A 72,089-nucleotide genomic window follows, 5' to 3' on the forward strand; every position below is an offset into this window, starting at 1 on the left:
GACAAAAAGAATTGAGAGACGTTTCTCTGTATTTGCTACAGTAAACATATGGCAGAAACATCTTGTCCCTTGCTACTATCTATTTTCCCCTTCTTCCTTACTAACAGAACTCCAATCTTGTTGGAGGTGATTATCGATGTTCCTCGCTTAATATTATTCACTTCCACAGACTCCTTTGCAGCTGAGGGAAGCTATGTCACCCAGTTCTGGCCAATAGACAAACATGCCTGGGGACAGCATCCCTTCTCAAGACAAGACGAAGTCTTGTGGGAGAGGGTGTGTACCTTTCCCTTTCATTCTGCCTGGAATGGGAGGGGGTGCCTGGAGAGGCAAGGCCATCTTGCCAACATGAACACTGTCTTAGTCCATCAGAGATGCTGTAACAAAACACCATAGACTGGGCAATTTGTAAACAACAGAAATTTATTGCTCACAGTTCTGGAGGCCAGGCGGGGGTGGGGGTGGGGGTCCCAAGGTCAATTACAAGCAGATTCAGTGTCTGGTGAGGACTCATTCCTCATAGATAGTACCTTCCATGTGTCGTCACATGGTGAAAGGGCAAACAGCTTCCCTCGGGCCTCTTTGATAAGGACACTAATCCCCTTTATAAGAGCAGAGCCTTCATGACTCAATCACCTTCCAAAGGCCTCACCTCTTAATACTATCACATTGGGGATTAAGTTTCAATATATGAATTTTGAGAGGACACAAACATTCATATCAGAATAAGCACAAAGGCCACACACTGATGAGGGCAGAGTAGGGAAATGGAAGGAGTTTGAACCCTGATGACTCTGCAGAGCTTCATCTATCGCAGCCCTGGACTGCCATACCTGTACCTTTCCCTTTCATTTCACCTGTCTCCATAACATTGTGTATATGAGAAAAATGTTCAAGTTCTGTGTTGAAGCCTCTGTTTATCGGGTTTCCTATAGCTAAATGCCTAATATAATATCATGTAGAGCACGGGCATACTTCCTTTTATTGCACTTTGCTTTATCACACTTCATAGATATTGCACTTTGTAAAAATTGAAGGTTGGTGGCAGCCCTGCATCAGGCAAGTCTATGGGCACCTTTTTTCCAACAGGATATACTCACTTCATGTTTCTGTGTCACATTTTAGTGATTCTTGTAATATTTTAAACTTTTTCATTATCATTATATCTGTTATAGTGGTTTGTGATCAGTGATCTTTGATGTTACTGTTGTAATTGTTTGGGGGCCATGAATCATAATCATACAAAATGATAAAATTAATCAATAAATGTCATGTTTGTTCTGACTGCTCCATCGACCAGCCATTCCCTGTCTCTCTCCCTCTCCTCAGGCCTCCCTGTTCCTTGAAACATAATTAGGAAATTATTGAAATTAGGCCAATTAACAACTCAACAATGACCTCTAAGTGTTAAAGTGGAAGGAAGAGTTACATATCTCTCACTGTAAATCAAAAGCTAGAAATGATTAAGCTTAGTGAGGAAGTCATGTCAAAAGCTGAGAGTGGCTGAAAGCTAGGCCACTTGTGCCAAACAATTAACCAAGTTGTGAATGCAAAGGAAAAGTTCTTGAAGGAAATTAAAAATGCTACTCCAGTGGACACAGGAATGGTAAGAAAATGAAACAACTTTATTGCTGATATGGAAGAAGTTTGAGTGGTCTGGATAGAAGATCAAACAAGTCACAATATTCCCCTAAACCAAAGCGTAATCCAGAGCAAAGCCCTAACTCTCTTCAATTCTATTAAGGCTGAGAGAGGTCAGGAAGCTGCAGAAGAAAAGTTGGAAGCTAGCAGAGACTGTTCATAAGGCTTAAGGAAAGAAGCCGTCTCCTTAACATAAAGTACAAGGTGAAGCAGCAAACACTGATGTGGAAGCTACGGCAAATTATTCAGAAGATCTAGCTAAGATCATTGATGAAGGTAGCTACACTAAACAACAGATTCTCAATGTAGATGAAAACAGGCTTCTTTTGGAAGAAGATGGCATCTAAAACTTTCCTAGCTGGAGAGGAGAAGTTAAAGCCTGGCTTCAAAGCTTCAAAGGTCAGGCTGACTTTCTTGTTAAGGGTTACTGCAGTTTGTGATTTTAAGTTGAGAACAATGCTAGTTTATCATTCCAAAAATCCTAGGACTCTTAAGAATTAAGCTAAATCTACTCTGTCTGTGCTCTATAAATGGAACAACAAAGCCTGGATGACAGCGTATCTGTTCATAGTACGGTTTGTTGAATATTTTAAACACACTGTTGAGATCTGCTCAGAACAAAATATTCCATTCAAAATATTACTGTTCATTGACAATGCACCTGGTCACCCAAGATCTCTGATGGAGATGTCCAAGGAGATTCATGTTGTTTTCATGCCTGCTAACACAACATTCATTCTGTAAGGATCAAGGAGTAATTTTGACCTTTGAGTCTGATTATTTAAGAAACACATTTTGTCAGGCTATAGCTGGCATAGACAGTAATTCCTCTAATGGATCTGAACAAAGTAAACTGAAAACCTTCATGAAAGGATTAGCCATTCTAAATGCAATTAAGAATATTCACGGCTGGGCACAGTGGCTCACACCTGTAATCCTAGCACTCTGGGAGGCCGATTGCTTGAGGACGATTGCAGGATGATTGCTTGAGCTCAGGAGTTGGAGACCAGACTGAGCAAGAATGAGATCCTGTCTCTACTAACTAAAAACAGAAAGATTATCAGGCATTGTGGCACGTGCCTGTAGTCCCAGCTACTTGGGAGGCTGAGGCAGGATTGCTTGAGCCTAGGAGTTGGAGGTTGCAGTGAGCTATCATGACACGACTGCACCCTACCCGGGTGACAGAGTAAGACTCTGTCTCAAAAAAATAAAAAAGGAAACTGGGGGAAAAAAAAAAGAAGAACATTCATGATTCACGGGAGGAGGTCAAAATAATAACATTAATATAAGTTTGGAAAAAGCTGATTCCAACCTGCATGGATGACTTTGAGAAGCTCCAGACTTCAGTGGAGGAAGTAACTGCAAATGTTACGGCAATAGCAGGAGAAATAGAGTGAGAAGTGGAGTGTTAAGATGAGACTGAATTGCTGCAATCTTAGGGTAAAACTTGAATGGATGAGGAGTTGCTTCTTAGGGATGAGCAAGGAAAGTGGTTTCTTGAGGTGGAATCTGCTCCTGAGGAAGATGGCATGAACATTATCGAAATGACAACAAAGGATTTAAAATATTGCATAAACCTAGTTGATAAAGCAGTGGCAGCATTTGTGAGGATTGACTTCAATTTGGAAAGAAGTTCTACCATGGATAAAATGCTATCAAACAGCATCACGTGCTACACAAATTATCTTTTGTGAAAGGAAGAGTGGCAACCTTCATTGTCGTCTTATTTTAAGAAATTGGCGCAGCCACTCCAGTCTCAGCAACAACCACCTGACCAGTCAGCAGCCATCGACACCGAGGCAAAACCCTCCACCAGCAAAAAGATTACAATTCACTGAAAGCATAGATGATCATTAGCATGTTTTAGCAATAAAGTATTTTTAATAAGGTATGTACATTGTTTTTTAGACATAATGCTATTGCACACTTAATGGACTACAATATAGTGTAAACATAACTTCTGTATGCACTGGGAAACCAAAAAATCCATGTAACTCACTTTATTGCAATATTGGCATTATTACAGTGGTCTGGAACCGAACCCACGAGATCTCTCAGGTGTGCCCATATATGTTATTGACAGAATTATTTTTAAGTTTAAAACTTCAAAATAGGTTTGGAAACCTAATTGTGATTGGAAAATCCCTAAGGAGAGTTTTTATTGTCAAGATTGCGGTAAATGGAGGCTGCCTGGGAGGAAAAAGACAAAGAAAAATTCAGTCTACACTTACTCATTCCATAGGTAACACTGAGTCCACAATCCACCTGAAAGGTACAGTGTTGCCCACTCAGGCAAATCTCCTTAAAGACCCTTATCTTTTAAACCCAAAAAACTTCTACCTGGACCTAACAGGAGAAAAACTATCTGAGATACAGATAGAAAATAAAGAGGCATTTATATCGAGCTGAGTATTAAGACTCAGTTTTCCCTAGAGTGGGGTCCCGAGACCCACATCCTCCAAGAGACTACGCTGTCTGCAGTTCCAGTCCTAACTGGATTAAGCCTCAACCCTGCCTCATCTATTCATCTCGCCTTGACTTCCTTCCTAGAAAAGCCCATCCTGACGGCTGGCTTTCACCGCTAGCCTTGGTTCTGGCAGTGTCTTGGCCTGTCTGAAGTTAATCTGCCTGCTCGACCACGTGATCACTCACACCGGCAGTGCCGCTGTGGCTTCAAGCTCCCAGTAGGAAGGTCCACTGCTCTCTTATCCGTAGCCTTAATTTCTCTCTATCGTATGTAGCTGCATGAGAAGAAAATGTAGGGGAGCCAAGGCAACACAGTGTCTTACCTGATAGATACGGAAAAGGGAAAATTTTTAAAATTAGGCAGGCTTTTGGCAAACTCCATAAAATAATCACAAGGCTAATGCCAAAGAACACAATATAGCATTTCCAGAGTGTGTTTCTTGGAACAATTTTCAGTGATCAAATAGATTTGGGAATCAGTATTCCATACCTCCCCCTTGAAGGTCTACAGTGAGACCCTTAGAAGTCCACATAAAGGAAATCACTTTTTTTTTCTCTATTTAACCCAATGTTTCATAAAAATTCATTTTTCTTGGAATACTATTTTCAAAAATAACTATTTTCAAACACAATTTGAAAAGTGATAACCTAAAGAATGAGATCAAAGTTTTAAAATAATTGAAGGGAGGGTGTCTTTTGGCTTCAAGCAAGAATCAAGATACTGTATAGTGTATTCAATAAATAATATCTGAACTGGATTAAAGAAGCTCCAAACTTTAAAGATCCTGAATTAGCCAATAGGCATTTGTTTTCTTAAACTTTACTCTAAAACGTAAGGTTTAAAGGCAAATATGCATCTGATGCCATTTAATTCTAGTTAATTAAATATCACTTTTTATTGTTAATGTTTAGAAAATCTCACTGTTAAAAGTCTGAATTTCAAAGGAAACACACATGGTAACTAGTAGTTTGGTGCCTGTCACCAATGTTCCTCTGAAACCTGGTGACATTATTCTAATAGTAGCAAAAGTAGCTAGGAAGAAAATGTCAGTTTTTTAAAGACTGAAGCTACACACTCGTAATTGTAAAAAAAAAAAAAAGTCATATTATTGTATTAGTATTATTTATCAGTGTCTACACATGCATGTGCATACACACAGATACACACACACATATATATGTACATGTACATGTATCTAGATATTTGCTAGACACTTGCATATGTGTATATAACACTGAAGATTATTTATTTGATTTGTTCTGACCATCAAGAGATATTTTTAATGGCTATGAAAAGAATACTATAGGATGAGCAGTATAAATCTGAAACATTAAATAGATATATCAGCAATTGAGAGATCCATGGATAATTTCTGAATCACAGGGAGGGAGGAAATTAATATTTTCAGGCCAAAAGCTGACCAAAGGACTTCACTATGTCTTTAATTTCATGTTCTTGATTTCATTACATAAAATAGTTTTAGGTTATATTTTTTAAACTTCTTTAAGTCCTGGTTATAGACGCTTAAAATCATAGAATTGGACAGGATCTGAGAAATCACTTTGTCCAAACCCTCTGATTTCATGGATAATGAACCTGAGATGCCCAAAATATAGATGATTTGTCCTGTGCTGAGAATATATCATAGCTAATCTAAAACCGAAATCTTTTTTCCTCATTTTCAATCAGGACTCTCTGTCACCAGACAGATTACAAGTCAGTGTGTTTCCCAAGCTCAGGATCCCTCTCCTGGGATCCCTCCTGTCACGTGTTGCAGGTGTTCGCATTTATCTGAGTCCTTTGGGTCACCGCGTAGGACCTGAGAACAAGGGGAATAGACACAAATGTGTTGATGGTGGTGTTTGCTGCCTGTGAGTAATAAAGTCCTTTATCTCTGACCCAAGAGTCTCATGTCTTCTGCTAGACTGCGAAACAGTAACAAGCCAGTTTATCAGTCCGTAAGCAGGGTAAAATTAAATTCTAGGCCTGACGCAGACCTCATGGAAAAAGCTGGGGATTGTTGCCTCCTTTTCTATTTTAAGTGGCACTGTCTGCAGGATTTGCACTTTGTCTCTATTAAATGTTTGACAGAATTTACCAGCAAAGCCATTTGAGACTCAAGTTTCAGTTGTGGGAACATTGTGATGATAAATTCAACTCAATTATTGTGGGGCTATTCAGATTTTCTATTGTTGTCAGTTTTGATAATTGGTGTTTTTTAAGGAATTTGTCCATTTTATCTGAATTGTCATGTATATTGGCAAAAAGTTGTTCGTAATACACCATTATTATCCCTTTAATATTTATATCATTTGAACAAAAATCCCTACTTATTCCTGAAATTAGTAGTTTTGGTTTTCTTTTTAATTTTTTTGGCCTTATCTATGTAGCTACAGTTTTATCAATGTTATTAATCTTTCCAGAGAACCAGCTTTTTTGGCTTTGTTGACTTTCTCCATTGTTTTATATTTCTTGATTTCTACTCTTATCTTCATTACTTTTGTCCTTTTATATATTTGAGTATAAATATTTTCCTTTTTCTACTTTCTTAAGTTAGAAATTTAGAGTGATCTTAAATCTTTTTTCTTTTCTAATTTTAGAATTTTCCTTTAAGTACTACTTTAGCAGTATCCCACAATTTTTACAGGCTGCATTTTTATTATGATTTCACTCAAATTAAGTTTTCATTTTATATATCTGACTTAATATCTCAGAAAAAGGAACCCCTATGTGGTTAAGCCACCATAGTTGCGTTTCTGTTACATTCAGCTGAACATAATCCCTCATACCAAAAGAGAAAGTTTTAGGAAACTCATGACTCTATCAGAAGCCAAATTCAAACTTCTGCCTGAGTTACATTTTTACATTTTCTACTCTTCTAGAACAGTTTCTCTAAAGAATAAACTCTAAACATTACCATGTTATCATGCAAAGAACTCAGTGTGGACTTTCCCCCATTATGCATCATTTTGGTAATCAAAAATCGTCCAAGTAGTGTTTTTCTCTCTTTGAAATATCACCACTTTTTCTAAAATGAAACATTAAGTCCAGGCTATGCTGAGGAAGATTGCTGACTGCCCGTCTGTAAAACAATTCAACTTCCTACATAGTTTGAAAGACATTCCCAAGGTGAAATTTGTACAAAATTATTTTCATATCTAGAATCTCTGCAAATGTGTATCTGTAACTGCCTTGGCCTTTTCTATCTGAACTGAAGTTATGCTTAACCCATTTCTTAGGGGGAGTTTTGAATTCCCAGTATGCAGTGCTAATCCCTTTCGCATTAGCACTCAACCTCAGAAGCAAGTTCTAACATGCATGTGCTGAGTAATTAATCAAAACCATTTATAATCAAGCTGTCACATAAATGTCTACGGAAGCAAACTTCCACATCTAAAGACAGACAGTAATTTCTGTCGGCATTTAGGATATGGCTCTGGATGCCCTGGTTGAGAGTTAATAAATGAAAAGAATGCAGTGTTTCTCAGCTTTGCTAATCTAAATTAGAATATTCACTAAAGGTGAGTGCTTGTCAAGGACTATAAAACATGGGCGTGTACATACACAGCACAGGTGCACACACAAGCACCCCTTAGCATTTTCCAATTGCTTTACAAATGAAACCAGTGGAACAGAAAAAACCCAGGTGTCAATATTTAGCAAGTAAGCAAAAAGCGTAGGATTTTAAATGCTAAATAGGTTTGGGTCTGATAAATCTTTCAAGTCCAAGAGATGAAAAATGGAAAATAGAGCCTACTGTGGCTTAATCACTAGTTCCAACTGGGTCCGGGCCAATAATTAGATCTCAAATACCAAGGAATCCTTGTTTGGGCTTAACATATAAACTCTGACCCCTGTCTGCATAAGATGTGCAATTTCAAAATATTGTTTCTGTTTTTTTGTTATTGAATGGGTTTCAAGACATCTACAAATTATGTACATCTGAGTGTTTCTGTTGACTTTGGTAGCTGACTAAAAGTTTGGGCAAGAAGTGGTCTTTTATTTGGCTGCTAGAATGAACCCTTCTGTCCTGTTAGAAATAGAAATCCATTTTAATATGTCATACTTGTGTTCTCATTAAGACATTAAACACAATGGATTAGATTCGATCGCTTCCTAAGATTTGCACTTATGCTAGTACGTGGGTAGAGATGGGTGTACACAGAGCTGACAAGCTACCTTCCAGGCGTACAAATGTGACTGAGAAGGACAGAGCATGCCCAACTGCCTTAAACAAGCTCCCTATATTTATTTCTGACCTTTCGTTAATGATATAACCTGCTTCTATATGGTCTGTCAAGCTCAGGATTGAGTATTTTTGCTCAAACTTTGCACACCTTTGATTGCTTCATGCTAGCAAGGTCCATCTGTTGCTGTCATTTCACCAGCTATCAATTCCAGTGTTATCTGGCTTCAGATCGCGCCTCGACACAATCAAGCTGCGCTTGGCATGTGCGCAGAGTAGACAATGTGGTTCATAATGGCATAATTCAAGCATATCTGTTTTTTAAAACTTTACGTACAAGACCACTTCTGTGCTCTCTTTTCTTTCATTGTACTATAGCAGCCAGAAGGACTTAGCTTAGTGTCTGCTCGTCCTGTCAGCTGCCCCTTCCTATTCTGTCCCTCTCCAAATGCCTGGCTGTCCCTGAACGCAGGCCTAGCACACAGGTGGTTTATGTCCTAGAGTTTTCCAGTTACTGGTTATGGGAAACTGGCAATCACTGAACACAGCAACAATAAATCTATATGTAAAGAGGTTTCAAACCTCTTAGTCTTGGTATTTGGTCTCAAATGACAGTCTCTTCCTGAGACACGAGCCCAGCCAGAAGCCAGTAAGATTTCTGTTCTCAGCTTTTATTTTTAAAGGGAGCTTCTCACTAAACCCGTCCCCCACATTCAGACTCAATCAAGGCAGGTAATAGTTGTGCCTCTGCCTCAAGTGAAAATTCTGATTTTTAAAGAATAATTAGCCTGAGGTATCTCCTTACTGGAACAAATGTAGTCCTCACAGAAATTTAATTTTTATAGTAATTGCCTTCTGGGACCTGATGCCTTTTTATCTTACAATTTGCACAGCAAAACATAGCTTATGTCGACATAGTTATTTTAATTCTTTGCATTCATAATCTGACAGGAATTGTGGGGGAAACTGTCTTCTAACATGGTTGGCCACCAAAATGACAGTGTTAAATGAGGCTAATAGACCAAAGTGCCAATGTTTTTAATCCTTTCCAAAACTGCAAATACTACAAATTTTAGAATCTTGTTGTGAAGCTTTAAAGTTCACATATCTTATGATGAATTATGGAAAATATTTAACTAAGTCAGCTTTCCCTAGAAAATTCCATAACACAGCCTTGGTACCCCTCCTTTTCATCCTTGCTAATTAAATACCTAACACTTAGTTGAAATAGAGCACTTTAAAGGTTGATAAGTGAAACTTTAAAAAGCAGTTAATAAGCCAGGTACGGCCACATGAGCCTGTAGTCCCAGCTACTCAGGAAGCTGAGGCAGGAGGATTGCTTGAGACCAGGAGTTTGAGGCTGCTGTGAGCTGTGATCTCAACTGTGAGTAGCCACTGCACTCCCGCCTGGGCAACATAGTGAGACCCTGGCTCTTAAAAAAAAAAAGTACATAATCTTTATCTTAGAACACTCTTCCAGAGAAAGAAAAGAGAGTGCGCAAGTCATTTTATGAGCCTAGTAACTTGATGTTAAAATTGGATAAGGACAATAAAAATGAAAAAGAAAGATGGTTCACTTCTGAACACAGATGAGAAAATACTAAATAAAATATTAGCCAAATAAATTCAAAATGTATTAAGAACGATACAGTGTGAATAGGTAGGATTATCCCAGGAATGCTGGAACGGTTTACTGATCAAAGCTCTATGAGTGCACGAGCTTGCAGACAGCTGAGCACGTGGAGGTCCCCAGAGGGCGGCGCCCAGGGAGGACACGAAGCTCCCCACCCCTTCCCCATATCTCGCCTTACACATCTCTTCATCTGTATCCTTTGTCATATCCTTTATAATAAACTCGTAAACATAAAAAAGAAACTTTATCAATGTAATTCATTATAGTCATAGACTAAACGAGAAAAATGAATTATTTCAATAGAAGTATAAAAAGCATTTAATCAAATGTTACACTTATTTAAGAAGAAACCAAAAGAAAAATTAAGAAAACTGGAAGCAAATGTGATGTTCTTAACTTGTCTTATGATCTGTTTCTACCCACAGGACACTCTTGACACCAAATGTGTGGGGTGTGTTCCTCACAACAACCAATTGTCTGATTCTGCAGACACCAACTGAGGGTTGGACAACTCAATTCAGTTCCAACATTAACTGCCAGAGTTAGGGCAGACTCTGTAGTTTAAGGGTTCCGTCGCACAAGACTCACCCCAACTCCAGATGCCAGCTGCAAGTCCCAGGCCTCTTGTTCTTTTGACAGCCACAAGTTGGGAATGCCCATGCCCGCCTCCTAATGTTCGATAATTTGCCAGAAGGCCTCACAGAACTCAGGAGGGCAGTTTACTTACATTTGCTTAGTTATTATAAAGGCTACAACTCAGGTACAGCCAAATGGAGGAGATGCGTAAGGCAAAGTATGGGGGCGGGGAGGACACAGATACACAGAGGCCCCCAATCCTCTCCTGGCACCACCAGCTCAGCACCTGGATGTATTCACCAACCCAGAAGCGAATCAAACCTCTCCAGTCCCCATTCCCTTCCCAGAGGTTGGTGGGTGGGGCGAAATGTTCCACCTTCTAATTATTTGGTCTTTCTGGTGACCAGCCCCATCCTGAGGCTATTTAGGGTCCCCACCTTAAGTCACCTCATTAGCTTAAACTCAGGTGTGATTGAAAGGGTGCCTTATGAATAACAAAAGACACTCCTACCACTTAAGAAATCACAAGGCTGTTAGAAGCTCTGCATTAGAAACCAGAGACAAAGACCAAACATAGTTTTGTTTGTATTTATCTATATTTGTACTCTATTTATAGCACACAAAAAGTATAAATACTTAAAAGACTCAGCTAGATGGTACTTACTGAAGAAAGTCTGAACTCGACAAAGGTATTTTTTATCACTACTGTTACCAGCCTCTGAATGGAGGTTTTTCTAAGTTTTCATGTTCTTTGGGAAAAGAATTTCAGGATGCACCATGTAAGCCAAGCAAATGACAGCTTGTTATTGAAAGAGAAATTGCACTCTCAGGGAAGCGAGTGAGTGGGCTGGCAAGAGAGCAGCTGCACTGAGAGGAAGTGGTTTTAGATCTTTTAAAGTCTTATTCATTGAGGAGAGGAATATTTAAGGTCAAGGGATTGGCTTATCCTAAGAATTTGAGTAGTAATTTTGGGAATTGGGTTTCCTCCCATTCTCATACTTTATATGGTTATCTTGGAACTGTTGTGGTGATTTTAAGAGTGGAGAAACCTTAAAACCACAGTGTAAATGATACTGTAATTAAGTGAACTGCAAAGTTCACATAAGGTGGCAGAGACAGCTGACTAGCCAGTGGAGGCTGGTCTGGCCTGAAGTAGTCAGCCCCTCGAGTTAACTTCTGCCGAAGAGTTTGTTTTAATACCTGCACCCAATCTTTTTTTTTTTTTTTTTTTTTTTTTGAGACAGAGTCTCACTCTGTTGCCCAGGCTAGAGTGAGTGCCGTGGCATCAGCCTAGCTCACAGCAACCTCAAACTCCTGAGCTCAAGGGATCCTCCTGTCTCAGCCTCCCGAGTAGCTGGGACTACAGGCATGTACCACCATGCCCGGCTAATTTTTTCTATATATATATTTTTTAGCTGTCTATATAATTTCTTTCTATTTTTAGTAGAGATGGGGTCTCGCTCTTGCTCAGGCTGGTCTCGAACTCCTGAGCTCAAACGATCCGCCCACCTCGGCCTCCCAGAGTGCTAGGATTACAGGCGTGAGCCACCGCGCCCAGCCCCTGCACCCAATCTTTAAGCCCCTGCGTCTGGTCTCAGCCCTGTCTCCTACTCTAACACTACTACTGTTCAGTACAGTACTGAAGACCCTGTAAGACAAAGAAAATAATTACCAATGATAAGAACCGGAAAGGGAAAGGTAAGACTGTCATCACTTGTAGATGATAATAAGATGATCCACATAGAAAACCCAAGAGAACGACCAAACTAGTGTAACTAATAAATGAGTTAACTAAAATTGCTAGATACAAGATAAACTTTAAAAATTAATAGCATTTTTCTATATCACTAGTCTCAAAAGATTAGTTCCTGTAAAAGTTAATAAATAAAGCAAACAAAAAAAGTTATCTTTAAAAAGCAAGCCCCACTCATTTTATGAACCTACCATGACCCCAAAATTTATTTATTTATAAACTGCGTTTATGGACTTCACATACAACATAGCATAGAGGCTAAGAGCAAGACTGCCTGGACTCAAATCTTGGTTGTGTTACTACCTGTGTGAACTTAGGCAAGTTATATAACCACCCCTCTGCCTCAGTTTTCTCATCTGTAAAATGAGAATAATATTACTTACCACTTGGGATGTTGTGAGAATTAAGTGGATAATACTTGGAAAGCACTTAAACAGTACCTAGTACAAAGTCAGTGTCTTATAAATATTATCTATTTTTTTTATTATGGAACTAATGCATTAATCCATTAGGAACTGTTACCACATCAGACCAATCTGGCTCAACTTTTATGTAAAAAAGGTATGAGTTGTTTTATGGTTGCCTTGGACCCCCAGGTTGAAGGTCACATAACCTGAGCATGCCCAGGGGAACCCAGTATGTGACCACAGGTAGAACCGAAGTGCTTGGGCTGAGGAACAGGGACTGAATTAGGAAGTGGACATGGCACAGCAGGATCCAGGATCCAACCAGACTGAGCCTTGGTGGCCCCCACGGAGGGATCCAGTCGGGGAACCTTTCCTGGCATCACCCCATCGAAAGGTCCTAGCAGATCACACTTCATTATCCTCTATAAAAACCAGCCCAATCCCCTTGTTTGGGGACACCCTGCTTTGGGAACTATCTCCAGGGTGCTCCTTACTCGTGCCAAGTAATAAAACCCCCTAGCTATAACTGACTTGGCTGTGTCTATTGGCCTGATGCCTGCCAAGCAAACGAGCCCCTCTGTTAGGGAGGTGACAAGACTATTTCTCTCAAAATTAAAATATTTAAAAAAATTAAAAATAAGCATATGTAGAAGTGCTAATATCTTTTTCTCTTCCCCAGCTGGGTGTGCACATTTCACATTGGAGTCCAGGGCCTTACACAGTAGAAACCAATTAAAAACATAATAGAAAATAATATGCCACTCAAAATATCAATCCACACTATGAAATAAGTAGAAATTAAGACAATAAAGAAAGCATACCACCTTCGCAGAGAAACTTATAAAATTTCTAAAGTTAATCAAATGAGACCTTAATACAGGAAGACATGTTAACATTGTAAAGCTATTAATTTTTTGTCCTCAAGTTTATCTACAAATTTAATGTATTTATAATTAACATCTCAGCAGAATTTCAGGAGGAATATAAAATATTGATTCTAAATATAACTTAAAAGTTTAAACACCCATAGAAAGCTCATATAATTTTGCAAAGGACGACTAAAAGTGGGAAGTCACCTTTCAAGATATTAAGAAATATTAAAATACCAGTAATAAAAATAGTATAGAACTGGGGAAGGAACAACTAGACCACAGAAACAGAAGAGAAGGAACAAAGAGACTTATACATAAACTTGCATATAACAATGCTGAACTTTGCATATAACAATGATGCCATCACAGGTAAAAGACCTCAATGTAAACATAAATGTTTTAGTCAAATTTCCCTAGGCTATGCTGCATAACAAACCATCCCAAAGTCTCAGTGGCTTCCAACAATAAATGTTTTATTTCTTACTCACAAGTTTATGATCAGATAAGAGAACTCACATTCATTTGATCAAAGGTCATCAAATGGCCTGTCCTGACAATGGCTTGGTGAGGTCCGTTCCTCTGGAGGAAGACATGTCAAGGGTGGTGTTAATATTATAGAACCACTGTGAGGAAGCAAGTGGATAATTGGGAACAATAATCAACCTAGCTTAATAACACTATAAAGTTCAGAGAAAAAAGAGTAAGAAGGTATTTTAATGACATTGGAATGAGCTCGGATTTGGGAAAAAGTACTAATCATAATATACAGTTATATTGATACATTTGAATAAATCAAAAGTTAAAATTTCTGTTCAGGATAGAAACAATAGTTAATATATGATGGGCTGGGAAAGGACATTAGCATTATACAAGAGATGATTTTCTAGAATACAACAAAAACTCAAACAAATCACTAGATGATAAACTTCGAGAGAGCAGGAATTTTGTTTACCATGTTAATAGCTGTTGTATCTCCACTGCTCAGACAAGCACCTGCCAACAGTGTTACTCCTTCCTGATAAACCCCCTTACTGCTTATCCAGTCTCAAGATTTTTCCCGATTTATCCATTCTTCAAGCCGGATATATTAGTTTCTTGTTATTGCTCTAACGATTTACCACAAATTCAGCAGCAACAACACAAATTCATTCTCTAACAAGAATACAGATTTATTCTCTAACTGTTCTGGAGGTCAAACCTCAAAATCAGTCTCACGCCACTGAAGCCAAGGTGTCAGCAGGGCTGGTTCCTTCTGGGGCCTAAGGGCAAAATCTGTTTCCTTGCCCTTTCTAGCTGCTAGAGGCCACCAACATTGCTTGGACTGTGGCTCCTTCCTCCTCCTTCAAAGGCATCAGTCTAGCATGGTCACACCTCCTTCACTGACTCTGCTTCTGTCCTCACATCACCTTTTCTGTCTCTGACTCTCTGGCCTCCCTCTTACAGGGCCCCCTGTGGTTACACTGGGCCCAATGGCACAATGGAGGATAATCTCTCCATCTCAAAATCCGTAATTTAATCACACCTGTGGGTCCTTTTTGTTATGTTAAGGAAACACATTCACAGGTTCCAGGGGTGAGGACATTATTCAGTCTACCACAGCAGGGTTTCTCAACCTTAGCACAGTTGACATGTTTGGCTTGATAATTCCTTATTATGCTGGCTTGTCCCCTGCATTGTAGGGTGTTGTTTAGCAGCATCCCCACTCTCTGCCCACTCAATGCCAGGAGCACATCCCCTCCCCCAGTGATGAACAAATGTCTCCCAAGGAGCAAAACTGTCCATGGTTGAGATCCACTGCTTCGTCCTATTCTAGTGATCTTTTTAAAAAGCTAGGCTGGGCGCGGTGGCTCACGCCTGTGATCCTAGCACTCTGGGAGGCCGAGGCGGGTGGATCGCTCGAGGTCAGGAGTTCGAGACCAGCCTGACCAAGAGCGAGACCCCGTCTCTATTAAAAATAGAAAGAAATTATATGGACAACTAAAAATATATATAGAAAAAATGAGCCGGGCATGGTGGCGCATGCCTGTAGTCCCAGCTACTCGGGAGGCTGAGGCAGGAGGATTGCTTGGGCCCAGGAGTGTGAGGTTGCTGTGAGCTAGGCTGATGCCACGGCACTCACTCTAGCCCGGGCAACAGAGCGAGACTCTGTCTCAAAAAAAAAAAAAAAAGCTAACCATATCACTCCCCTTGTAGAATTCTTTATTCATTCCCCATTATTTTTAAAATAATGTACACATTTCATAGCATATTATATTTCTCATAATATGACTTTGCTTAGTTATTTCCCTGTCTTGCCTATTTTTCTGTCTGCCCTCTCTTCCTATCCTTTTGTCCTCCGAGATATTATTATAGTTCCCCAGAACATGAGGTTCTCTCATACTTCATCGTTTTGTAAATATTTTTTCCTCCACCAGCCTAGAAAGCCCCATCTATTCTTCATCTGATGAACTCTTATTTACTCCTCTTAAAAATCTAGCTTAGACATCTGGGAAGCTGGGGCCCTTCCTAGGTATGCTTTGAACACTTCCAGACTTACCTCTATTTGATACCTGGCATTTATTCCTCTTTCCTCGAACTAGTCTGTGAGCTGTTTAGATATCCTCCCATTATCTGTATTTAAGGGTTTAGCACTCTTCCTGGAACATATTAGTTGTCCAATAATTGTCTCTTGAGTGACTGAGTAAACGGTGGATTTCATGCCTCAACTTGAATACACTCTCCAGCGGCTGAGACTGATGAAGAATGTTGCTGCAAGATACTAACAGGAGATCATTTGCTTTTCTTTTTCAAAATAGAAAAGAAGTGAATTCTCTTATCTTCTTTCACGGAGAGAATTTTTCAGAACAGGATTATTTGGGTTCTTTTGTGAGTATTTAGTAATCAGGCAAATTTTCAAAATTACGGTTCACGCTCAGAAGCTACTTTTACTTAATGTGTTTAAAGTTAAAAAATAAATTAGAAAGAAATCCCTTCCAAGAGAATTTGGCAAACAAAGCTAGAATTAAAATAAACACCACAGTCATGGATTTCACAACACCATGAAAAGGCTAGGCATGTCAGAGAAGTTTCCTGTGTCAGGAGGGCATGGTTGATTTTGCAATTTAGATTTTGACTTTGCTGGCAGAAAACTGTCACCTAGGCATTTCCAGCCTTCACAATATAACAAAACCAACTGATTTGCAAAGTCTCAACATTTGTTTATATGCTTCAAACAACAAAAGTGTCAAAATGGATTCTGTTGCTGTGCATTTTATTCTTCTTCTGGTAGTCTAATGTAAAAGTTTCTCTTAATGTTTAGAAACTGGAGACATTTTTATTTATTTAGGTATTTAGTAAATACCACCGAAAACACCTGCATATAATGCTCACTAATGATGATTTCCTCGATTCAAAGCTCAAATTAAGAAGGTGTTGAGAGAAGATAGATGCTATCTCAGTACTTGTTAACTATATTCAGGTAATTTATGTAAAACACCAAAATTAAAGAAATTTCCCCCATGCTATATATTTATCATTTCAGCTAAAAATCTGCCCACAGACCTTGTAAGAAGGGTATAAACAAAGTTTCATTATCCAAAATATGTCAAAACATGTTATGCTAAAGGAAGACTTTTAGATTGTCTTTAATTCGCATATAGGGCTGACTAAAAGGTTTTCTTTTCTCAAGTTGTTGCTAAAAATATTTGGTTGAGAGCCAGCGTAACATAATTGATGTCGCTGAAAACATTTGGCTAAGACTACAGCTTGCTTGGTTCAATTCTAACTCTGTAACCTCGAGCAAGTAACGGAACCTCTCTGTGCTTCCGTTCTTTCATGGGTAAAGTGAGGACAATGATAACAGTTCCAACCTCAGAGGGTGCCTATGAGGACTGAGAGTCAATATCTGCAAAACACTGCCTGGCTCTTGGAAGCACTAAGTATCTGGGATTATTAGAGAAAACAGAGTGAGGTAGCAATGAATAGCTATGCAAAGGTCAAACTGAAAAAGGTATATAGGAGTTTTCTCCATCAAAGGATAGAGATTATGACTGAATTTGAATTGGGGGAAAACGATTCTTTCTTGATTATTTAATATTAATAACACGACCTAGACAGTAAACAAAAATTGAGTCCTGAAACTGATCGATCCAACTTTCGACCACTAATCTTTCCCCACAAAGAGAAAGATTTAATACTTTTCACATTTTCAAATTCAAGTCTTTAGTATATTCAAGTCTCTAATGTACAGATGTTCCTCCACTTATGATAGTGTTATGTCCTGATAAACACTGTAAATTGAAAATATCATAAACTGAATATGCATGTAATACATCTAACCTACTGAACATCATAGTTTAGCCTAGCCTGCCTTAAATGTGCTCAGAGCATTTACAGTAGCCTATAGTTGGGCAAAATCATCTAACACAAAGCCTATTTTATAATAAAGTGTTGAATATCTCATGTAGTTTGTTGAATACTGTACTGAAAATAAAAACCAGATTGGTTGCATGGGTACTTGAAGTATGGTTTCTACTGACTGTTTATAACGTGTGCACCATTGTAAAGTGGAAAGATCGTTAAGTTGAATCACCGAAAGTCAGAGACCATTTGTATACGTTCTTCTGGTTTAACTGCACCATAGTAATGTTTATGAAATTACTTCTAAATTGACACCCTGTTTTAATGTACTATATTTTAATTTTCAAACAAGAATAGACTCTTTATAATTCACAAAACTGTGCAGAGTCATTAGCTTCATACATTTATATGTATGTGTCTATGCAGCTTTGCTGAGATCGTGGGTAGCGCACACAATTTGAAAAGCTATGTGCATTACCCCCTGATTTATATAGAGCTCTACCTTTTACAAAGCAATTGCAAATAGCATTCATCTTGGGGTACCACAGAACAAAATATATGCATGGATTTGTGTAGCGCTCACTTATCTAGAAAGGAAGAGTTTTTTTAATATAGACACTAAAGCAGACTTGGCATGTAAAGCTACTTTTTCTAGGACACGCTAAACCTATAGGATTAAAAATAAATTAAAACTATTTGTTCTAAAAACCCTCGTTCTAGTCTCTCTTCTCCCATCCACGTCCAAATACAGCATACTAAAAACGGAGGCCTGTCAGACGACTGTCTGTGACAATCTTGGATTTTAGAACAGATTAAGAGGATCAGGTCAGAAAAATCTGTGTGTACTGCATAGTTCAAAGACAAAGACAAACCCTTAATGCAGAGAAAATAACTTTGGAGCTTCTGAAGACCCGATTTCCTCTGCTTTTACTGGCCAGCCTAGTTGGCTGGGCTCCGCTTACTCAGTGATCCCACGTTTGTCAACAATCCCCCATCAAGCCCCGGGGGTGGAGGGGTGTCATAACGCATGCGCCGCAGGGGTCGCCCCCCCCCCCACCGGCGTGGGCGGGGCCGGGGCGGGGCCGGGCGCGCGCGAGATTTGAACTTGGTCTCCGAGGCGTCAGTGCGCGCGCGGAGGTTAAGTTGCAGCACCTTGTTCTCCGCGGGCCCTGCAGCGACTGGGCCACGCTGCCGGCCCAGGAGATGGTGGAAGGGCCGGGTTGTACTCTGAATGGAGAGAAAATTCGGGCGCGGGTGCTCCCGGGCCAGGCGGTGACCGACGTGCGGGGAAGCGCTCTGCAGAGCCTGGAGGGCCGCGCTCTGCCACACGCTGTGGTCTCTTCCCAGGTGAGCTACCTGTAACTGGCCATGGGACCGGCAGGGGCACATGGAATAAAGACCCCAACAGGTTTCTAAGGTCCAAAGTGTCACCTCTTTGCTCTAGTCCAGGTCCCCTGGGGCCCCGCCTTTCCCAAAGTTTATCTTCACTTCCCGGGGGGAGGGGTGCGGGGGGAGAAGCTCCCTAGAGCGCCTGCGTGGGACAGGACTGCTAGCGCGCTGGGCTCGTAACTACCTGAGCAAGATGCCCAGGGTCTACAAGCTGCGTTTTCCACTGTTGATATCATCTAATCTCTGCAACCTCTGATATGTTTTTTCCTGCCCATTTTTAAGATGATAAGCTTTTAGCATAAAATTGTAGCATCTTGCTTGCCTAATGTTCTGTAAATGATAAATATATCACAGCCAATATATAATTCTAAAATTGCACATAGAAAATTTAGCACTAACTAACCACTCAACTTAATATTGCCATCTATTAATAATTAAGGGGTAGTGGAACCCAGTTCTGTTTCCCTTAAGTGAACTTATTTCTTTTTAACGTAAATTGTAGCACAGCTTCTTGCCACTCATTCATTGCAGATGGTGTGATAGTCCTTTGCTAAGAACTTGTGCCAAAAATATTCTGATTAAGCTATCATGCTTTAAAAGCCCTGTAGATGCGTGGAGGATTGTATTTCATGGATACATGCAATATCGGGCTGTATTTCAATTTCTCCTGCAAAGCTTCCTCATAGCCCTTGGTCCTGGAAGAAAAAGTTGCCTGCTATGAAATTAGCATATGCTTACAGTGGGAAAGAATTGAAGTTCTAAGTTTAAGAAAACACATTTCAAACTTGGAAAAAGAATAAGTTTTGTATCTCCTTCCAATTCCCCTTTTATTTTGACTTATTTTACTTATTTAGACTTGCTATGCCAGTATGTGCTTGTACCTATTTTTTTTAATTATTAGTGCATTCAACATCATTTCAGGGTACCACAGTGATGGATTTTAGATAGTTTCTTAAGAATATTAATGTTTATGAAAATCATTCAACAAAATTTTGAATACTCAAGGCACCTGGGGAGTGAAAACAAACACCCTTGTGGAGCTGATACTTTAGTTGGGAAGATTATACAGACATTCATTAAATATTATAATAGCATAAAGAAAACCTATATAGCTGGAAAAGAGAGAATGAGATAGAAGGGAGGTGGTTTGAAATACGACTGGATTAGGGTGTATGAGGCAGACCATGGAGAGCTTTGTGAACCAGATTAGGGATTTTTTATTTATTCTAGGAGTCTTTGAGGTGTGATGAGATTCATTTACACTTTGCAAAGGTCCCTCTACTTGTAAAGGAAAGCAAAAAGACTGAAGGAAAACCAGAGTAGACACTACTCCCTGAGTTAGGGGACATCTACAGTAATCCAGGTGAGGAATTTGGACTCAAGTGCTGGTGGATGAGCTGAAGACAAGGGAAGAGAATCACTGTGTCAGAAGTAAAGGCAATAGGGCTTGGCGATGGATATGATATGAATATATTTATGGATATTGTAACTTGTATTGTTCAACAGTAATGCATTTTATGTTAGGTTTTATGCTAGCTCCTTGGGGATACAAAGATGAATGAGATAAGATTTGTGCTGTGAATATCTAACCTAATGTTTTAAATAAATATCACCTCATTAGTATTTAGGCAAAATAGCACAAACATTTCCTTTTTAAGTTTGCTATGATTATCTCTGGTGGCAAGGCATGAAGTGCCTTTACATTTCATGCAGTCATGAGGAAGAATAACCCTGTGATAAAGGATTTACCTTATTCTACAGACCAGAGATGTGAGGCTGAATGCGTTTAAATAAGTTGCTTAAGATCACACACCCCGGACTGAAACAGTGTTTGATCTCTCTTCTTTCAGACTCCAAAGCCTATGTTCTTAGTCATGCTATAGGTCCTCACTGTAATAGAAGATTCAATAGGGTAGTGGCTAATACAATGGTAGGAACACCGTAATGGTCAGCATGTAATGGTGGTTATTTATTAGCTAGAGAAGTTCAATCTCAGGGTTTTGGCTGTGTCTGCTACCATTTTTAATTGTGTTCAGTATAGTCAATTCTCTTATCTACTCTGATAATTCTCTTCTAACAGCTTCCATTCTCGTGTTCAGATTGCACAAAAGAGTGCAGCCTGATAATATAATATAAATGCCTCATTAAAGATTGGGCAATTATTAACATCACTTAGCAGCAATACCCAATAAGCTATACTCCACACACACACAAAACAGACTCCTGCATTTAAAGCTATTATGTTTGATACCTTGATAGACAGAGATATTAAAATTGGAATAGGTCTTTGTGATTAGGATCAGGAATCTGGTTCTCTGGACACTGGATTTGAAAATCAATATGGAATGAATAATCTCTTTGTGGCTGTTGATAAATAATTTGCCCTGGTTTCATTTTCTGGCCTTTGATCTAAAAAAGAAAAAAAAAAGTAACCTTTTGTAAACACGAATGGTCTTTTGCATGTTAGATGTTGGATCCATAGTAAACTTCATTAAAACATGGTAGGTTGTCACAAACCTCTGGCATTACTGTAGCAGATGATCCCATGTTTCCTAGGCATTTATGCCAGAGAGTTAAAGTTATTTGAATGTTTCTACTACTGGCTTGAAATGATTAGTTTTCACAAGGCAGCATTTAAAAATATTTTAATAACTGCATACTGTATTCTTTACCATGCAGTAGACATGAAATAAATTACAAATGAGAGCTAAAGGAAAATTAATCAGGCATTTAAAATAAAAGATTTAAACTTCAGATAATCATTGTACCAAAAAACAAACCAAAAACCCTCCCTCAGTAGCGGCTGCAATAATAAACCAGTTACTCTATCATGTAGCATTCCTCTTTGTTCCGGTGTAAAGTTCATAGAGAGCACACTTTAATGTAGGTTTCCCTGTGACAACTAATCCTTGTTTTGAAAAAGAAAGCTTAGCTGTAGAAGATCCCAGCATCTGCTAGTCACGTATGCACTATATTATTTCTCTGAGTTTTGATCCACTGTCTTGTCAGCATAAAATTATGCAACTGTGTAAGCAAATTGCATAAAACTCTGCTGGAGACTGTGGAACCTTATGGTAAGAAACAATATTGGAATATAAATGAACATGTCTAGATAATGAGCTTTGAAGAGTCAATCCTCCAATTTTAATTGTTGGGTGGTTACGGTATTTTAGTGAAATCATATGTAATCTGCATGTGTTTTCAATCTACTTTCGCAAAACAGGATATGAAACAGTTTGTTTATAAGCATTCATTTCATTTGAAACATGGCCTGGTTATTCCCATCACTCCTTAAGATTTGATACATGTATTAGTGTGCTAGCTGCTCTTATTCATCTTTATGTATACTTCACAGTGTCATGAACAGAGTAGGCTTTTAATAAAGTTGAATGGCTGAGTAGTACAAAATGATTAAGGATTTAGAAGTAAGTTCCATTTAGAATCTTTCATTGTGAGTATGTGTGTATTTTGTTGTACATGTTATGTGGAAATTCCTATTACATGAAAATAATGAAACCTCATAGTAAAAATTTTCTCCTATCTTCTTCTTCAGAGTAGGAAAAAAAATCATAGCTCATTTTATTGCCATTATTCAAAGGAATGAGCCAGTCCACAGAGATTCTTTTTCCAGCTAAATGAAGCTCATTCCTTTAAGTATCCAAAGGAGTTTTCTAAATAATTTATAGAACATGCATTATATGCTTCCTTACTTTCTTAAATGGATATAGATAATGATTTCTCTTAATGACTCAGGATCATTATTATCAACATCCAACATTATATGGAATCATGAAACAAGGGATAACAGAGAACAGATAACATTTTTACAGATGAGGAAACTAGGGGAGGTGATTTTCCATGGCCATTGTAGCTTTTTATCCAAGATTATTTAGTGTGCTGTAGAGAAAAGAACAGCTGATCATCTTGATTTTGAATTTGCATTCCTTTGTTACTTCTCCATCTCGAGATGCCTATTCTCACATCTTAGTTTATTTGATCAGGATTAAATTAAGGGACAAATAAAACTATTGCTTAGTGCCTAGCAAAATAAATATCCTAACAATTATTTTTCGCCTGGATCAGAGTTTTTAACCAGACCCATTTATCTGAGGAATGCTGTATTTTTATGAAGGGTTTGTAGTCATTTGATGCCTTCAAATAAGGTACAATGTATTTAGTGTCTGGTTAAGTGCTTAAAGGTTCTGATCTTACAAAATTGTAGAGTATGTTTGGATGTATGGACCCAAGCACTTCTATTTTGGTGCTTAGGAACCATTTTAAAATTAGGTTCTTTGATGATTTGGACTGGTAGATAAGTGACCTCTGATTAAGAAAAGGGTTGTTGTATTAGGGGAAAAAAGCCTGCAGGGAAAATGAAGGCGAGACTATGAAAGTAAATATGGTCTTTTCTTCTCTGTGGGGAAAATATGTAACTGCATTAGAGTTGAAACATTTATCTATGGAAAAGTCTTATTCTGCTCTGAAAAGTTTATCCTCGTTCACCCATGGATAGTCAGGATAAATGGTAATCAGCACAATAAATCATGTGCTGCCTCTGAAAATATACGTTGTTTTGAAGATTTCATATTATTAAGCCACTTGAAAATGGGAAGGTGAACCCTTCTCAATCATACTTAAAATTGTGGCAAAGGAGATTTTCATCTCTATTTCAGAAAAAAAGAAGGATGAAATGTTCAAATAATACAGTAACGGGATTATAAGGGTCAACATGAGAAAGTCAAGTATATATTGGACAATTGTGTATGGTTATAGCAAAGATAATAGGCTTGTAGAAATTAATTTTTGAATTTGGGCAGCAAAAGGTTGTAGAAAGAAGTGATAACTCTACATTCTACAGTAGGACAAGTGAATATCTTGTAAATCTTAGGTTTATTGTAAAAACCATGCCCAGTTTGTACAAAGCAGCTGTCAAAATAAGTGGAACAAACCATTACTGGTTTACCAGAATTTCCCCTTAAGATGGAATTTTAAAAGAACAGTGAAAAATATATGCAAGTGCTTGTGATGGCCAATCATAAGTTGATAATTTTATTTTGTTGCAAGTATATTATCAAGCTGATTATTTTAGAAATAATCAACTGACTTGGGTGAAGCACCTGCATGATGGACAACTGAATAAAAACATCTTTACATGTCATTTCCCTCAAAACCAAAATGACATACAGTAGTCCCCCTTTATCCATAGGGGGTGGTACATTCCAATACCCCCAGTGCATGCCAGAAACCAGTCTAACCATGCCAAACCTTATATATACTATGGTTTTTCCTATGCATGCATCCCTATGATAGTTTAATTTATAAATTGGGCACAGGAAGAGATTAATGGCAATAACCAATAATAAAATGAACAATTTTAACATTATACTGTAATAAAATTTATGTGAATGTGGTCAGTCTCTCTCTCTCCCCCTCCCTCCCAAAATAACTTACGCTGTCCTGTGGGTAACTGAACCTGAAAAAAGCGAAACCACAGATAAGGGGGACTACTGTATTGGAATAGATCTTTTTAAAGCAAGCATTTAAATGCCAAGTAGACATGTCAAATGAAAACCAGGCACTCTAGTACTGGTTGCTAAACATATATCAATCCCTTCCTAAACTTTCTCTTATGCTTCTTTTTACTTTATGGGAAATTCTGATAAATACAGCATTTTACTGCTACATAGCATTTGGTAATCATGAGAATTTGGTCATCCTGTATTTAAATCTCACTCCATTATAGATAATTAGAAAATAAGACAGGGGGGTTAATGAATTTTAAAAGGAGATGAAACAGATGGTAGAGTAGAAATGTTTGCCAAGAAGTTGTGGGAAAGGTAAGGCAGGATGGGCATGATAGGTAGGGAGGCAGTGAACCTATATACTTAAAGCCACACTCAGTCTTAGGAGGGATCTGTTTAATTCCACAGATGTTTACTGAACCCCAGGTATTATGTAAAGCCCTCGAGGATATTGCTAAACGGGAGTTACTGTCCCCAAGGAGTTTATAGACAGGGGAGAAATACAGGTCAGAGACAAATAATAATTCAGTGTAGTAAGTACTATGACCGTGGTTTAGGAAACACTGTGCTAGGTTTGGCAGGTAGAAAGCCTCAAGATTATTCTGCTGCCCAAGTGAGAAAACTCAAGTATCAGAGAGAATTATAGACCATACAAGAGAGCAAGGAAGAGGTTATACTAACATCTCATTTTAATTCCCAAACATCTCACTGGGTATTAAAAAACTAATTCTTAAACATATTCAAGCCAAGGTCATACAGCATCTATCTATAGCTGGAAGAGTTTCTGCTTCACTGAAGTCATTTGGTAGTTTCAGGTCAATATATTCCCATAAGTGAATATTTATCTACCTGTGATCATTTCTCCACTTGTTCTTCTGCCAATATCTGTGTTATAATATTCGCATTGATCAGGCCATAAACATCTTTTTTCAACATTTATAGAGCCTTTAATTTCCTATTGTTTCAATTTTCTTTTTTGATGCCATATTATATGTTGTTTAATTATGGAGACTAGGGTAGAACACCAGTAGAGCAAGTAAGACATGTATTACACCTTTAAGGGTTTGGCTTGAGGTTCTCTTAGAGGCTCTGTCAGCCAGGACAACATATTTCATTTTTCATTGACAGTTGTTTGAAGATATGTAATGGTCTCATGCATTTTGAGTGTATTGGCCTTTATATTTTTGGACTCCTATGTACAACAAAATTTATTTACAAGGGAATGGACTCTCCTTTGTCTTGTTAATAAATGGCCCAGTAACCATAAAGTTTTAAAGGGCCATCCACAGAAACTTTCTTTTGCTAAATGTCCAAATTTTCCATGATTAGATCTTTCTAAAACTTCTGATAGTTAAAAATAGACTTGCAGATACAAATAACTGCTCTAGGATAGCCTTACATGCCTTGAAGAATTAATCCTGGAAATAAAAACTTTTTTATTTTAAACCTACCCCCTAGCTTTGGTTATAGGGGATGTTTCAGCTGAGCTCTTTGTAAGCTGTACATAGAACCAAATCTCCTGTGTAGGTTCTGCATAATCTTGAGGCAGACTAATAACAAGTAGTGAGATTGAATCAGTATTAAAGAGTCTCTCAACAAAGAAAAGCCCAGGACTGGATGGATTCACAGCTGAATTCTACCAAATAGAATAGAATAGAATAATACCAATCCTCCTGAAACTATTCCAAAATATTGAAGAGTTGAGAACTATATCTATCTCATTCTACAAGGCCAGCATTACTCTGATACCAAAACTGGAAATGGACATAAGAAAAAAAGAAAACCACAGGCCACTATGTCTGATGAACATAGACACAAATATCCTCAATAGAATACTAGCACACTGTATCCAAGAGCACATCAAAAAGATAAGACACTATTACCAAGTGCAAGGATGATTCAAATGGTTCAACATGTGCAAATGAATAAACAGTATATTAATATGTCAACAGAATAAAGGACAAAAATCATATGATCACGTTAATGCAGAAAAAGCATTTGATAAAATTCAGCATTGCTTCCTGATAAAAACTCTCAACAAACTAGGAATAGAAAGAACATGACTCAAAATCATAAAGGCCATATATGACAAACCCACAGCTGACATCATGCTGAATGGGGAAAAGCTGAAAGCCTTTTCTCTAAAATCTGGAACAAGATGAGGATGCCTGCTTTCTCTGCTCTTACTCAACATAGTACTGGAAGTCCTAGCCAGAGAATCAGGCAAAAGAAAGAAATAAAAGGCATCCAAATTGGAAAAGAGGAAATCACATTTTTCCTCTTTTCCTGATGATAGGATCTTATATCTAGAAAAACCTAAAGACTGTACCAAAAAAACTTTTAGATGTGATAAATAAATTTAGTAAAGTTTCAGGATATAAAATTAACATACAAATTTAGTAATCTTGCTATACACCAATAACGAACTAGCTGAGAAAGCTATCAAGAAGGCAATACTATTTACAATAGCTACAAATAAAATAAAGTACCTCGGAATAAATTTAACCAAGGAAGTGAAATATTTCTACAAGGAAAACTATAAAACACTGATGAAAGTAATTGAGGAGGACACAAACAAATGGAAAAACATCCCATACTCATGGATCAGAAAAATGAATATTGTTAAAATGACTGTACTCCACAAGTCAATCTATAGGTTCAATGTAATTACTATGAAATTCCCAATGTCATTTTTCACAGAATTAGGAAAAAACAGTCCTAAAATTTGTATGGAACTAAAAAGAGCTCAAATAGCCAAAACAATCCTGAACAAAAAGAACAAAGCTGGAAGCAATCACACTACCTGACTTCAAAATATATTACAAGGCTATGTCAACCAAAACAGCATAGTAGTGATATAAAAGAGACACATTGACCAATGGAACAGAATAGAGTGTCCAGAAATCCACATATTTATTCCCAAATGATTTTCAATTAAGGTGCCGAAAACATACACTGGGGAAAGGACACCCTATCTAATAAATGGTGCTGGGAAAATTGGATCTCCATACGCAGAAGAATGAAACTGGGGCCCTGTCTCTCACCATTATATGAAAATCAATGCAAGATGGATTAAAGACTTAAACGTAAGACCTGAAACTGTAAAACTACTAGAAGAAAACATAGGGAAAACACTTTAAGACATCAGCCTAGGCAGCTAATTGTGAGGCTGAGGCAGCAGGATCACTTAAACCTAGGAATTTGAGGTTACAGTGAGCTATGATTGCACCACTGCACTCCAGCCTGGGCGACAGAGAAAAACCCTGTTTCTAAAAATTTTTTTTTTTTTTTTTTTTTGAGACAGAGTGTCGCTTTGTTGCCCTGGCTAGAATGAGTGCCATGGCGTCAGCCTAGCTCACAGCAACCTCAAACTCCTGGGCTTAAGCAATCCTACTGCCTCAGCCTCCCGAGTAGCTGGGACTACAGGCATGCGCCACCATGCCCGGCTAATTTTTTCTATATAGATTTTTAGTTGGCCGTATAATTTCTTTCTATTTTTAGTAGAGACGGGGTCTCGCTCTTGCTCAGGCTGGTCTTGAACTCCTGACCTCAAACGATCCACCCGCCTCGGCCTCCCAGAGTGCTAGGATTACAGGCGTGAGCCACCGCGCCCGGCCTGTTTCTAAAAAATTAAGGAAAAAAAAAAAAAAAAAAAAGTGGGCCAAATGCATGAAGATATTTCTCAAAAGAAGACATACAAATGGACAACAGGTATACATTTTTTAAAATGCTCAGCATCACTAATCTTCAAAGAAATGCAAAGCAAAACTATAATGAGATATCTTACCCCAGGTAAAATGGCTATTACCAAAAAGACAAAAAATAACATGCTAGTGAGAATGCAGAGAAAAGGCAACCCTTAAATTGTTGGGAATGTAAATTAGTATAACTACTATGGAAAACAGCATAGAAATTTCTCAAAAATTAAAAATAGAACTGTTAATACCACATGATCCAGCAATCCCACAACTGAATGTTTATACAAAGGAAAAGAAATTTGTATATCAAAGGGATGTCTGCACTCAGTTTATTGTGGGACTGTTCACAGTAGCAAAAATACTGAATCAACCTGTGTCCACTGATGAATGAATGGCTAAAGAAAATGTGGCATATATACACTATATAATACTATTTGGCCATAAAAAAGAATGAAATAATGTCATTTGCAGCAGTAACTGGGGTCATTATGATAAGTGAAATAAGCCAGGCCCAGAAAGACAGATACCACATGTTCTCACTTATATATGGGAGCAAAAAAAGTTGATCCCATGAAGATAGAGAATAGAATGACAGATAACGGAGGCTGAGAATGGTGTGTGGGTGGCAAGGCAGGGATAATGAGTGGTTGGTTATTGGGTACAAACATATAGTTAGATAGAAGGAATAAACCCCAATATCTGATAACAGAGTAAGGGGACTTTAATTAGCAACAATGTATTATACATTTCAAAGTAGCTAGAAAAGAGGACTTGAAATGTTACCAACACATAGAAATGATAAATACTCAAGGTGATTGATTACCCAAATTTCCTGACTTGATCATTACACATTCTGTGCATATAACAAATACATGTACCTCATAAATATATAAACTATTTTGTATCAGTAATAAAAAATAAATGAAAGCATTGACTTAGTTCTAAAAAAACAAATTTGAGATCCGAAAAATGTAAAACCTTATCTATATTGAGGCAAAGATTACTCATAATAGATCCATATCTGCTTTCTATGTCATCTCATATTAAAAGAGTCCTGGCTAGTTTATAAGAACTGTTTACATAGGGATTGGTTGTCATGGAAACCTACCTTAAAACCTACTGTTGTGATCTATACTTGGTCTGAAGTGTATATATAAGTGGCTAAAAGTCCCTTGTGAGGCAGCAAAGCATCAAGACTCTGGGTGCTTTTCAATTCGGAGCTCTTAACAGATTTACCTATACAAACGGTGGATTTGTAAGTATGTTTTTCCCTTACTGAGTATTCAAGCTAGCTTTGCCCCAGTGCATGATAAGAATTGATAGGTACTAGAGTTCATCCGTGAAAGAAGAGAAATCAAAGGCTGAAGTTCTGAGGATGTGGTGGCATATGTACTTATAGCTCCTGATACCAGAATCTCCCACAGGTCCTTTTTTGATTTTACAGAACTGGAAGTGATTGCTATCATTTCTAATTACTCTTGTGTATGTATTTATTTATAATTCTCAGCCTGTAATTGGTTCTCCCGTACTTATGCAGAGGAGGGATGCAAAGCCAGTTGCCTGAACTTTAAGCAGTTGAAAAATTCTGGCATTGGCTGTAACTATTTCAACCTCAGTGGGTTTAGTAGAAGAATAGTGTCTGGTCTCAGTCTTTTTTTTTTTTTTTTTTTCTTTTACTATCTCCCTATTATCTCTTTGAGCCAAGTACTACAATTGTATCTTTTAACAAGGACTAATGTAGTAAAATAAAGAATAGAGTGGACACACCATCATAAGCATTTAGAATGACACGTGTCTGTAAAGCAAAAGTTTGAAACTCAAAGTTTGAACAATATCATTTTACCTTAGTTGAGGAAAAGTTGTGACTTGCTTCGAGGCCCTATATCTAAAGCTTATCTCCTGACATTTCCCACACACACCCACCAAGATTTCATCCAGAATCTTCTGAGGATCCTTGGGCCCATTTGAGAAAAAGGAAAAAGAAGTTAGAGGTAAATAAGGCTGTTACCTTCGCTTAACAGTTGATGTGTAGATACAATTATATGTACCTATTCTATCTTATATAATTGTTAAGTATTTCTAAGTTTTAAATTTTTAGTACAAATTAAATATTTATAAAATATACCTAAAGAATAAAAAATAATGAATAATACAAGGAACACCAGTATACGTAATGCCCAGTTTAAGAAAAAGAACATTACTGGTATCTAAACCAAATGCAATTCTTTTCCTTCCCCCACAGAAGAACCTATATTTTATGTTTATTCATGTTTGTAAGTTCCTTGATTTTCTTATAGTATTCAGTGCATATATTGTAATCCTAATAATTTGTTGTTTGGTTTTACAAAGCTGATGGGGAAAAGGGAATATGAGTTTATTTTTCTTTTATTCTTAACATTATACTTGGAGCAGGACAGGTCTCAAATTGGGTTCCCCTACTGAGGGGACCCCAGCTTTATCTCTGATCCCTTACATCCCCACAAGGTCATGAAAATTGCAATTCTCATTCCTCAGGTTCAGTAAATACCCCCAGGGTAAAAACTGGCTTCAGGGCTCTTCCTACCCACCTCACAGGGTTTTCTCCCACTTTTACTTTGTTTTTGACCTCTTGTTATTATTAATATTTACTTGCTTAAAAAGTTCATCAATGTAGTTAAAAATATTTTGTTTTCAGTGGGAGGCAGTTGGGGGATCAAAAATTACCTATCCGGTACCATGTACACTACTCAAGCAATGGGTGTGCTAAAAGCCCTGGCTTCACCACTGTTCAATTCATCCATGTAACAAAAAACACTTGTATTCCCTAATTGTATCGAAATTTAAAAATATATATTTTGTTTTCATATTATATGTATCATGTTTAGCTGTTTTTATCTAAATACTCTTTCAGGGAACTTGGCTATACTTCTGGAAATGGAAGAATCTAGTTAAGTTTTTAGTTTTAAAACATTCATGCTGTATTCCTGTGCTCTCTTTTCATATGCACAGAGCTATATGGTCCTGGAAGAAACTCATTTTGATTGGCAGTTACCTTTTCACTTAATTTTTGGGGACAGTCTCTTTTTAAATGACTGCATAGTAATTTGACAAATGTATGTAAACAGCTGATTACTTGATTCTTCTCATTGGAATGCACCTGAGTATGAAGTTATATAAATACATTTAAGAATTAAATTATAGTTTTGTTTAGAGTTTCTGTTTGTTTGTGTTTACATGTATGTATATGTTTTCTACTAGACTGCAGCACTGAATAAAGATTCCAGCCAGAATTTCTTGAAATTGTTTAATGGATATGTTTACAGTGGTGTGGAAACCTTGGGGAAGGAGCTCTTCATGTACTTCGGGCCAAAAGCTTTACGGTAAGATAAACTTGTACATCTTATCTCTCTGTGTTTCAAGATGTGTAGGCGGCATTTCTTGGAGTTTGCCAGGTGTCACATCCAATCATGTAGAAGTACTTTATTTTTAAGAGAGCTCTAATATAAGAGGTTGCAATTCTATCATGGCAAGCAACAAGCAGAAGAATAAACTGTGATGTCATGGTTACTTGGAGGTAGTCAATTTATTTCTCTTTAAAAAATTGATAGGCTAGCAGGGCTTCCCAAGATGTATTAGAGCAACACATCTTTGTTTTGCTATTCCCCAAACTCCCTGCACAGCTAGTCTCCCCTCTTGTTTTCACTCAATGTTTATTGTATTCAGTGTCATCAGTTACTTTGTATTTGTGACAGGGCCTCCTTTGATTTAAATGTATCAGTAGATTTTTAAAATATTTTTCTGTCTTCTTTCTCTGAAGCCTTGAATAGATTTGGAAACTTACAGAATTTCAAAACTTATAGAATTTCACAATTCCTGTGGAAATTTGTGGCTAATATATTGTCAAAGAAAGACAAGCTATCTACTACCTTGGTTGACTTAATGATAAAAATGTCAAAATTTATGTAATTGCCATGCATGATCACATATTTAATTTTTGCAAGAAAATCAGTTAATATGTCTATTGAATCTCAGTCTGTCTTTTCTGAGTTTAGCCTATGCTTTTGCAAACTATGTAGATTGGTACTGCTTCCTTGAATCTTTTTTAGTGTTTCTTTAAGGTGTTGAACTGTTATCACCTTCTTCGAAGAAAGGACTATTTCTGGACCCTGTGTTTCTAACTGAAGGTGAATAATGATCACAAAGAGATGATACAACTATATGATTGTTATTTATTGCATCTCGTCTACCACGTGTTTAGAGTAATTCAGGGTTTATGTAATCGCTTTTTCTTTGAGATGTTCTCTCTTCATTGTCAGCAGCTGCTGTTATTGGACAACATTGTCACTTCATGGTTTTTCTTAGTCTGGAATTGATAACATCAGCATATGTCTACTGGTTCATGCAGTAATGACATACTGCAGGTTACATTATTGCTGTAGTAGATTGATGTGATTGAAAACTCATAGCTCTGGACAGAATAGTACACAATGGAATCTATGCACAATAGTTAAAAACACTGATATGTTATTGAATCTTTGATTTTTTTTTTTTTTTTTTTGAGACAGAGTCTCACTCTGTTGCCCAGGCTAGAGTGAGTGCCGTGGCGTCAGCCTAGCTCACAGCAACCTCAAACTCCTGGGCTTAAGCGATCTTACTGCCTCAGCCTCCCGAGTAGCTGGGACTACAGGCATGCGCCACCATGCCCGGCTAATTTTTTTTTTTTTTGTATCTATATTTTAGTTGTCCATATAATTTCTTTCTATTTTTAGTAGAGACGGGGGGGGGGGTCTCGCTCTTGCTCAGGCTGGTCTCGAACTCCTGACCTTGAGCGATCCACCCGCCTCGGGCTCCCAGAGTGCTAGGATTACAGGCGTGAGCCACCGCGCCCGGCCTGAATCTTTGATGTTAAGTGCAGATTTATTTATGTGGAACGAGAAGAAGGTTTTTACCAAGTGTTCTCCATCAGACTATTAAGGGGGGAGCCATTTCTCAGTATAGGGCTGTCAGTATTCCATGAAGTTCTAAACAAGGGCAATGACTTCTTTAAACTACGTGAACTACTACCATCCCTGAAGAGTACCTATCTCAGTATATGGCTAGGGAAAAATTCAGTGACTTGCTTCCTTTCAATTTCTTGCAGCCTTAACAACTATCAGAGGTAGCAATTCAAGATCAATGGGCAGATCTGTGTTAGAATCTGAACTCAGCAACCTAAAATCAACTGTGTCCCCTTTCACAATGTAACATTAAGTTCAAAAAATGCATCCCCAACCTCTGCTTCTTTGTGGAATGGATGACTCTGTCAAAGAAATGTGATCTTTTTGTGAGACTGCAGGTCTGTGAAGGTGAGATAGAAATGCAGTCTTCATTTTTAACTTCTGATTCCTACCCACCAGGCTTGTCTGCATTTTAGAGAGCATATAGCAGGAAACATGCTTAAAAACTGCTTACAGTTTTCCCTTAATACCTAGCTTTTCAGAATCAAAATTGCCCACAGGTTTTTTTCATAGTGCATGTGGATCTCAGGGAAGGCCATGACTTCTGGGATTCCTTTGTTTATGGAAGTAGAATACAGACATAGAGAGAATCTACCATATAGAAATCCACATTTCAGAAAGTTACAAATTAGAGAGTGATTATTTATTTGTTACTTACTAAATGAGGTAGCCAGGTGCTTAAGTGCTTGTAATAGTGCCATAGAATACTCAAAGTTATTTGATATACATTTATTTTTGTAGTGTTATGTATGATTAATACCTACACTACTTCTGAACACTTTAGAGTAGCTCTTCAACTAAAATGAGACAAAAATCATTTTTAATTTTTGGTTATAAATGTAATAAATACTCATTAGAGTAAACTGAGGAATAAGGAAAAAAAGTATAAAATAAGAATTCTCAATCCCACTGCCAAATATAATCATTATTGACTTTGGATGCATACATTGCCAGTGCAGGCAAAACACATGTTGAAATTTGATCTCTGGCAGAAACTAATCCATTCCCCCAGGAACTAAGCCAGTCTTGCCAGAGTGAGAAGTCACTACCATGGGGATGGAACTAAACCATTCAGGAAGGATCTGCCCACGACCCAAACACCTCCCACATGGTCCCACCTCCAACACTGGAGATCAAATTTCAACGTGTGTTTAAATTGGTGGAGACAAACTAACTGTATCCAAACCACAGCACCTACTGATTGATTAGCATGTTCCCCATTTTTCACTCTAATTACTCTACAGTTAAATATTATTGAGCACGTATCTTTTGCCATTTTGATATTTTCATAGGATAAGTTTCTAGATGTGGATTTGCTGGATGTTTCCCTAATGACTAATGATATCTGATACAATGTGGTTAATTGTCATTTGTATATTTCATAGAGTAGAGTGTATATTTATATTAATTTCTTTTTCCTTTGTATTAGATATGTTTTCATATTATTGAGCCACAACTATTCTTTATATATTCTAGATGGAAACCCTTTATCAGATATGTGTTTTACAGGTATTTTCTGCCAATCTGTGGCTTATGCAATCAAAAACTTTCAGGTTTTGTTTTTTTTTTTTTTTTTTTTTTTTTTTTTTTTTGTTGAGACAGAGTCTCACTTTGTTGCCCAGGCTAGAGTGAGTGCCGTGGCGTCAGCTTAGCTCACAGCAACCTCAGACTCCTGGGCTTAAGCGATCCTACTGCCTCAGCCTCCCGAGTAGCTGGGACTACAGGCATGCGCCACTATGCCCGGCTAATTTTTTATATATAGATTTTTAGTTGTCCATATAATGTCTTTCTATTTTTTAGTAGAGACGGGGTCTCGCTCTTGCTCAGGCTGGTCTCGAACTCCTGACCTCGAGCGATCCACCCGCCTCGGCCTCCCAGAGTGCTAGGATTACAGGCGTGAGCCACCGCGCCCGGCCAAAAAAAAACTTTCAGTTTTGATGAATTCTAATTTATCAAATTTTTCTTGTATGGCTCATGCTTTTTGTGACTAGTTGAGGAAATGTTCGCCTAGTGCAAATTCATTAAAATTTTCTTCTTTGTTTTCTTCTGGAAGTGTTACTGTCTTAGCTCTTATGTTTAAGATTATAATACATTTTGAGTTAATTTTTGCACATGGTGCCAGGCAAGAGTTGAAGGTCACTTTTTTTTTGCACGTGTATATCCAATTGTTCCAGTACCATTGTTGAAGAGATTATTCTTTCTCCATTGAATTTCCTTGCAATTTTGTTGGAAATTAGTTGACTATATATGTATGAGTCTATTTCTGAACTCTACATGTTCTTTGATTTGTGTGTCTATCTTTCCATCAATAATACATTGTCTTGATTAAAATAGCTTTAAAGTAAGTTTAAATTAGGTACTATGACTCCTCTGACTTTATTTTTTTTTAATTGTTTTTCCTATTATAGTTCTTTTGCCTTTCCACATATTAGTCTCAGCTTGTTGATTTCTACAAAATACTTTGTGGGATTTTGATGGCCTTATGTTGAATCTATAGATCAACTAGGTGATAATTCACATGTTAACAATATTGTCTTCTACTCCATGAACACAATATATATCTATATTTATTTAGTTGTCTTTTATTTATTTATTATTTTTTAATTTTCAGATTCAGACATATAAGTAAGTGGATTTTTTATGCTATTATAAAGGGTATTCTTTTTTTATTTGAATTTCTCATTGTTCATTGCTAGTGTATTGGAATATAATTATTGTGTGTGTATTGACCTTGTATCCTACAACCTTGTTAAATTCAATTATTAGTTCTAGTACCTCTTTTTTTTTTTGCACATTGTATTATTTTCTATATAGACAGTCATGTTATCTATAAATTGAAGCAATTTTATTTCTTCTTTTCCAATTTGTATGCCTTTTATTTCTCTTTCTTGCCTTATTGTACTGGCTAAGGACACCAGTATGATATTGAGTAGAAGTAGTGAGAGCAGATAGCTCTGTCTTGTTCTCCATGTTAGCTTTACTTTTTTGGTAGATGCCCTTTTATTAAATTGAAAAGGTTCCCTTTTATTCCTAATTTGTTGAGAATGTATACATGAATGAGTATTAATTTTTTTCAAGTATTTTTCTACATCTATTGAGATCATCATATTGCTTCTTTATTTGTTTATATGGTGAATTATACTGATTGAGTTTCAAATTTTGAATGAGCTTTGCATTCCTAGGATATGCTTTACTTTGTCGTGATGCATTATCCTTTCTATCTGATGCTGAATATGATTTGCTAATATTTAGGATTTTTACATTTGTCTTAATGAGAGATACTGGATTTAGAGAGAGATAGTTTTATATTCCTATTAGTGTCTTTGTCTAATTTTGGTAGCAGGGTAATCCTGGCCTTCACATGAGTGGAAATTTTTTCCTTCTGATTTTCTAGAAGAGTTTGTATAGATTTGGTATTGGTACAATATCACCTGAAGTATCTGGATTCCCAGGAAGAGAAGAGAGAGAGAATAAAACAAGAATTTTTTTGGTAATACCAACAAAGCAAAGGCAAACAGAAGACATTTTTAAAGAAGTCATGGCCAAGAATTGTATAGTATTAATAAAGCTGTGAAACAAGATCAAATGTTCTAACATACCTGTAACTGGAATCCCAGAAGAAAAAACAACAACAGGGCAGGAGACATTTTGGAGTTAAATGACCAAGAATTTTCTAAACAAAGCATGATCCAAGAAGCTTAAAGAACCTTAAATAAAAACAAATATCCCTCACACATGCCTAGCAAATGTGCTAAAAACCAAAGATATAGAGAAAATGCTGGAAGCAACCAGAGAAAAAGAAACATTATATACAAAGGAACATTTTATACAAAGGAAAGTTTTAAAATATATTAAACTTCTCATCAGAAAGTATACAAGACAGAAGACAACAGAGCAACATCTTTAAATTCTGAAGGTAGCCTGGAAGAGTGTGGCTGATGTTTAAAATAAGATCAGAGCTTATTTATTAATTTATTTTAGGAAGCTGTTTCTAACTAGAGGAAGTTTCATACTGTCAATTCAATTTTTAGTTTGATCATAATTTTTATATTATAACTTTGGTTGCAAATGACAGAAGCTCAACTCAAGCAAGTTCAGTAACTATTACATTAATAAGAATACGGGATGTCTTATGAAACCTGGAGATAATACAGGTGAGCTTCAAAGAGAACTAGATGTACAGACAAAAAGCTATTAGGACTCTCTTCATTTCATGACTCTTCTCCTCACTGAAATCTGCTACAGTCTCTGCAGATGCAGACAGGCCTCCCTTGGCTTCTCCGGTGCCCATGTTGGGAAGCATTTCCATAGACAGCTTCCATATTTGATCTCTTAATACTAAGTAAAGACTGATCTCTCTGTGTCCTAAATCCTTAAATTCATCAGGAAAACTAATGAATCCAACTTGGATACTGATGGATCCAGCTTGAGACAGTTGTCCATTCCTAAATCAGCTACATCAAAGGCACAGGATCTGAGGAAGGAACAGAGACTAGTGCAGGTTGGACCTAATGCCCACCCTGGGACCAGGCAGCTGGGCTTGGCAGGCAGACTTATGTTATGCAGAGTGAATGGTTTCGGGTTACATTTTGGTTTGGAGTTAGAAAGACCTTGAGGAGGATCAAGATAGAAATAAGGACCTAATAAAATGTTTCTAAACTAGTTATAAGGAATCTTGAAAAGCAAGTGAAACACTCAAAATCTCTTTCCTGAATGTAATATGTGCCTACGTCATAGTCTATAAAAAATCAGTATGTCAATTGTTATAACAATAGATGTTTACCGTGCCTGAAAAATTTTCATGACACTGATATATTTTTGGTAATTTACGATAAAAGGTACCTAACAAATACTCAAAATTTCTTGGTTTATTGGGGCTCAATTATAATATTTAGCTATTTAAAAAAATAAAATAGCTAGTTATTTTTATGTACATTTTTCTCTAAATTGAATAGATTTATAAGACAAAGGCATGTACTCATTTGATTTAGGGTTCTTATTGGGGCTACTCCTGCATTTGAATTGGGTCTTAACCTTTGAGATTTTTGATGTGGATGTGGTTTCATTATAGAAAGTGATTTAGAATCCATTTTATGAGCCATGCAGCTGAAAAGATTTTAGATATGATGGCTTCTAGGCATGACAGTTGTACACCTTTCACTGGGGTTGAACCTCCATAAGCTAAATTATGGAGTACTTACAGGCACACATTTTTCCTGTCAAGAACTATGGGGCATGTAAATGCATTTATGATTGATAGTAGGGCACACAGAGTTTAAAACCCACATTTTTAAAGTTATACTGGTTAACCTTGTACAATACTATAACATGGTGCTTTGGAATTAGAAGCACAGAGCAGTAACATTTGCTGCCAAAAGAGCCATATTTATTAACTCAACAAAGTTATAAGGAGAAAGATTTGAAAGGCAGAATACAGTATTTCATCTTGAGAATCATTTTTGATCTTCATCACCGGTCTCACAGAACCATTTTTTTTTTTTTTTACTGGACATGCTAATCAATCCTATAAAATTTGAAAGGTTATGAATTTTTCATCACTGCATTGTGGCTTTAAAGTTAACTGTAAATATTTATAAATCTTGTCTTCCCAATACATATGAAGGTAAAAGAAAACGAAAAGAACTGAAGACAATAGCATTTTGACGTATTCTCTCTCTCCCTCTTTTTCTTTTTTCTTCTTTTTTGGGTACATGAGATTTCGCAAAAAATTGTTCCAGCAGGAGTGAAGAAAAGAGTATCTTAAACTGTAGATATTATTGTGCAACAGGCAAACATTTCCCATCCGTTGTAGCTAGAAATAAGGAATTTGAATGTTAGTAGCTTTGTAGAATTCATGAAAACACAAACTATAGGCAATTTAAACTTAGCCTTATCTCATCCCAAGCCTTTGAATCTGAGAAAATGTCGAGAGATGCTAGACTGTTCTGTGAATAAAAGATACTTCATCTGACAAGAAAAGAAGAGGCAGGGTTATATTTTCTTGGGCTTATTGTCAAGGTCTTATTATTTCCCTGAGAAGTTATTTGTGAGTTAAAAAACTGATTGTCATATCATCTAGCTTTGTAAGAATACAAAGCCATCACAGAAAAATATATAATAATATTAGCTACCATTTTTTGGCCATTAAAAGTACCTGTCCTGGTTAATATTTGTTTGCTTATAATCCAGAAAAGTGAAGTAAAGGGAAAAAATTCTATGTATGATATACTTTCTGCCACTCAAAAAAGGGTTTGATTTTGTTTCAGGATTCATTTTGGAATGAAAGGCTCCGTCATGATTAATCCACTTGACTATAAAAATAGAAATGGAGTTTCTCCTGGTTTTGAAATACAGCTTACCAAAGATTTGATTTGTTTCTTTGACTCATCAGTAGAACTAAGGTAAAAGATAAAATGAAAGCACTTCAGTTGCAAAACTGCAGAGCTTGTTTGGGGATGTCATGTGTATTAATTAATGAATAAATGAATGAAAACTCATTTTAAAGGAGCCTTCAAATAATATCATTTGTTAAGATCTTCATTGTTTGCCTGTACAACTCTTATACCCTGATTAACATAAAGTGTTTATATTTATACCAAAGCTCATTTTAAGTGACACTTTGGGAAACTGTAGCCAGACTTATGATTAATGTGTTTTATATTTCTTTCTATAGAAACTCAATGGAGAGCCAACAGAGAATCAGAATGATGGAAGAATTAGATATATGTTCACCTAAATTTAGTTTCTCAAGAGCAGAAAGTGAAGTTAAAAAGCAGAAAGGTCGGATGCTGTGTGATGTGTTAATGGATCAGAAAGTGTTGCCTGGGGTGGGGAACATCATCAGAAACGAAGCGCTCTTTGACAGCGGTCTCCACCCAGCTGCTAAAGTAGGTTATAAGTATTTTTTTAATTATTTCTCTATTTTTTAGTCCTGTGAAGGGACCAGTGTGGAGCTCTTTAGTCTGAGTTGTAGTAGCGCATTCTTCTGAGGCTTCAGATGTCCTTCTTCCTGTCCTTGCTTCATGTTAACTTCTCGGTGCATCCAACTCCGGTCACCCTGCTTAAAACTGCAGTGTGCATCCCCTCCTGCCGTCCCACGCTGCACGGCCCCAGCCTTCCTCAACCTGCTTCGCTTTGTATTTTCTCCATACCATTGATCGCTTTTAGACATAACATAATATTTATTTATTATATTTATTAAAATCTGTCCCCGCCTGTTAGAATGCAATCTCTGAAGAGCACAAGGTATCTGTTTTTGAACTCCCACATACAAAAAATTGGCCCTCTGTGTATGCGGGTTTCACATCCTGTGAATATTGTATTTCCAGTCCTTGTCTGATTGAAAAAAAATCCACGTATAAGTGGACTGAAGCAGTTCAAACCCATGTTGTTGAAGAGTCAACTGTACATATACATATTCATACACGAACAACAAGGGTAAGACATCAGACAGAATTTCTTCTGGAGAAAGCACATGTGACAAATAATAATTAATTCTGCAAGGGTAACACTGAGATTTATGCTAGGCTTTGTCACAAAAAAAATTCTTCAGTAATGAATGTTTCTGAGTTATTCCATGTATTAATAAGTACTTTGATATTAATGCTTGTATATAAATTCATATCTCTTTAAAGCTGATACTGACCTTGATGGGCATCTACTCCTGAGCCTGTTAACTATTACTAGCCTACTGTTGACTAAAAGCCTTACTGATAACATAATGTCGATTACCACATATTTTGTATATGTGTCATATACTGTATTCTTACAATAAGGTAGGCTAGAGAAAAGAAAATGTTATTAACAAAATCACAAGGAAGAGAAAGTATATTTACTATTCATTAAGTGGAAGTGGATCATCATAAATGTCTTCATCCTCTTCATCATCACATTGAGTAGACTGGGGAAGAGGAGGGGCTGGTCTTGCTGTCTCAGGGGTAGCACAGATGGAAGAAAACCTGCTTACAAGTGCACCCTCACAGTTCAAACCCATGTTGTTCAAGGGTCAACTGTATTTTAAAGCAATTTACAGTTATCTTTAACAGAAGTGGCAAGTGGTATTTTTTTATAGTAATGAGTAAATTATGAAACTATGCTGAGTTGTTTTTTCATTTTAAGGTTTGTCAGTTAACAGATGAACAGACCCATCACCTTGTGAAAATGATACGTGATTTCAGCATTCTCTTTTACAGGGTAAGAGCAAACTTTTTCAACTATGTAAAATGTCAATGGTTTCCCTTTTAATTGCACCAAAAATGTTAAAGCTGTATATAGCCATCTAGTGGTAACAGTATAGAGGCACAATAAGGGAGAGTGACATTTTATGGGCATAATTAACATCTTGAAATTCCACATCCTAGGTCAGTTCAAATTTGTCTAACTATAATTATATCAAATTATCTTTATACTAAGTTGGGGAGCAGCAATGTTAGCATTTTACACACTCTTTTTCTATTTTTGGTTCTATAAATTATAGAAAGTCTAGAGAGATAGACTATAGTAATACTTTAGAATAAATGGACCTTAGTTCAGTCAGGTTTTGCCACTTACTATTTGTGTGGTTTAGATTATTTAGATAACTTTAAGTTTAGTTTCTTTGTCTGTGTAATGGGTTAATAATAGTTTTCTATCTACCACAAAGACAGTTTTAAGAATGAAGTAGGTACTTACATGTAAATTTTAAAAGTCGCACATTATATGCATGTATGGAGTTCAAGAAACATTTTATTTTTTAAACAAAGTATCATAAATATTTCATGTTTTTTCTCTACAGTCTATTTTCTGTATTCAAAATTCTTCTTATTTTTACGATGTTCAAAAAGGCAGGTATTATAGCATTTTTCATTAATTGGCCTAAAGTATTAATGAACCTCTTGTTTTACAGATTTGCCTTGAGTAACTGTGGCTATTTTTAAATCATATATGCTCACTTCTTCCAGAGAAAGGTGACTATAGAAAACTGCCCATTTTCTGCCAGATTAAACTGGGTATTGCAATACGTTGCTTAAATTAACATAAATTGTTTCTGCAATTTTCAGCTCTTACATAGTGAGCCATATTTCTCATCTTTTAAATTTTTACACTGCTCATGGAAACCCAAAATATTCTCTTTGTTGAAGCATTAAATGTGAGTAGAATAAAACCGACAGAAAATATCAAAATATCTTTTGAAAATAGAACTTATACCAAAATGGGGCATGTTCTCTGCTAGGGTGGTATCTAAACTTTTATTTTCTTTTTTAGTGAATCTCTAAAATTAAAAAAGAAAAATTGTCCTTCTTCAGGTCAACAAAGGTGCTCTTGCTAAATGTCCCCTAGAAATAAATTTTTTGGCTGATAAAACTGAACAGCTTCAGTGTTCTAAAAATAATCAGATTTAAAGCTAATCTCTTCTTGCTCTTATAACCACATAATTACATTTAATTAAAGAAAAACCTTAAAAGCATAAAAGACAATTTTAAATATAGAACTTTTTTTTATATCTCACTTAGATAAGAGGGTAAAGCTATGCAAAGTACAATTTTGAATACTAACAAGTTATAAAATAATGACTTGATTATTTCACACAAATCTTATTTGATAAATATTATTGAATCTTGTCAATACCTTTTTCTCAGATGAAAGAAAAGATTATATGGGCATATGTTCAAACATATGTAATTTTTAACATATTACTTTCAGAAATGACTTTGAAGAATTTGTCTTTGGCTCTTTAGCAACACGGTTTTGCAGATAACATTTTAATCTATTTTTATTTATTTATTTATTTTTTGTAGTGCCGTAAAGCAGGATCTCCTGTCTCTAAACACTACAAGGTTTACAAGCATCCTAATTGTGCTCATTGCCACTGCAAAATAACTGTGTGTCGCTTCGGGGAGAATAACAGAATGACATATTTCTGTCCTCACTGTCAAAAAGAAAATCCTCAACATGTTGACATTTGGTAAGATATCTGATTTAAAGAGATACCATTTGCCCCAATTATCTTATTAAAAGGCTAATAATCAGAGAATATAACTGAATAACTGTCAGGTTATTCATAAGAGAACATAACTCAAAAGTATTTGAACCATTAGAAGAAAATCGTATAAGTAACATCATCAAAGAACCAGAAGAGCCAAAGATGATTTATGAACCACTTCTGAATTCCGGTAGAAAATCTCTAGTTCAGGTGATAATATCTAGCCTTTAGCTTTAATCTAGTTTGTAAAGTGAGTACCAGGAGGTGTCAATAATTGGAAAAAATGCAGCTCTCCAAAAGTCTTTGCGTTATTTAGAAATAATGTTATGAAACATGACCAAAATCTTTTTACAGAATTTATGTCTTGTCGGTGAAACAACAGGCTACTTAATAAGCCCAATATGTGATGTGATTCTGCCATCTGCTGATTATGTCTCTTCCAGTTATACATTCTGGAACTGGGGAAATGACCACAGGATACGTTTGGGGACCCACTGTAAGAGGAACTTGAGTTAAAACTCCATTGATCACTTGACCTGACTCATGGACCACAGTGATATTTTGGATCTCCTGGAATTACTGTCAGTTCAGAGCCAGTGTCTAGTAATTCTCAAAAAATCTGATTATATTTCTTTTTCTCAATGTACAGTAGTTACCCTGCTAAAAGGCCATAGGTCCTTTGGGGAAGGCTGGGAGAAAAATTAACAGTATAAAGTAGCTGCATAGCAATATATGTGATTATAAGCCAAAATTACCAGTACAAACAAGCAGCACATGAAATGCTGTAAGAGTTTAGGGATATTAGAGGTTTATATATGCAAGAAGGTTGCGAAGAACTTATAAAGTGTCATTTGAAATTTACTTTAAAAAATTAGAATTTTGGTTAAATAAATGATAAAGCAAACTTTATTTAATTGGAGAAAAAGAGCATGGCTACAAAGCTTGAATCATTAATAAGCATGGCATGTTGGAAGGATGAGGAAAATACTGGCCACATCCAGTGAAGGCTCCAAGTTGTTGAATAGTCAAAGCTAGTTTTATAGGCAGGGTGAGATCAAAGAGTAGGAATCAGTAGTAGTCCTGGGAATGGTTAAGACCTTTAGGACTCCTAATTGATCCCTGCATAGTTAGGATAGAAAATGATGAGACTGAAAACATGTGTAAGAAGCTGGTGCAGAGTAATGGGCAAGACATGGTTACCAGGCCTGGGGTCAAGACACTGGATGGGTAACTTAATTAAAATGTTTAAAAAGGCAACAAGGGCCGGGCGCGGTGGCTCACGCCTGTAATCCTAGCACTCTGGGAGGCCGAGGTGGGCGGATCGTTTGAGCTCAGGAGTTCGAGACCAGCCTGAGCAAGAGCGAGACCCCACCTCTACTAAAAATAGAAAGAAATTATATGGACAGCTAAAAATATATATAGAAAAAATTAGCCGGGCATGGTGGCGCATGCCTGTAGTCCCAGCTACTCGGGAGGCTGAGGCAGGAGGATCGCTTGAGCCCAGGAGTTTGAGGTTGCTGTGAGCTAGGCTGATGCCATGGCACTCACTCTAGCCTGGGCAACAGAGCGAGACTCTGTCTCAAAAAAAAAAAAAAGGCAACAAGAACTGTGGCAGATTTGATATGTAGGACAATGCAAAAAAAAAAAAGCTTCAGAACCAAATAACTGACATTTTCACATTATGGATCTGGGAAAGCTGGGATGGAGTGGTGAAGACACACTGAGGGTTAGATACGTGAAGAGTGGACTATCCAGGAAGAGATGTCTCGGGGCCAGGGTGGGAGATGGTGGCTGGAGGGTTCTTAGCACAGTTGCTAGCTGAAGCATTCAAACCTTCTCAGTTCACTGAGAAAGAATAAAGAAATAAACCAAGTCTGAGCTTCAGGGAAACCTGTAACTAGAGCAGGAGAAGAGGTAAGCAAAGGAAACAAACAGATAGGATTGGAAATGGGAAGAGAAGCAGGACACTGCTGGGCTGTGCAGAAGCCCTGGGAGGAGGCAGGGGCCGTGGTGTCTGCAGGGCTGGGGCCACGGGGTGGAACGGTCGTGCACTGGAGGTGCTGCTTGGTTGTGAAAGAAGTTTCCATTCTATTCTGAGATCGCTCTGGCAACCGTTGGGGAGTATTGGCTTTGAGTGAGCTGGGAAGCCGCTGGGAGGTTTTGAACAGGGGGGTGGCGTGAACCAACTTGTGTTATATGAGGATTATTTGGGCTGCTGTCTGCAAAAGCGACTGTCGTGGAGCTGAAGCAGTAGCATCAGGGCCTCAGCAGTAATGCAGGTGGTAAATGATAGGGACGGGGAAGGGAATGGGGGTGGTAAAAAAAAAAAAAAAGTCAAATTTAGGATATTTTTGGAAGTGGAGGTAGGGTTAAGGCCTGAAACTTTTACGCAGTTGAGGGGGCCTTCTTTATGAAAAAGAATGAAAAGTTATGAATACAAAGTTAAGTTGCTAATGTGAATATTTAGAGCGAGAAACTACAACAAATTATAATTTTTTTAAACAGTATAAACATAGAAAAATAAGATGATATTAGTTCACTTCCTGACACAGCTGTGTCATTGTGTCCTCCCCTGTTTGGGCTGCACCTTCCTTGATTGCCTTTTCATATGACCACCAACAATATTATCACATTTTTTCTTACTACTATATTAGAAAATTGTCCTTTAGCTTCACAGTTGGTTGTTGATAGTGAAACATTTCTAACTTCTCCTATAATATTTTGCCTAATCATTATTTCTTGTCTGTGAGGAAGCCCTTAGAAGAGTGATTCTTAAAATTCACACCAGAATTTCCTGAAGGTCTTGTTAAAACACAGATTACTGGGCTGCACCCCCAGAGTTTCTGATTCAGTAGGTTTGGGGGGGCCTGAGAATCCACATGTCTGCCAAGTTCCCACATGAGGCCGAGGCCGCAGGCCTGAGGCCCTTTGAGAAGCCCGAGCCTTTGGTCTCCCTCAGCTGCCTCGGGTCTCCCACCTCTACCAGGTTGCTCCTGCGCTAGGGCCACGGCGGCGCAGCCTGGGTCGTAATGGCCCTTGAGCAAGGTGAGGTCTCTCTTGTTCTGATCTTTCGTATCAAGGTTAAAGACAGTGTCCTCCTGCTCCTTGAGGTCACCAGGGCACATTGTTCCCAGGCACGGAGCAGGTATGAGGTTGTACTGGCAACACATGGGCCTGGTCCCGAGCCCCAGGACGCGCCCACCGGCAGTCCTCTGAGCCTCCAGGATGAGGCCGGAGTTCCGGCTTCCGTTCTCCGTGCTCCCCACCCCAGTCTGCAGAGGAGAACACACCACGCCCTGGAAGTTAGTTAAGCTTCCTTCGCTGCATGGTAAATACGCCTCTGCTGCAAACTCGGCAGGATTTGCTGTTGGATTAGAAGTGGGATGTGAAGGAAAGATGCGACTTCTGTGTTTCGGCCAGATCAACTGAGTGATGCTGATGCCATTTACTGACATGATCCAAACTAGTAGAGTGGCAGATTGAGGATCGTGAATTTTATTTCTGTCAGTTTCCTGTGACTGCTGGCACAAATCACCTGAAACTTGGTAGTTTAAAGCAACAGAAATTTATTTGCTCAAGTTCTGGATGCCTGAAATTCGCAATCGGCTTCATTGGCCAAAATTAAGGTGTGGGCAGGGCTGTGCTCCCTCTGAAGGCTCTAGGAGAGAACTCTTCCTTTCCTCTTCCAGCTCTGGTGGCTGCCGACATTCCTATGAGTGGCTGTGTCACGCCAGTCTCTGTCTCTGTGATGACATCACCTTCTGCTTGTTATCAAATCTCCTTCTGCCTCTCTTTTATAAGGGCACTTGTGATTGGGGTAAGGGACCACTTGGATAATCCAGGATAATCTATGTCAAGATCCTAACTATATCTGCAAAGGCCTTCTTTCTTTATAAAGTAACATTTATAGGTTCCTGGGATTATGGCCTAATATCTTCGGGAGGCCATAATTCAGCCTCCCGCAACATATTCAGTTTGAGATTCCTGTTACATATCCAAGTGGAGATTGGAAAGAATTTATTAGTGGGTGATTGAGAAATGGAGCGGTCAGGAAAGAATGCTTCCAAGGCCCCCATATGTAACAATAAACATCCCCTTACGATTAGTGAATCTGTAGGACAGAAGAAGATGAAAGTAGTGAAATTGGAAGGTCATTTAAATTGTGCTTAATTATGAATAAATGCATCATGCTGCCTTTCAAAGCAACTTAGTAGAGGACAGGGATTAGGTCAAATAAACAAATTCTGTAGAAGGTCTGATGTTCCATAGGAATAAGGAATACTGAATGGCATTAAAAGTCAAGGTAAGTAAAGATAAAAAAATCATAATGAGATGTATCTTACTTTCAGATTTTCTTTTTCTTATGCTATTTATTATTTTACTGGACATGCCTGACTTTAAAAACTAGTATAATTTTATGTAAGGGACAAAATGTTATAGAAGACAAGGTTATCTTTGAAAGTCAAAGAACTCATGTTCTGAAATGTAAGGTACATAGCCTTTACCTGGAAGTGCTTTCTTCAGTATTAACGTTTGGAATCATGAAAGGAACCCATGGTACTGCCACAGTTCTTTAACCATGTGATGTGCTCTGCAGACGTACAGCTGGCCATTAGAGAACAGGACTGTATCAGAGCTTTATAAAGTCACTCTGTGTAACAATAAATGGTCAATGAAGAATTTCAGGTAGAGAATCATGATTTACATTTGTGGCCAAAAATCAGGGTTGGTTTTATTGTTTGCTTACTAATCTATTAATTACATATCCATCATGAAACAGTTTTACATGAAGGAAAATAACACAAGAATAAATATCTTTGTTCATCAATATAGATCAATGAACTGATATAGTGCTTAGTAGATACCATAGAGAAATTCCAGAATTTCTAGAGTTTTCTTTTTAAGGCACATCAAGTAAACGTAAACTTCCTCTACTCTTTTTTTTCCCCAGGATTTGGTTGAATAAAGATATTTTAATTTTGCTTTTTTAGTACTTAAAATATTATTTGAGAAATACTTCCTAGTATTATGTCAAATATTTTTAGTTTAAAAACCACACAATTCTTTGACTCTAAATAAAAACTTTTGTTATTTCTGACTTTAACAGCAATCGGTAGGGTCCAAGTAAAAACATTTTATTTTAAGATACAGTTATAAATTCTAAGCAATAATATACAGGTAGCATTGGAGTATTAATGGTCCTGTAATAGTTTCCAACCTAAGATGCTTCAGAACAAGGCAATAATAACAATGCTAATGACTAATTTTTAAAATTATTTTATAGCAAGCTACCAACTAGAAATACTATAATCAGTTGGACATCTAGCAGGGTGGATCATCTTATGGACACTGTGGCTCGGAAATCTGAAGAACAGTGGACGTGTGGGGTCTGTACACTAATAAATAATCCCTCTTCTAAGTCCTGTGATGCTTGCTTGACTTCAAGGCCTATTGGTAAGACTGAATTTTGATTTTGAGTTTGTTACATTTCTAAGAGGTTTAATTATACGAAGTCAGGTATATATCTTGTACCATCTTGATATTCCATAACCAAGTTAAATGCTTTCTTTCTGAAAAGTTTAAAGGCATTGCCAGCTTTTGCAGGTAAACCATGCTAATATTCTCTATTGAATATTTTTTTAAACAAGGAAGGAAAACATGCTTGTGCTAAAACAGTATGTGCCTTTGTATCTCAAAAAACAGAGATGATCACATCTGTTCTCTACTGTTTCTAATGAATTATTCAATAAAGCTTTGTTTTATGCAGATTTCAGCAACTTTCAAGTTTGTTATTCAGTCCAAGTGTGTCATAAATTGAAAGGGAGGATTTCTGTAAGAATATCTTTGCAGGTGGAATAGAAAAATGCTGAATTTTTTCTCTTCTTTATCCTTCCTACCCCTTGTTATTAAAATCTTTACCCAGACAATTGTACTGATTTCATTGAAATCCTTCAAAATAACTCTCTATAGCTCACGATTTCATGCGTTTAGAGAATGTAAAACCTCAGAGGAAACCTGTGATTAAGAACCATCTCATTGCTGCAGCTTCTATTGTGTTCTCAGAGGGTTATTTCTTTCTTCAATTAGAGATGAGAAAGTTCATTCTTGACTTATGGACCCCTACATTGTGCTCGCTGTCATATTGTGTTTTTTTTCTCTGGGCCAGAAAGGCAGGCATCACCCCTTGCACAGCTTTGCTGCTAGCAGAAGGGACCGCACCTCCTAGTTCTGTCCCGCAGAGCGCATGGAAAACCGCAATCTTAGGTTTCCACATTTATTTCAGCATTCTGAAATGCCTTTACGCATCTCGTTAACTATTTCATTGTTAATTTTCTGAGTATGAAAGACATATATCTTAACAACAATATAGAATATATCATAGTACAGATTCCAAAATCCTAGGATACTTTGTTGAGACATTGTATTTAATAAATGGTAAGTCTGTAATTCATCTTTACTTATTTTAAATAAGGCTTTCACTTTATCTTGTCATTCACAGACACATTCCTGGTAGCCTAGACATAGGCCTCTGACTGCTGACCTAAAGCTTTATGGGATATCATCTCTTAATTACCACTGCTTTAATATTTTGCCTAATATTAGCAAAACTGGTAGCTGAATGACCTTTAAATGCTTAAACGTTATACAAAGCAAATACAAATCTTGGCTCCCTATAAGTTGTTGAAATTTTGCATTTTAAATAATATTTCATTTCCTAACCAGAGATGACTAATTCTGATTTGCTCAAGCTGACTTCATATTATTAGTTTTATATATTTGCTACAATAAAGTGGACTAAATTTTTTAATTAAATAAAAAGGTGTTTCAAATAGTCAATATGTTATATTTATAGGAATATTATAGAATTACTTATATCTCCTTGCAGATTCAATGCTCAAGAATGAAGAACATCCTATTGCCTTTAACAACTTAGTGAAGTACCCTTGTAATAGCTTTGGAAAACCAGACACAGAAGTGAAGATCAACAGGAAAACTGCATTTGGAACTGCAACCCTTGTCTTAACTGATTTTAGCAATAAATCCAGTACTTTAGAAAGAAAAAAAAGCCAAAACCAGATACTAGATGGGGAGTTTCAAAACTCTCCTCCTCCTAATGTTTGTTTTAGTGATACAGAGCACCCCTCCAAGGAGAGAACAAACTATATAACTCAACTATCTAGCAAAGTAAACACATCACCTACAGTCTGCTCTGAGTCTAAATTATTCAGTCCAGCACATAAAAAATTGAGAACAACCCCCTACTCATCACCAGATCTCAAAAGTTGCAACCGTGGATTTTCTAAAAGGTATGATGCCTCTAAACTTGGTCTTTAAGGTGTTTGCATTGAGTTTTAAGAAGGCAGAAATATCTGTTGCTAAGAAAGTTGAATTGATTTTGGTAGTGCAAATCAAACACTGAAACACTATAATAATAATTTGCCTCCTTTCCCTTCTCTAGCTTATAATGTTACAGAAGGGAACAAAATGAAAAACAGACTTTCCTACATCTATAAAAAGTTTTTGTTTTTTTTTCAGATGGCAGACATATACATGCTCAATATAAAATATTTGGGAAATATTGGAAAATATAAAGCAAAATATTTAAATCACTCATAATCATAACAGTTATCAGTAACCACTTTTAGCATTTTTTTATATTTCTTTCCAATGAAAGATAGTTCTTCCAGGAGGAAAACTATCGTTTAGAAAATTTTAGTAAGTATCCTGTGTTCTAAAGAGAGGGATCTGAGATGGTTTCTAGTGACCTTTTTGTTAAAGAACATGGCTGCATCTCAAAGAGCCACGGAGGATGGTGTCCTTTATTTCAACCAAAAAGTCCTAAAGAGCATGCTTGCTGCTTTTGTGTCTGAAATTCAAAAGTTGTAATTCCAATTAATGAATACTACCAGAGCAGGTAAGTTTTATGGAACTACAAGCTACATGTCCAGAAGCCCCTCAGTTGCTATCACCTGCGATGCAGAAATTTTAATACACAGTGTCATCATCATCCCTTTTCCTTAATGATTATTGTCAGCTCCTGAAACAATTTCTGTTGACCCTCCTTTCCCCTTTCTCTGTCCCTCCTCCTCCCTTTGTTTGGGCTTTCTAACTCTCACAGCCTGATGTTATGCCTCTATCAGAGAGGCATTTCTCCAGAATTTTCTTTTCTGAGCTGCTTTTTCTCCCCTTCGTAAAGCAGATGCCTTACATCTAGCATTTTTAAATGAAGTGAAGAATTTTTAGCATGTGAACAAAGGGTCTTCTTGCCATGTATGTCTTTTCTTGCCAGTAGAAAACAAGCCGAGAAAGAGTTGTCCCTTCGTGTCTGTGGGGGGGTTGGTTCCAAGACCCCCGGGATAACAAAATCTGGGGATGCTCAAGTCCCTAATATAAAATGCTGTAGTATTTGCATATAGCCTATGCACATCCTCCCGTGTACTTTAAATCATCTCTAGATTACTTACGTTACCTAATACAACATAAATGTTATGTTAATAGTTGTTATACTGTACTTTTTATTTGCATTATTTTTTATTGTTTTCCAGACTATTTTAGATCCAAGGTTGGTTGAATCCACAGATGTGGATGCAGAGAACTAACTGTTCTTTGGGTGGGTTCTAAAGTAATCTCAGGTGGAATTCTGACTGCTAGCTTGTCCTCTGATTCACTCTGCCTTTACTGATGGGGAGATGCCTCCTCTGGGCAGTGGGATGAGGAACCATCTGGTGAACACTCCTAGACCAACCTCTAGGAATCCTTAAAGCTTATTTCTTAACAATTCTGAGACAGTTTTTACTTAGTAGATGCATTTATTCCAAGTTTCCTATTCTGACTCTAAACTTCCCATTAGTGAATCCTTATGATTTATCCTTGACTGATTTTTTAAAATGTTGTGTTTATAATCATTTATGAGAACTGGTTTTACTTTTGTCCATGTACTCACATTTGAATTACATTATAGGTGCCAAACTTTTAACTAATTGGATAAATACACTACCTTTTCACTTTAAACCTAATTACTGTCTCATGCTGCAGTTTATGAAGGAGTTATTTAAGAGCATTTGACTTGTGATGCTGTCATGTAGGAGCAAGTCATTTTTGAACAGCCTTTTCTGTTTTGTGGCTTAAGTAGAAAGAAGAGAAGTGATCATCTTAAAATATTGTGGCATTCGTTGTACCCAGATGAAATATCTTGGCATATTTTTATTCCCTTACTGCTTTGTAGAAAATCTCAGACAATTTAACTAATGAATTAGAGATTTAAAAAAACATTAATGTAACCTTAAATTTAAATGATTTCTTCATAAGCCATTAGTAATAGGACCATATGATTAATCACTGTGCACAGCATCTTAGAAATGCTACAGCCTGTGTATGTATTGAATATAAGAACACCAGGACTGAGACTCCACAATCAATCAAGATCAACTAGCAGAATAAATGTCAAGTGATGAAATAAATTCACCCAGCAGCCCTTCTGCACCCAGCTACTTTACAAGGAATAAATTGCAAATTACTGTCATTTATTTCATTTTTCTCCTTGTCTGGCAGCTATAGTGTTCATCTTGTGGACAAGATGCTTAGCAGAAGCTCACAACATAATACTATTAAAGCAGGTGGTCCACTCATAATTTATAGCCAGTTTATTTTTTCTTTAATAATTATATGGTAATTAATTTGACTTTTGTTCTCTTAATTACTGATCTCATTACCACACAATACATGCAGTGTTGATGAGGCATATTTTTGGATTGGTCTTTAAATATATGTGAATTCCATCTAGCTACTGGATTATAAATTAGATGATTGAACAGATTTTTAAGCAGTTAAGAATAACGACTAGAAACAGTTTAAGTCTTTGATCTAATTATTGTGAGCACAGAGCAAAACAAAGTGATGCATTTTCAAAGAATGCATGTGTTTTGGGTCGAAATATTTCCTGAGTTGATGCAAAGACTCACATAGAAGAGTGAAATGACACTAACAAAATCATTAATGTTTTCTAATGTCTGCTGCCATCAGGGGTGCTGCAGGTCTGTCTTTAATCACCAGTGCTAGCATTGACAGGTCATAGTTATTCCTGAGTCACTTTTTGGAATTTTCAGTCCCTGAAGATTTCAGAACCACCTGGGACCATCCTGGATGAGTCATTCAACTTCTGTTTGTTTGATCCTTGAAATAGTCCTGTATGACAAAATCTACATGCAGTGAGATTGATTAATTCAAAAAAATTTCAGGCAGTATTTTTATTACGAATCACTCTATCTGTAAAATAAGTTAAACTGTGATAAATTGATCATTGAAAAAATAATGTTCATTTTAAAATTACAGGCCTTGATAATATCTTCCTTCTTGATAGTTTTTATCTGATCGCTGTACAATTTGGTTTATTTATTTATTAATTAATAAGCATTTATTGAGAACCTGTTATGCCTCAAGCACTGCTCTTGATTCTAAAGACATCTATATCAGCAAACTACAGCAGGGCCAAATCCAGCCCTGTTTATGTAAACAGAGTTTTATTTCTATTTGTTTAGATATTTTCTATGGCTGCTTTTTGTGCTACAAACTTGGACCGTAAGACTTGCAAACCCAAAAAATATGCATTAAGAATTAACTGAAAAGATTTGCCAAGCCCTGATCTATTATTTTAATAGATGATTTATAACCCAGTATTAATATTCAAAATGATGGTTTTAATCATCAAAATAAGTTAAACTATTCTGTGTGCTAAATTCACCTAAGAAAATGCTGTGCTACATTTTAGAAATTTTTTAAGTAATGATTGAAACAAAAAGGGACCAAGATGTCCTCAATGAATTAGAACATTTAATTAATCTGGATAATGTTTTCTATCATAAATTAAGATTAGCTGTGCCTATTTAGAGCTGATATGATCACAGGTGGCATCAGAATCTTGGTTACATCAGCTCAATGCTTCACAACTTAATGTGCATATGAATCACCCAGGAATCTTGTTAACTTGCAGACTCTGATTCTGTAGACAATCTGGAGTAGACACAGATAATTCTGTATTTCCAAGGAGCAGGTGATAGTGATGCTCGGTCAGTGGACCACACTCTTGAGTACCAAGATAAGATAGCATATGGCTGGTTTTTGTGGTTTTTTTTTTTTTTAACCTTCCACCAAAGAAGAAACAATGAAATGAACTAGAGGGAAGATATTGGGCCTTTTCATTCCACCTTAATCCCACCTTCCACCTTTGTCCTTCTCCCCAGGAAAGCTTTAATAGTGAGAGAATCTAAACCTCTTCCTGGAACCCTGGAGCTCACTAGGTCAAAGCAAGTGGGTTAGAAAATGTCTAATTGTTATCTAAGACAGCCACCTTTGAAATAACATGTAAAACTGTTTTTATGTGTACATATTCTTTAATAAGAAAGCATCATTTCATTTGTTTCTAGTAATAATCTTTATTTCTCCTTTAAATTCTCTTGAAAATAAAGTTTTAATATTGCCTCTTTTGGAGAGGGTTGGTGAAATGGAGTGTTGTGGAAAAGAAAAGGACATTGCTTTCCAATTTCTGATTGGTCTTACCCCTGACTCTCAAATGTAACCTACTACTCCCTACCCTGAAAAAGGTACCAACAAAATCGTTGCTGGTGAAATATTTAATTATAATGATTTTTTTTAGCAATGCCTACAGCTGCTTTCATTTTGCAAATGGCTGCTGTAAGAGCAGCTTCAAAAACTGCCCTCAGAATGTTTGAGTCCATCCCAGCAAACATTTTTAAAATAGTATATTTAAGCAGCTGTTGTAGAAATAAGTTTAAACCAATTTCATCACAAATAACAGATCACTTTCTTGAACATTTCAATTAGATATGATGCCTTAAAGCATCATTATAGAAACAAATATGTGAAAAACGTAATTTAGGAAACAAAAAAGGGAAAATACCTCTGATTTTTAAGTATTTTTTAAAACTATTTAAGAGTGATATTTTATTCTTCAGAAATTTACCCAAAATATGAGAAAGGGTAAACTGTTTTGTCATCAAAAAGTTAAAAATTAGGAATATTAAAGGGAGGGACTTCTGGTTTTAATTAATGTGAACACTTTCTCTCTTCAACTGGTGTATTAAAAGACTAACTCCCATAAAGGCATTAGTAAAATATGCAGAATATAGAATATTAAAAATACTAATGGAGCTCCTTTTCGAAGAGAAAATTCTGCTTATACAGCTGCAGTGCAAGGCCAGTTCTAGCCTTCGCCCGACGTGTGGGGATCACCTCCAGATACTCTCGATTCTAATTGTGGGGGAGAATAAAGCTTCCCACTAGCTTTACAGAATTCACATTTCTGCCCTGCCAGGCAGCCTGTTTCTTGCTGGAATATGATTGCGACTATTATAGTAGCCTTGATCAAAGAAAAGCATAGAAAATTGTCTTTAAAGTGGACACTAGGGAGAGTGATCTCTATGGCCTTGTCAGAGCCATTGATGAGAGTTTGCTACCGAAGGGAAAATAATTAGAGAAGATTGTGATCTCGTTACCTTGAGGGATGGGAGACAGCCGGACTTGAGAATATTTTAGAGGAAATAAAAGTAGCCACACTGTAACAATTGGTAAAATGAGAACGGAATATTACAAATGAAAACTAAGAAAATCTGATGTATTAGGTGTACAGTGTGGTGGTTTTTATTCTTCAGAAATTTAAATTATTTGTTTTGGGTACATAGATAGCTTTGGAAGTAAATTAGAATTACCTAGGAAAAGAAAGAATTAAAAACACAGTAGTTTGTATAATTACCTGAAGTCGACCATGGTCCACTTTTTGATATAATCTCTTCGTGTGAGTGAAATTCTAACATGTGGGGGTGAGGTGGTGTGAATGATCCCTTTAGCACTATTGTGCTGTAGTTATTTTGTAACCTGTCATTACAGCGAACTTCAAATGAATATGACAGATGGTCCTTGTACCTTAAACACTGGCGGTCCCCGGTGCAGTAAACACAACCGCCTCTGCGTTCTCCGAGTCGTGAGGAAGGATGGTGAAAACAAGGGCAGGCAGTTTTATGCTTGTCCTCTACCTAGGGAAGCACAATGTGGATTTTTTGAAGTAGGTGTAAGATTTATCTAGCTTACTACAATGTAATTGAATACTCTGATTATTAAAATGTAACAAATAGCAGTGTTTTTCTAGTTTTATCTTAACATTTTAAATAGCCATGTTGGTATGCAGTCTGAATGTTGAATAACTTAAAATTCAAAGTCGTTCAGCAAAAAAAAATTAATGAAAAAATAGCTATTAGATTATTAGTGTATTGCATATTGTCATATTTGTCACCACAAGTCTAGAAGTGTTGCCCTTGGCTTATAACAAAATAGAAGGCTTTGTGTGACTAGTAAGTACTAGTAGTACTTATGTGGCTAATAATCCAAGATGAGAATTTGTTCTTCCAAACTTCAGTGCTACATCAAAACCTTTGGTTTATGCACCAGTATATAAGAAGAACAATTACATGCCTGAGATTTACAGTAACAGTAGCAAATCCTACTACACAAGCTTGACCAAAAAGTGATGGCGCAGTAACAATCTGGCTATAGGGGACTGCTCATGCTCTCCCAGTTTCTGTGTGTGTCCCTGAAAGTGAATCTGAAATGGGAGACATGATCCTGGGATCCCTTTAGTCTCACTTTCTGCATTCCTCAGTGTGAGCATCTCATTATGTGGAGTGTGATTCTAATATTTTAAGATACATATGATTCCAAGTTATGCTTTATCAGGAATGGGAGTGAAAAAAGAAAATATTGCTGTTTTCAGTGGAGGAGCAAAAATTTTCTGGTTGGGCTTATTGTAAGACAAAATAGCCTGTGTTCCATGTGATACCTTCCTAAGGAATTTCCCAGGGAAAATAGGATAGTGATTTTGGATCTCAGTCCCTGAACAGAATGTGACTCTATTCTACTAAATTCACAGATTTCCTCCTTAAGAAGCTTTTATAGATGTAACAAAGAAAATATTACTAGCAATATTCATAATATTGCTAAAAATATAATAGCTTACTTCTTACCTCTTGTCTGGCCAAAATTAATAAGAATAATATAATGTAATCTGCGTAATTTAGTCCAAGTCAGTCCCTGTTGGGTTCTTTCTTTTCCTAAGAGACTAAGGAAGTTTAGTCTTAGAATCATGACAAATATTTGATCTTACAGTTTTAACTAAAACAGACCTATAGCAGGGACACTGGTGATTACAGCAGGATTCTGGTAGTTTTCAATTCTTCTTCATAAAGTGAAGGAAACCTGTAGATAAAGGGAAGCTCAAAATTATGGCAATTTTCTATGTAATTCAAACAAATTTGTTAGAGATGCTTCTTAGAGGATACAAGCTTTTTAAAGGGCAACAGTTAATGACTTATGTCTGTTTTACAATGTCAAATTAATGGTAACAGCAGTGAAAGCAATATGGCACTAATCAAATGAGCCCGGGCTTAGCCTATACATCATTATAACTTCCTTCTTTTCTTCTTCACCACAGTGGGCAGATTTGTCCTTCCCATTTTGCAGCCATGGCAAACGCGCCATCATGAGAACGGTGTTGAAGATTGGACCTAATAATGGAAAGAATTTCTTTGTGTGTCCTCTTGGGAAGGAAAAGCAGTGCAATTTTTTCCAGTGGGCAGAAAATGGGCCAGGAATAAAAATTATACCAGGATGCTAATATTTTCTCCTTCTGTAGAATAGCTGGCATTTAATCTCTTCAAACTGTGTGTAATGTTTACTTTCCTTTTGTTCAATAGAAAGGTTGGAGAATATCTATGGTAAGTTGAAAAGTTACTACAATATTTGAGAATGTTCCATTTTTAAAAAATGTGTGCCATGTTTCCACCCTGTGGCTATGTGTTTTCCTTTTACCTTGATGAATGCTCTGTGTATTTCATCAGATGTACAGCATATTCCACCTAGAATGTATATTTCATGCGTTCAGTAATGACAATAAAGTAATTTTAGTATGCTCTAGGTCTCTCGTAACTTTGGGGAAGCAGTGATTTTGTTTTAGGCTTATGCAGCACAATAAAATAATAAGATACTCTGTGAATACTTTTCTCAGGTGCTACCACTATTTATAATATATGATTAAAAGTATCTCTTGTTTTCTTAAATAAAATTTTTAAAATGAGATCACTCTTATGAAAAAGAATATATGCATTTTTTATTGTGTTCAACAAATGTTAAGTTTGAACTGAGTATGAAATTATCATCAAAACACAGCATGTTTCATAGTCTTATAAGTGCTTTAACTCTGGACTAAAAAGACAACCAACCTAAGATCAGTGCTGTTAACCCAAAGAGCTCAACAAGGCAGTGACTCTAGAGGGCAGAGCAGGAACTGGACTGGACAGTTGACAATCTGAGCTGACCCAATGTGAAGTACATAGGCTGTGCATTAAGAAGGATACTTTAATTTTGCAACAAGGAGAGAAAAAGCCCATTGCAAAAAGGACTTCCATAAAGTCCAGTCTCCAAAAATGTTCAAATTAATTAAAAGGAAATACAGCCAAATGAAACACAATAGGTTTTAATATGATAAATTTAAATCCTTATAAGAAATGTGCAGGATCTATATGAAGAAAATTTTACTGTGAAGCACCAAAGAACCAGATGGATTCTGGTTCAAACAAGAACAAAAACAGATTTTTATTTGGAAATGATGAATGTATTTAAAAACTCTTCCAAATTTAATTTTGAGTTTTAACAAAATTTCCCATCAAAATCTCAAGGGGGTTCATGCTTTCACTGAGCCCTGGAAAGCTCCGTGTGAACCCAACCTTTCCACAGATGACTCTAATTCTGGACAAAATAAAAAACAATACTGGAGAGTGAACCAAAGTAGGCAGATTCTTGAAGGGTATAAAATTAGGATGAAGGAACCAACTGAAGGTTCTTTCCCATTTTTTACAGCTTTTATCCTGAGAGCAGAACGAGGTAGGATCAAGCAGGCTGGCCAGAACTTCAGTAGAAAACCCAGAGTCTTTCTCGCCTGAAGAGTCAGCAGTTTTGGTAACTGGGAACAGGGACGTGAGGGGGGAATCTCAGAAAGGACAGGGGACAGGGGGCGGGGGGGTGGGGGAGGGCGAGTTCTGTGTGTAAACCAGCTCCCTCTTTGTCGTTGACACCTGGACCACATATGCGTGAAACCAAAGGAACACAGAGGAGCTGAAGATCAAAGAATGAACCAAGATTGATTCTGCCAGCAAAGAGTAAGTGTGCAGTTCGAATCCAACCAAATTAATTGGCCACTGAGACAAAAACATCCATGCTTTTTAGAAGAATACACCAGGTCCTCGAATAATGTCCTTTTGTTCAATATCATTTTATAATGTTGAAAAAAAATCAATTTTCAGCCGGGGCCCCTGTCTGTGTGGAAGCTGCACGTTCTCCCCGGGGCTGCGTGGGTTCCTCCCGCGTCCCAGAGCGGAGCCGCCAGGTGCACCGGCGCGTGCACCGTCCAGTGCGAGCGCGGTGGGTGTGAGCGCCCGGCCAGGGAAAATTGGTTTGGGTTCATTCTCGAAGACGACCCAGATGTTGGAATTAGCAGACAAGGGCTTTAAAGCAGCTACTATATAACTATGCTCATAGAAGTGAACTCTCAAAGGAAATGATACCGTGTGGAAATTCAAATCTTCCAGAAGCACTACAGAAAATTTGAAATGGCAAATATCTGCATAAATAGAAAGTATTTTTTCCTCTTAGTTTCTTCAACATATATGGGACTGTTTAAAACAAAAATGTATAATCTTGTTTTGTGAAATTTACAATGCATGTAGATAGCTGTGGCAACTGTATCAGAGAGGATATAGAGATTGAAGGATCCATATGATTGCAGGTTTTCTCCATTTTATCTGAGGTGTTATATTAACCATAACTGTATGAAGTTAAGTATCGATATGTAATACCTATTATCAAATTTGGGGCATTTTCAGCCATTATTACTTTTTCAGTCTCATACTCTTCCTTCTCTCCTTCTGAGACTCCAGTAACACAAATGTTAGATTATTAGATTGTTACCGTCCCACAGATTGCCAAGCCTCTGTCCATTTTTCCCAGTCTATCTTTCTTCCTCTCTTGTTCAAACTGAGTAGCTTTTATTGATCTATCTTCAAACGCACTTAATCTATTCTCTGTCATCTATCTCCACTCTATTACTGAGGCCATCCAGGGAGATTTTTATTTCCATGATTATATGTTATAGTTCTTTCATTTCGGCTTGGTTCTTTTTTATAAATTCTATTTTTTTTTGTTTGTTTTTACTGAGATTTTCTAATTTTTTATTGGTTTCAGGATAATTTAGACTTTATTCTTGAAGCACTTTTACAATAACTGCTTTAAAATTCTTATCAGATAATTCCAACATCTGGTTAATCTCAGTATTGTCATTGGTTAAGTATCTTTTCTCATTCAGATTATTGTTTTCCTGGCTTGGGGCATGACAGGTGATTTTTTTATTGTATCCTGAATGTTTTAGTTGTTATGCTAGGAGAGTCTAGATGCTATGTACATTTATTTTAGCATGTTGTCACTCTGTTTAGGTTTAGTGAGTAGATTCTGGCCTATGTTGTGGGCATTAGTGCCAATGACAGTTTAGCTTTCAGAGCCCTGGCTCTCCTCCTCCCTTCTGGTATCGCTGTGGCTTCCCTGCTGGTGCTGTCTGCAGGCACAGTGTTTCCCTGGGTTGCCTGGTGTTTCCGGACCACCTTCTACAATGGGGGAGGACAGGCGTCTGTGCCTGTGTCTCCTGGTGCCACTGGGTGGAGGGAAGCAGTTATTGTTACTGTCCCACATCAATGACATTGGCTCCCACAGCCGCAGAATCAGGACAGAGCTGTCAGATTTCAGAGCCTGCGTCCGTTAATGCTTGTGCTTAACTTTTGGAAGATGCCATGTGCTCTGCTGATACTCATCTCTTTGGAGTTTTTCTGTCTATTTCCTGGTATTCCAAATCAGTATCATGAGAATATAAAGTGTTTTAGGAGGAGAGGAAAAACTGAGTGAGACAGAAGGTGATATGAGGAAGATAATGATTTTTAAGAGCCACTATTTCTTGAGCCCTTGTTTTGTGACAGCTGCTGTGCTGAACACTTTCCACAGATTGCATCACTTAATCCTCTTGACTACCCTGTGTAACAGACTTTGTTGTTGTTGCGTTGTTGTTATTTCTGATTTTCCAGTTTAGAAAACTTGGCCTTACGTAGGTTAAGTAGGAGCTTGTGTCTGTCTCACAAGCCACGGTTTGAATGAACTTTGCGAAGCACTAATGCCCACACCCCAAATAAGCTATTGTCCTTGCCATGTATGAAAGTACCAGAATTGCATATCTTTGATGTCCAAATATCTAATAAACATATATGTAGGAAAAATAAGATAAAATACACAGATGAAAATAATTGTGCTGTGATGACATTATGATATTTTTCTTCTGTAAAATCTATGTCAAATTTATAATGTTATAGTTCTCACGAATTTATTTTAAATTTTAATGTATATATATTTTCTCTATTTTTTTAAAAGAAATCCATCATTTCCATGTACTTTTCTAAAAGTACCTGTCATTGTGTATTTTAGATCACAAAAATATAAAATGATAGGTATTAGCAAGTTGGTATAGGAAATGAAAGAGCAAATGTTCTAATGAGTTTCTCGAAAAATGAAAACTCTGTTTTTCTTGGATATTTTTACAGCACTTTATATCATTTCTGAAGGTTGTACCATAGTCTGCCTCATTTTATATTTATCCTATCTGCATTTCTTAACATTCACTTCCTTAGATTGTGTATAGCTCCTCTTTATTCTTCATAGAATCTTGCCACTTATTGTGCCTTTTTTTTTTTTTTTTTTTTTTTTTTTGAGACAGAGTTTCGCTTTGTTGCCCAGGCTAGAGTGAGTGCCGTGGCGTCAGTCTAGCTCACAGCAACCTCAAACTCCTGGGCTTAAGCGATCCTACTGCCTCAGCCTCCCAGTAGCTGGGACTACAGGCATGCGCCACCATGCCCGGCTAATTTTTTGTATATATATATATTTTAGTTGTCCATATAATTTCTTTCTATTTTTAGTAGAGACAGGGTCTCGCTCTTGCTCAGGCTGGTCTCGAACTCCTGACCTCGAGCGATCCACCCGCCTCGGCCTCCCAGAGTGCTAGGATTACAGGCGTGAGCCACCGCGCCCGGCCATTATTGTGCCTTGAGCACAGTAGAAGCTTGGTAAACACTTGTTGAATTTAGTAGATAAGGTTTAATATAATAGCAGTCTATTGAACATTTTTAACCTTGTTATCATCATTCAAACATGAATGCAGTTAAATGTCATTGAAAAAAGTGTTGCTGGTTTTTGATAAAAGAAAGAAATTCCTCAATGTCTAAAAGCTGTTAAATCTTTCTAATAATTTAAATGAAAGTCTCTTTTTTTTTTTGGCATTTCATAGAACTTTGCTTACAAATGGACAGGTCAAAATTAATCAGATCAAAGGGTATGCATTCATTAAAAAGAAAAGAAGATATAAAAATAATGCTGCCTGACACGTACACTGTATTTAATGACGTATAGAGATGAATGAATGTAATCACATCTCACAGTGCCCATGAGTTGAACCTCTTCATTTTGTAGAAAACCAAGCCAACTGGTTTAAATTAGTTTTTAATTCAGTTAATTTCTATTGAGCACCTACTATGTGAAAAATTCAGTGATTGATAATTTTAAAGATCTTGCAAATACATAAATGAGGTAGAGAAGATAAGGGAAAATAGTACTATAAGCAAAGTGCTAAAGGGTGCAGTGGGGGGAAGTTCGCTTCTGATTCATGAGCTAGAAGTGCTTCAGAAAAGAGATAGCAGTAGGAATGTCACCTTGATGAAGATTTGCATATGTAGAAGGGCATTTCAGGCAGTAGGCACAGCATAAGCAAAGATATCTAAGAGCAGCAGCACAAGGAACGTGTTGGGAATAGCAAATAGTCCTGTTTGGCTAGATCACAGAGTATGTGAAGGAATATAGAGGGAGATAAATGTGTAAGGAAAGAATCGATTCCCATTCCAGCTATAAATGGAGTTTCTGAGATGGGCCAGTTCTGCGTTCTGAGGATATAATAATAAATAAATCACTCTCTCTCCTTAAGGAGCCCATTGGCAGAGAAGTGTACACTGGTAGACATCCTAAACTAATGATGCCAACAGAGGACCGCTGCAACAAATGAAAAGGGATTTATTCTGCCACTGTTTGGGAAGGCAGTATGCATAGTGGTTAATTACTCAGATTCTGGAATACGATTGAGTTCTGGAGTCAGACTGCTGCTTCAAAGACCTGCACTACCTTTGACCTTGATCTTGACCATGTGACTTCAATTTCATTGTTTTACTAAGTTTTAGCTCCTGTGTGCTACATCTTAGTTACCTCATCTATTAGATGGTGATGATACTGGTACAGTTCTCACAGGGCTGTTGTGAGGGTAAAGTGTAATATTCACCCAAAGGGTTTAGCACAGTCCCTGGCAGTTAAAGCACTCGAGTTAATTTTATTATCTTTATTATTAATCTGTCACGATTATTCTCATGGAACATTTCAGAGAGGAAATAACAATGGTAATAACCTTAAAGAAGGACTTGAATTACACCAGATCGAGAAGGCACCCAGGGCCGTGGGGACGGCATGAAAGCAGGGAAGAGGGAGGAATACGCAGGGTCCAGAATTTCAAAAAGAAAGTATTTGAAAGAAGATGCCGGGGTGAGTTTTATGGTTCCAATGAGATATGAAAAATTTAGAAATAAAAAACATAAAAGCCCTGAATTCATGAAGAATTTTAAGATCTGAAGCTTCAGAGTAATTCAGGCATATATCACATTCTATGTAGAAATCATAGAACAATAAGTCTAAATCATTATTGATGAAAATTATCCTAATCTCATTCTGTCCCTATTTATTTGCAGCAGAGATTATGGCTTTAAGTACATGGAAACACTGAATACGTAGTGTTTCTGGGGGAGCAGGGGAGGATCACACAGTTTCACCCAGAGTGATGGGCCGAAACAGTCCCATGCATTGAAATTTACTCAAAAAGGGGTGAACTGACTAATGCTGAAACCACAGAGCAGGGCCTGGGGAGTGGCAGAGAATGGAAGAGCCCTATTGTTCTTGAAGGTTGCCGAAAGAAAGCCAAAGATTTTTAGATTGACATACTTCCTATTTGTTAAAGTCTTGTTGGCTCCTGTAATAGAAGAGAGGGAGGAAAAAGGAAGTTCAAAAGAGATGAAGAAAAGAAAAAAGGATGAGGGAAAAAAATAGATCCTCTGAACAGAAAGGGGAGGATAAGAAGAAACACCTAAAGCATCTGTACAGGTTCTTGGCATCCATTCTTGGTAACCAGAAACACAAATATATGGAGTCAACAAAAGAACAGTCTTCTAAATTTTTAAAACTACATGCTAGCATTTTGGACTAAATGCTATCATAAAATGCAAAACTGCAAAACAAATTCATGGTCTCATTACAACAATTCCATATCTACCTTCCATATTAGCATATCGGTGTCACTCCCAATTGCTAGCATGAACATCTTGATTTACATATTAATAAATACTTGTCTGCTTTTAATATGCATTTATTTTTCTCATTATTATATTATTACATTCAGCTTGTTTGGCACCATTTAAAAGAATTTATTTTGCCATCAATACCAGAAAACAATTTAGGAAACTGAACAGAGCAGGAAAAATGTGAAATCTATGTATTTGAGTTGGTTATTGACTCATTAGTTTAATAACTCGTTTTCTCAAACTTGAATAATTTAAATGCATTAGAAACGATACAGCATTAAAAAGTGCATTCTTAAAATGGTAAACACTGGATCTAGGATCTGAGTTTGTAGTTATTACTTATTTAAAATAAACAAGCAAATTCCATTGAGATATGGTCTCATTTTCAGGAATGGTCTATTAGCAGGCAGCAGTGAGCACAACAATTAACCATATCAGCACATTAAAGCCTAATGTGTACACTCAACATAGCAGCAAACACACATCCTACCATGGCCTATTAAGTAATCAGAAATGATTGCAGATAATTAGCTCATGAGCAGCTGCATAAACTCAACTATTCCATTTTTTATCAGACATGGAGACTTCAAGTGGAGGGGAGGTTTACCAGCTATGTCTTGAGCTAAGTGAGAGTGTCACCATGGAGCAAAATTAGGCACAGATTCTAACGTTTGATGTTATATGGCCATTTTAAATTTTCTTCTGATCATACTTCTAATGTTCCATAAATTTAGTTCTGTAAGTAAAAAATATGAAAACAAGGATATCACCAATGAACAAAAATCTTGTAAAATTGGAAGTTGAAAGAGGATAATAAGCAGAAATCAATTAGTAAATTTCTTTAATGAATGTATATCATTCATACTTGTTTGTATTTTTAGTTCAAATTTGATTTGCACATTCCCATATATTCTTTCTGATAGACATTATATACAGCAGCAATGGTGAATACATCTGAATTAATAAATGTATTTGACAATGTACTTTTTAATTTTTTTATTTATTTTTTATTTTTGAGACAGAGTCTTGCTCTGTTGCCAGGGATAGAGTGCCTAGCTCACAGCAACCTCAAACTCCTGGGCTTAAGCGATCCTCCTGCCTCAGCCTCCCGAGTAGCTGAGACTACAGGCATGTGCCACCATGCCTGGCTAATTTTTTTTTCTATATATTTTTAGCTGTCCAGATCATTTCTTTCTATTTTTAGTAGAGACGGGGTCTCGCTCTTGCTCAGGCTGGTCTCTAACTCCTGACCTTGAGCAATCCTCCCGCCTCGGCCTCCCAGAGTACTGGGATTACAGGCGTGAGCCACCGTGCCTGGCCTGATAATGTACTTTTTTTAATTAAATAATGTAGTTTCCTTTTTTACTATCCCTTTTTCACAAAAGAAAACATGCTAGGGAGAAGATGACAACTATCTTTAGAAATCTGAAGAACTGATATGAAAAAGAAAGAATTATATTCTGTACGTGTCTAGAAAAACAGAACTAAGAGACAAGGGTTTGATATTTTTTTTAAAAATTTCAAAAATTAGAATTCTTAAAACAGGGACACTGTGAGGTGCTTAGCTCCTTCCAGGGATGTCATCAAATAAATTCAGTGACTGACCTGCAAAGATAGATGTGGTCACAAGGAACCTACATTCTAGCAAAGCTTCCTTTTTCTCATTTACGAGTCTAGGAACTAAAACAAAAGAAAATGGTTCAGCAATAAATGGATGTATTGTGGTGTTCAACCTTTGCAGGGTAATTTCTGAATACTTGTGTTGAATATTTTGTATCATGAAATTACACTTAACACATGTTGTTTTTTGGACAGAAAGTTTTCATTTTATTTATAGGCCTTCCAAGGATAAAATGGGTATATACATATAAAATAGGAGCCATGAATTTTACTCACAATGAGTTCCACTATATGTATTTTGTTTGTTTTCTCTCTATCCTCATTTTTATAAGCATTCCATCAAATGTTTAAGTGCCTGGTGCTAAGCTAGGCACTGTGGACGTGTAAATAAAGAGTAGGGTCTCATGGAGTTTAAAGTCTTCGGGAGGAAACAAGCATGCAAGGCAACAATGACAGCTCAATATGACAAGGGATATCTATAGTGGAGAGATGTAAAGTGCAAAGAGAAAATAGGAAAAAGAACTCCCATGGTAACCCGGAGGACACCAAGAAGGTCTCACACAGGAGGCGACACTGGAGAGACAGGTAGTGGCCAGCTGTGAACAGGTGAGTTCAGGAGAAGCCCGTAGGCGGAGAGGGGAATTTGTTGGAAAGAAGCTATCGTATCATAAATGTGAACGACAAGTAGAGCTAAAATCAACCAACTCTGATAGTAGAAATTATTTTCATGGTCTTCATTCATTGCAAATTATTAACTGCCATCCCTCGACCGACCAAGAGTGGGCTTCCTATAACGACTGCCTGCTTCCTAGAGCAGCGCTAGGAGAAGTGCTAGTTAAAATAGGACTAGCAGCACCAGCATCACCTTGGAGTGGGTTAAAACTCTCTGGAGTAGAGCCCAGGAATGTATTCTCCAATAAGCTCTCCAAGTAATCCTTGTGCAAACTCAGGTTTGAGGATCTCTGTTCCAGAGAAAAGTATTTGCATGTGTTTTCAAAAGACAACATTTTAATCTACTATATGAGAATAGATATGCTTCTTTTTTGAAATGTATTATAATAACTGGGTTAATTCATTTAAAATGGAATAGGAATGTGAGGTTGAGAAAAGAACAGTGAATGGACTGAGAGTCGGGCAATCTTGTTTCTAATTCCAGCTCTGCCACTAAATAATAATGGTCATAATAACTGCTACTAAATAATGTGTAACTCTGCCAAGATACTCAGCTTCTCTTGGAGCTCAGTCTTTAGCCATAAAACAAGGAGGTTGTATTAGAAGATCTCTAAAACCCCTTTCCAAATCTAAAACATGGTGATTATCAATAAGTTTTAACATTAATTTCTTGAATAATGAAATAATATAATCATCCCTAGTCTTTCTACGATTACCTTCAGTTGTTTTCAGCTTCTTGTGTCTTTTCAAAGTGGTATTCCCCTCACTCTCCGTTGTGTTTCCTTGTCCACCACTCTTAACCTGCTTTTCTCTCTGCCCTCTTAGGTCAGCAATTAGTTCATGACACAATTGCTTAAAATGAGATATTCTTACTTTTATACATGTAAAGTCCCATGAAGATTCCTTGATTGAAACTCCCCAATAGACTTTTAGAAGAAAACAAAACAAATTGCACTTAGAGCATGAAGCATCCTGTCTTGAATGTCAATTGAACAATTCACAAGGGCTGGGAACTAAGAAAAAAAACCCCAATGTTTCACTGAAGTTAAGATAGAGAAGATTAGAGAAGCTAGACACCCAGGGAAAAACACGAAACCCTTCTGTTTGTACACTACACCTTAGAATTTCCCTTTCTCTTCTCTTTTCTCTCGCTTCTCCTTCCCTCGCTCCCTTTCTTCTTCCCTCCCTTCCTTCTTTCCTTCCTCTTTTTGTGCTGATGTTCTATCTATTGAATTGCTCTCTCACCAAATCTTGCTGTAACTTATAGCAAGTAAACTATATATATATTTAATATATACACACATAAATACAGTCAACTATATATAGTATATAAAGTATATACTACATGGTATATGAATTAGGCTATAAACTTCCAAAAGGCAGGAATTATTAACCCATGTAACATTTAGTGTAACACTCCGAATAAAAAATTTCTCAATAAAAGCTTAAGAAATACATGTGCAAACAATAAATGTGTAATGTTTTATAATCCTGGCCACAGTCAATTAGTTGGTTTTCTTTACAATCATGGGGGCTTCTTCTCAAAATACATTGTCTGTATTTTCACAAGGAGGTACTTTTTTTGAGTCACCTCTTTCCTGCTTCACCTGCTCCTCCCTTCCTGTCGTGATCTGTAACGGGAGAGCGAACATATGCTGGTGCTTTCCTTGTATGTCACGCCCTGCGATGCTCCGGCCCCCGTGTTTTATGTCCCGGCACTCCAGCTCTGACAGGGTCCCGGGGAATGCGGCTTCTGCCTGAGTGCCCTTGAGACTCACTTAGAGCATGTGCATGGCTCATCTAAAACTTTTCAGTAACCCTTCCCTGCCTCGGATGGGAACTCGCAGGAGAATGCTCTGTTTCAGCATCGCTTTGCTATCACTCTACCTCCATGCTTTAGGGTCTTGCACCCTCAGATTTGCCTTACCCGCTGTAGCTGCTTGTTCAGCGCCTACAATGGGGCTGTAGCCATAACACGTCTCCAGCACCCTCATTTTGTTTCAGGAACGAACATAGATAATTTTGATCCACAGTTAACTCCAGTGGTGTAAAAATCTTCAGCGCTGTTATCTGTTCTAAAAATACCGGAAGTAGTTCATTTCTGAATAGGACATCAGTTTTGGCATGTGGATTACTTTGTAAGCTTCCCCTGATACCACTCTTAAAGGAACACGAACAATAGTCTTTCAAAATAGTCTCTATGTAGATAATTTGTCACGGATCATTTTTGAGCTACTTGTTTTCACCCACTTTGTTCACAGTGTTGGCCTAATTTTACTCTCTCAACTTGCATTTATTTCTTTGTTCCCTCTCGCTTTTCCCTTTAATATTATGATACACGTATATCAGCCAAAGGGCTCCTCAGAAAAGCTTCGTCTAAACCTCAGGTCAGTTGAGAAGCCCTTGTGATTTTTTTGAGTTCACGGAAATCCTGCATATTTTCTTCCTAGAAATAATCTCAATTGTAATGAAATAACTTAATGTATAATCCACTGTTTAATATCAGTATTCCTTTTTAAAATGAATTCTCCGCAAGGGCATGGATTTTCTCGTATTCGACACTGAATCCCCAGCTCCTAGGCCAGTGCCTTGAGTATAGCAGGCATTCCATGAATGGTTGTTGAGTGAATATGTGTCCTATCCCTTTATTAATTTTTCTAACTGCTCTTTAGCTGTTGTTATATTTCTAAAAATGCAATCCTTTGGCCTCAAAACTGATAAGGACTGCTGCTTTGCTGATAAGTGCATACTCTCCTAGTAGGCAAATCGACACTTGAATAAAGCTCTTGAAATCCAGATTACTATGGAAACAGCCCTTGGTTCTACCTGGCTGCTAAGTGGAGTGCTGTGTCCACACATCTTACATTGGAGGGAGCTGGAGTCGCAGACAAATTCTGGCGTCCTGGGCTCCCCATTTTCTACCACCTCCCTTCAGGTAGTACATTTTTTTCTTCAGGTGGGTTACAGTACAATTGATTGTGATTAGAGTACTTAATCTGTTCACCATAACTGATTAAGTTACTGCTTGATTGTGTTACAGCTTCATCCATTTACTGTGATTAGATTGTTGCTAGAAATATATGGATACAATCAAGCTTCTGCTATTGTCAAATTCCTCAGGGTGTTTCTAAATTTCTCCATATAATCTTTTTGGCTATTCCTTAGGGTATGTCATTGCTACAGATAACTAATCTCATCCATTACATTTTGAATCCTCCTGATTTTATTCTTGGAGGGCAACTTTATCTCAAACTCCTGGGGTGACTCTCCTGCCCTCCCCAGTACTGACATAACGTGTAGGGCGCAAACCACATCCCTCTTTCTCTGCCTTTCCTGCTGTCTGTTCCTTCATCTCAGAGGTGTGGTGGCAGAGACTTGCTCATATACAGTTCCTAATAAAGAGGAAGATAGCTTTCTGTGAATTTTTCACTAGGGGCCTGGAATGTAAGTTTATGTCAATGTCTTCAATACGTTAGAGGAAGCAGAGCAAGCGGAAGCATGGCTTGTTAAAAGTAGTAATAATGAAAAGATTCTAACTGCTCTGCTCAATGTCACACATTAAGAAAAATATGTACAACTTAGTTTACAACTAACCACTGACCTCAGGCTCACATTTTCCAGGGCGAAGTGGGGTCAGCTGATGTCTCCAAATAACACCTCCCTCCAGCTTCCCTGGCCACACGATGAGAGTTCAGAGACAGAGGTTCAGCAGTGCTGCCTATGAGAGGCCATTAGGCTCACTACATCTGTTGTTTTAGGAGGTCAACAGAACACAGGGGTGGGTTGCATTTGTTTGTACCTTTGACTTTATGGAGGCTTCTCCTTTGGAAAATCAGTGGAAAGCTTCCTCTTGGTATTCATAGAAACTGAGTATCAGAGACTTCCCTATGGCTCCTCCAGATAGTATAGTATAGCTAGGCATTGCCCCAAAAATTGTTTTTCCCAAAAGACTCCAGAGTGCACAGAGGATCTCATAAATATTAATTAGGAATCGAAATTCTTTTAGTCTGTGAATAGTGATGGTATCAACCTTATGTCTCTTGTATGCTGTTAAATTATTTTAAAGTTCAGAAGTCCTAGTTTTCCAGCATTTCTAATATCTTTTCCACTCGTACAGGCAGGTCCACCCCGTGCTCTGTCTTCAGGGCTACATCTAATTGCTTTCAAGAGAAAAAAGAGAGGTGCAAGTTTACAAAGTTAAATATATACAAAACACATTTTTGTTTTCCTTCTTCATGTACAAGAAATCTAATCTCTTGACACATAACCTAAAGAACTTTACTAGAAATACAGGAAAGACAGAACTACAAATAACTCTATTTTTTTAATTTCAAAAATAACTTCTTGATATATAACATCATCATTCCCAAAAGGCTTCAAGCCATTCTCTTTATCTAAATGAGTGGCCATGTCGTCTGCACTTCAGACATGGAATAAAGTTTTCTCGTACCTTGAGATATCTCAATAACAGATTTAATGATGTCTGTGTTTTGAATCTGTGTATCTAACAATCTCATATAACACTGTGGGGTAAGCAAAACATACTTTTGACAAGATAAAATATAAGTCCCCAAGTCCAGGGACTACATTTCTACGAGTTATTAATATTTGGGGGATGAACTCCTACCACCTTAAAGATGAGGGTCAGATTCTAAGCCTATTTGCTTTTTGTATTTATTTTCATGAAATTGATTGTCTGGTATTCCAGGCTACAGGAGATGAAAGCAGAAATAGGAGATAGGTTGAGAGGTTACTTATTGGTATCCACATTGATAATAGCAAGAAAACACAAAAAAATGCAGAAAACTACAAAAAGCAGAGAATCCAAAATGG

The 72,089-nt window shown here is 37.2% G+C and overlaps 1 protein-coding gene across 1 annotated transcript; it reads left to right on the forward strand.

Annotated features, from left to right (window-relative positions):
- The first annotated feature begins 18,995 nt into the window (after positions 1-18,995).
- Positions 18,996-58,547, forward strand: NEIL3 (nei like DNA glycosylase 3). The gene is made up of 10 exons (XM_069493453.1): positions 18,996-19,220; positions 31,720-31,841; positions 39,725-39,859; positions 40,132-40,345; positions 41,577-41,651; positions 43,235-43,401; positions 48,704-48,873; positions 50,306-50,726; positions 56,323-56,497; positions 57,920-58,547. Exons 1-10 carry the CDS (start codon positions 19,077-19,079, stop codon positions 58,100-58,102), a joined length of 1,806 nt encoding a protein of 601 aa, XP_069349554.1. The 5' UTR covers positions 18,996-19,076; the 3' UTR covers positions 58,103-58,547.
- Positions 58,548-72,089: the final 13,542 nt, after the last annotated feature.

This window comes from Eulemur rufifrons, chromosome 18 (genome assembly GCF_041146395.1).
Source record: "Eulemur rufifrons isolate Redbay chromosome 18, OSU_ERuf_1, whole genome shotgun sequence".
Lineage (NCBI taxonomy): Eukaryota > Metazoa > Chordata > Mammalia > Primates > Lemuridae > Eulemur > Eulemur rufifrons.

Excerpts from the sequence above, each read along its gene's own strand:
- NEIL3 (XM_069493453.1), top strand. The coding sequence starts at position 19,077 with ATGGTGGAAGGGCCGGGTTGTACTCTGAATGGAGAGAAAATTCGGGCG. Across the intron at positions 31,842-39,724 it reads TTCGGGCCAAAAGCTTTACG|GATTCATTTTGGAATGAAAG; the intron begins GTAAGATAAACT and ends ATTTTGTTTCAG. Across the intron at positions 39,860-40,131 it reads GACTCATCAGTAGAACTAAG|AAACTCAATGGAGAGCCAAC; the intron begins GTAAAAGATAAA and ends TTCTTTCTATAG.